Source organism: Globicephala melas, chromosome 5, assembly GCF_963455315.2.
Source record: "Globicephala melas chromosome 5, mGloMel1.2, whole genome shotgun sequence".
Lineage (NCBI taxonomy): Eukaryota > Metazoa > Chordata > Mammalia > Artiodactyla > Delphinidae > Globicephala > Globicephala melas.
Genome location: NC_083318.1, coordinates 44,286,605 through 44,358,693, shown reverse-complemented (window position 1 = coordinate 44,358,693; position 72,089 = coordinate 44,286,605). Strand labels below are relative to the sequence as shown.

General features: G+C 40.1%; 1 long non-coding RNA gene across 1 annotated transcript; it reads left to right on the top strand.

The window, feature by feature from the left end:
• The first annotated feature begins 16,946 nt into the window (after positions 1-16,946).
• LOC132597312 (uncharacterized) lies at positions 16,947-59,527 on the top strand. The gene is made up of 4 exons (XR_009563857.1): positions 16,947-17,064; positions 44,959-45,051; positions 53,129-53,295; positions 59,430-59,527. It is a non-coding gene; the product is annotated as an uncharacterized lncRNA (long non-coding RNA).
• Positions 59,528-72,089: the final 12,562 nt, after the last annotated feature.

The window sequence follows — 72,089 nt, the reverse complement described above, 5'->3', positions numbered from 1 at the left end:
CAGGGCTGGAAACGACTTTGGTGATGGATCATCTAATCCCACAGCCTCATTTCTCAGAAGACCCTGAGCCTCAGCTTGGCCAAGGTCACTGGCTGCTAAAAAGCAGGGGATTGAATTTAGCTTGTAATAAACATCTCCTTCCCCGGTTTTCTACTACATGCTTGTTGGTGGGGGTTGGAGGGAATGTGTATGTACTTTGTAGCTCAAATGAAGTCTTTTTTATTTTAGCTTTTAAAATGTGCTTATACTCATACCAACTAGAGGGTAGACTTCTTTAAGAACCGGTACACTTTAATTATCTGGACCAGAGGCCAGGGATGCTGCTAAACGTCCTACAGCGCACACGACTCTGCCCCACCACAAAGGATTATTCGATCCCAAACTCCTCTAAAAACAGGTCTATTATCATTTGTAACATAGTTCCTCTCTGTACCCTGCACCAAAGGCCTCTGCAGAAAACATTCAGTCTTCTGTATCTACAGTGAACTAAAATTATTTAAGATTTTACTCCCAGGTGACTGTAACTGTTGAGTTCTGCAATGCTGAACTAGGTCATTTCAAGATCAATGTTTTTGCTGAGAACTAGAAAAGTGAACAAATAACTGTAAGAAGGTACTGTAGGGGCTCCCAAGGCAGGGAGGATCTGTGGGTCCCAATCCTTCGAGAGGAGAGGCCCAGGAGAGGTGAGCTCTCTATCAGGAGAGGCTGTCCCCTCAACCCAATGTGGCGACAAAGAGGCTGAGAAGTGAGTGGGGCTTTGACAGTCTCAGGGGCTGGAGACTTGGGGATCCTGTAGGGCTACAGCCTAGGACAGTAGTTCTCAGTGTGGGTGCTTCTGCCCCTTCAGGGGGCCTTGGACAATGTCTGGAGACATTTTTGGTTGTCATAACTGGGTAGGCAACTAGTAGACTGGTACCCTCTAGTGGGTAGGGCCAGGCACGCTGCTTAACATCCTACAACGCACAGATAGCTCCCCCATGACAAAGAAAAGTCTGGTCTAAAATGTCAGTGCTGAGGCTGAGACACCCCAGTAAGAAATTTTTACCAGGAGTGAAGGAGAGCCAGAAATAAACCAGCTCTCACAAAGACTGAAGCCCAGCTTCAAATCGCCCAAATCTCTGAAAATCTCTGGTTGGATTTTCAGCCTAAGTTCCTGACAGAAGCAAATCTGAACCCTTCCTGGAGCAGGATAACATAACCCAGAACCTCAAATATATACCAAACACCACACATAATGTGGGAGGGGGGGAAATGTATTGAAGTCAAGGATTCTAAATTTCTTGCATTGTCCACTGGTAAAATGCTCATTTATGTTAGCCTTTAATCAAATAAGGATGCATATGGTAATCTTTAGAGTAACCACTGAAAGAATGATGCTACATGTAAAATATATATAATAAATTATATATGTAAATTACATGCATTTAGAATATATATTATATACTGTACATATATAAATATATATATTTAACAGAGGAGGAAATTAAACACTTAATATATCCAAAAGGAAGCAGGAATTCAAAAGCAATAGAAAAAATAACAGTATGGTACAATTAATCCCAACTATATATAGGTAATACATTAAATGAAATTTACTATTCCCGTTAGAAGGCAAAGATGATCAAACTGAGTAAAAGAAACAAAAGACTGATTCTTTTCAAACTTCCTGATTCTGAATAGGAAACTGTCACAGAAGAATACTATTTATAATGGCTAACATTACAATGAGTAATTTCTCTTTAAGCCCTTTATATCTGTTTTGTCATTTAACCCTTGAGGTTGCTCCTATTATTTTCATCTTCTTGTAGATGAGGAAACTGTGGCACACTTGCTTAAGGTCACATGGCTAATACATGACAGGGTGAGGCCCTCTGACCCCAGGACTCATGTTCTTATCAAACTGCTAAAGCAACTGAGATATTAGGACCATTCTGTGTTTTGTAGCATTTCTAGGAGAGTCTCAACTGATGGTATTTTTTCCTCCAAAGAATTAAATGATATTTTTCAGAACATGTTCCCTTATTATTTTGTTCAGATAATATATAATACCTTTCACTGTCCCTATACTTTAAAAAACAACAACAACAACAATAGGATTTATTTCACTCAGAAGTCTACAGACCACCTGGGTAGTCCTGCTGCTCTGGGATGAGCTTAGCTGATCTTGGCTGGACTCACTGGTGGATCCTCAGTCATCAGGAAGGTCAGCCGGCAGTGCCAGTCTAGTGTGGCCTCAGGTAGTATATCTCTTGTCTGATTCTTCGATTAAGCAGACTAGCCCTGCCTCATTCTCCTGGAGCAGGCTGGGATCTAAGAAAGCAAGTGGATGCACCCAAGGCCTCTTGGGGTCCAGGTTCAGAATGGGCACATCCTCACTTCTGCTGCATTTTGTTGGCCAGAGCAAGTCACAAGGCCAGCCCAGTTTCAAGGGTGGGGAAATAGACTCTACCTTTTTATAAGAGATGCTAAAATTTCACATTGACAGGAGACTGTTGATGAAGGGGTCAAAAATCATGTCTTTAGAGCAATCAACCTATCACACCAAAATCTTGGCAGAAGAGACTTGATTCTGTAAGTCAGAAGAACTTGATTAAAGGCAATGTGCTATCCTGGGAGGAAGACAGTGCTTGGTAAGTGGTACCAAAGCAGCTGGCAGATTTATCCTTTTTAGCTACATTTTCACTCAGGATTCTTTGGTTGTAGGCAGCAGAAATGAACTCTTCTTACCTTAAGCAAAAAGGAAATTTGCTGAAAGGGCATGGAAGAATTCAAGTAGTCTCAGGAGTCAAGGTATTTATGGAGGAGGTTGGGGGTATAGAGGTGGCAAGAACAGTGTAACAGTCTTATTTGGAAATTGCACTGGGATGTATGAGCTTCCTTCCTTCCTTCCTTCCTTCCTTCCTTCCTTCCTTCCTCCCTCCCTCCCTCCCTCTCTCCCTCCCTCCCTCCCTTCCTTCCTTCCTTCCTTCCTTCCTCCCTCCCTCCCTCTCTCCCTCCCTCCCTCCCTTCCTTCCTTCCTTCCTTCCTCCCTTCCTCCCTCCCTTCCTTCCTTCCTTCCTTCCTCTCTTTTCTGTCACTTTATTCTACGCTCAGATTTCAGCAAAGGTGCATCCAAGCGGCCTAACTTGCTCACATTCCCTCCCCAGTGGTTGGGGGAGCATAGGACATTCTAAGTGGAATTTTCACCAGGTATAGTCAATGAAAAGTAATACCTCAAATATAATATAGGCACAATTATCACAGGAAGGTGAAACAGATGCTGGGCAGCCAAGAATAACCCATATATATAATATATATATATATATAATATAATATATATATATATATAAAATCCAATATGTTCTTCGAAAAAAATTCCAAGTAGCTCTACTATGATTACTGATTTTTTAGGAAAGAAATTTAACAATGGAAGAGTGTATATATAGGGATGAAAAGACTGAGAAGATTTATAAGATATAAATAATTTTCTTTGAGTTGTGGGACAATGGTTGGTTCCATTTTTCTTCTGTTTTTTTTCCTATAGTGTGCATTTATGATTTTTTTAACTAAAAAATAAGCTTTATATTTTAAGATGAATGAAATGAGGGAGAAGTGTCCCTTCTGATGGTCTGAGGACGTATTCACTAGTTACTCTATATTAATATCAGACCCATATGTTCCTCTTGAAATGCAACAAGGGTCTTATATATTAAACTCTAAACAGAAACAAAAAGGACAACGAAAAGAATCCCACCCAATTTGGAAAGGACTTGCGCTTGTGGGTTGGGTGCAGAAGGAAGTAATTTCCCTCCATTTTCTGCCTGAGCTATCCTTTTGCACTTTGATATTTCTTTCACTAATAAGGTGTTTCATTATTTCTCCCACATAAAGAGCCCATGCTGTTATGAGATGCTGTTGAAGACTCTGGTTTACCCAGATGCATGTCAGTGAAAACAGCCTTTCTGTGAAGAGAATGAGACTTCTGAGGATGAATGGACCTGTGGGAAAAGGAGATCCTTTTGCAGAGTTTGGAAAAAGAAAAAATAAAGCCATTTGCCCTGCAGGGATGACAGAACACTTTCTTTCCTAATCAGTGGGTCACCACCTCTGTGCTATGTTGGGGGAGACATCATCTAATTCTAAGCCTAAGGCTGGGTCATCAGATACACTGTCTTCTCTGGACCCTTCTCTGAGCTTCCTGTACCAGTTTTCATCAACAAATTTCTCTGCTTCCTTGGACCAGCTGAAAAGAAGTTATGAGCTCTCTCCATCATTTGCCAAACTCCTAGGCCTTTCCTCCTTTGAAATCTTCTTATTTGGGGTCTTTTTTCCTTTCCATGTTTCTTCTCCTCTCTCCACAACCTTTTTATCTCTGGAGAGTTCTGTCTGTGCCTCTGGGCCTCTCTCTTTCTATTTAGTTTTCAGAACCCATTCTGGGATTCTATTTTAGTCCATCTATCTCTCCAACTGACCATGGTTGAAACCAGGGAGCGTAATCAGTCCCAGCTGCTGGAGGCGTAGGCTTTGGTTCTGCCCCGCATCATCGCCTCATTGTGGGCTGATATTTTCTGTTTCCCATAATGCTCCAGGAGAACTGCCTGTTCAGAGCTCAGATTGTGCTTTTTCTCCTCCTGCCAAGGAGCCCTGCTTTCAAAACCCAGATTAGAAAAGATGGGACATTAAAAAAAAATGAATTTGTACTATCTCAGCATTTCCATTTCCAATAGCAGAGTTCTCATGCTTTGATAATTCCAGAGTGAGAACACAAATTGTTAAGTGGATTGTGAGGGAGGATTCTAGTTGGAGATAAAGCTTCTCTCCTTTGAGGTCTCTTGCTGTTCCCTGCACCCCCCTCCTAGGTTTTCTCACTCTGTACTGATATGGTCTATTTACATGACCCTGTTTCACCCTCCAGTCAGAGGGCTTGGAGGACAGGGACTCTGTCTCTGAGGCTTCCAGCCCCATAGGTGATCAACATGTATATGGATTAAAGATCTTTTTCTCCTCCTGAAGATTTGTCTTCAAGCTGAGCCACCCACTGAATATGTCTTGAGATCCTGGGTGGTTTCAAAGGATTCCAGCTGAGAAGAGCCTTGCTGAGGGGGAGGCAAGCAGAGAAGGAAGATGTAGGAGAGAAGGAGGAGGGCAGCAGAGCGTGGCCCCAGAAGTCAGGACTGGAGTGAATGCTGCTGAAATAGAACCAGAGGGAAGGATCCCTTTAGTCCTCCCATCTCAGAGGACCTGACTGTTTCCTTCAAATCTCCCCATTTTCAGGGATAATAAAATTGATAATGAAGATGATAACAGTGGTGAATAATTGATACTGATACCATCTTGCAGGAACTGTTCTAAATGCTTTACTAACTCATTTTGTCCTCACAATAATCCTAAGATGTGTCCTATTCTTGCTGCCCTTGTTTAAGATGAGGAAATGGAGGCTGAGAAACTTGCCCAAGGTCACATTGCTAGTAAGTGGTGGACCAGAAAACGTGAGTCCAGGTAGGTGGCTCCAGGGCTTGGTCTCGAAACCACCACACTCTCTGATGATTGTGGCGATCATCAGAGAAAAGGTTGATCTCCAAGACGGGCTTGTCTCCTGAGGGTCTACTGACTGCAGCCTCTCTGGGATGACTACATGCTAGGACACTGAGGTCCTATATTTGCACTCCTCTGAGGTCATCTAGAACTGCTCAGGGATGAAAGAGAATGAGGGCCTGGGAAGATGGGGGAAGGAAGGAAGGAATGGGGAGCCCCTTAGTCAAATCTTCTTCTCTTCCTCCCCTACGTCCAGCAAATGGTACCTCCTTGCAACCAACCTAGGAACCAAGGAGCCTGTGAATTTCTTTGTGCCTCCTCTGCCCTCCCTGTATCACCATCACTTGCTCCTCTGGCCTCCTAATGCTACTCACACCCTCCCCTGACACCACCACCCACCTTTGGGCCCACCCATCACTCTCTAGGGCCCCTGCAGCAGCATCCTGATGGATGTCCCTGCCAACTAGACCAGTGTCTAACCCACTGCTTCCCACACTTGTTAAAGCAGAGACTGCTGGGGCCCTGCCCCAACTCTGGTTCACCGGGCCTGAGAATTTGCATTCCCAACAGGTTCTCAGGTATCTATGGTACTGCTGGTTGGAGGCTGACTGCTCTTGGAGAACCATCATGCTAACCTGTTCTCTATACAGCCTCCAGAGAAATCACCTCAAACCAGGGAATGCCCATGCTTTGAAGCTGCCATGGTTCCCCATTGCTTCCAGGAGAAGGTCCAAACTGCCTAGTGCAGGCAACAGACTCCTTACCTCTGCAGCCTCATCCTGCCTGGTCGGTTATTAGGCTGCTTCAGTGAAAAGCTGCTCCTGACACTGCGCCCACACCCCCAAGACTGTGCTGTTCCCCAATGCCCCCAACCCCATTTCCCACAGCACTGGGAACACAATACATGACAGCTACTGTTCTTGTAGGGTCAGAACTGATGTCTGCAGAGGCGCTATTGCTGGCAGTGTCTGAATATTCCTTTAGGTTCCAGCCCTGACTGTCCCCTCGCATGGCCTGGCTGCTGCTATTACTCCCACAGGCAGAGTTTGCTCCTTGGTTTCCCCCTCCCCCTTGCCCAGGCTGGGCTAGCCCCCTCTTTCTCCCTGGCCCTTTGCTTTTTGGATCTGACTTTACAAGTGCACATGGGGCCATCTGAGATGGATGACATGCCAGCTTTGTGGTGGGCAGCTTCTTTCCTGGGACTTCTGCTAATGATACTATTGATCCAGCAAGCAATCTTGGCTGGATAGGATCTGTGTCTGCAGCCTGTGTCCCAGCCCCTTCCAGGGGGAGCTCCCTGCTAATTTCCCAAGAGATTATTATTGTCACTCTCTCATGTGCTCTTTTGCTGCCAAACCAGTGGAAGAAGGAAATGCTGAACTGGGAGAAGACTCATGGTGCTTTTGAAGAAACTGCAGTTAATGTGTTGGTTCCTGATTTGCTCTTATCTTAGGATCCAGGTAAATATTCTACACTTTGGAATGGATCTAAAATTCCCAAAGACACCGGGATGGCTCCAGTGATTAAATTCCTCCACCCTCCCTCCAAGCCATTGGGCAAGTCCTAGCATTTCCCCAGAGGCTCCTGTTCCTTCTTCCATGGAATAAGAACTTTGGAGTAATGAACACTAAGGACTTGTCCTTAAAAGTCCTGACTCCTGTCACTGTGGGAATTTTGCCAGTTCCTAATTAACCCTGACCTTGTTCTCCCTGTAGCCTCAGGCTAAGCCTGTGCCTTGAGCTCAAAAGCTCCATGACGCATTAGAGCTGGGTAAGAGGGTGAGGCGTTCTCTCTTAGGAAAATCCGTTTGGATTCAGCAAATATTTGTTGAGCCCCCTACTCTATGCCCACTTCCTGTGCTAGATTCACCTACAGATACACAGGTTCTTCCTCAAATCCTGCCTTGCACCAATGGACATGTAAATAAGTAAATTTTTTTAAAAAATGAGATAACAAGATTCCATTTGTCTTCATGACCCTCCCTAACCTGTTGCTTTCTTTGTTATATTTTAATGGAATTTGCATTTTTGATTTAGTTTTCTTGGGTCTTTGGTTTTCTCTGACCATACAATTTAAGCATTTACTTTTAGATTGAAGACATTTCACTAGATGATCTCTTATTTAAATATCTTAATACGACTCAGGGAAGAGGCCCAAATAACAGAGAATCTAGAATCTACCCACAGAGGCTCAACTCTGGCTGTTGTGAAGCCAGCTGCATGTATGAATTTCTGCTGCAGGAGTAGAGCTCTCCAGGGATACGAACGAGACCCCACACTCTGGTGGCTCATTGTTAGGCAGAAGGACAATGCTCAATAAAGTCCTCTTCACTTTGGGGGTCTTTCTTCTCCACTCAGAGCATCTCCTGGAGAATATAACAGCAAAGCAATCAGCCGCAAATGTAAATGAAACAAACAAAAAACCCAAAACAAAAGGCCAGACAGAATACTCTCCCTAAACCTTCCATCACCTGCCCTGGTCCCCAGCCACTTCTCAGAATCTAAGGGGCTGATTTCCTTCCTTCTTCCCTATTCTATACAGCAGCCTGGCTGGTCCCTCCCACCATGGGTTTGGTGACGGCAGCCGCTCTGTGCTATCTGCCATGACTCTATGTTCCAGGCATCTGTTTGATGTCTCTACTTTTTAAATCATAGACACTTAGGGTTTGAGGAAAGTCCATAAACTTGGAATTATTGTTTGCAACTTTTGGATTCCAATGGGAGTCGACTACAGGAATTCAGGAGTGAGTTATTCAGTAGAATTTAACTTTAATAAAGGATAGGTCTTTGGGCTACTTATTCCTTGCCAATTAAATATTGCCCCAATTCAGCAGAGGAGGCTATTTCCCAAAACTTTCTCTATTACCACTCTCAATGCCTTCTTGCCAGGGTAGAGGGAAAAAAGAGCTTACAATGAATATGGTGTTTTGTACGTACCAGTGCCCAGAGCACTGTAGGCACTTAATACATGTGAGTTCTCCTAGATATCGTCTTAAAGTATGGTCTTTCTATAGAGTTTCTGAAGCAGAGGTTCTAACCTTAGTCCATGAGCGTGGAAGGAGGAGAACTGTGCCATTATTTCCACTATTTCTAACTGAAATTTACATTACTTGATCTTAAATTTGTGGTTTTGGTAACTGCATTTTAATATAATTGGTTTCTTTTGTAAGCTTATGCATTTTACTTTATGTATTTAAGAACTTTATTTTGAGAAGTGCTCCTTAGGAGTCACCAGACAGCGTTAATCTTGGCACAAAGATTAAGGATTTCTTTTCTGAAGACATTCTTCTGCTGTTTATATGGCTTATACGTTTCTTGTTCTATCCCTTCCTCTTTAATGTTGCGTAGGATACTTAAATACCTCCTTTTCTTTCTCTCTCCGTCTCCCTCCACCCTCTCTCTCTTGGTAAAAATAAAACACGCACATAAAAAGTTTCAGGGAATAGAGAAAAATGCCCATTATTTAAGATGTCAACATCTTGGTGAAATCTGAGAAATATTTACTTTTATGTGTACATTTTTTTTTCTTAACATATTTGTAATCAAATTCCAATTTTGCAATGCGTTTCACTTTTTTTAAACTAGTGAAATATCTTGTACCATCTTAGCTGAGACACCCTCTCCCCTTATTATAGTAGATGATTATATTGTTGCTTATTTGTTCTGAATTACAGCTGACTCTTCTTCGCCTTTTGGAATTAGTTAAGGACACTGTCCTTGGAACATATCAACATTTGGCCTCCTTCAGGTTTGTCTATTCTTGGTTTATATGTAGTTTTGGTTCTTGCATATTTAACATCACTTTCAATAATGTTTTTATCAGTCTAATAGGATAAACTCTGCCAAGAATTGTTATGGGAAATTTGAATCCATCACAGCTTAATTGGAGGGGTCATTAGTTTTTTGGATACATTGTTTGATCCCCTCTCTCAGATAACCAGGCTCCAGGACTCTGATGTTATGGGAATTTAGGTCAGTCATTGGTGTGAGAGGTGGATATAAGGCATCTCTCTCCTGCAACTGTCCTGCATGGAGCTTAGAGATAGAAGTGAAAGGCAGCATTTCAGAGAGATGACAAATCAAAACCAGACAAGCCGCTGGCATGAACAAGTGGCTTCGTTCAATCCCCAAAAAGCTAGACCAAGAGGGAAAAGGGGTGGAAAAATCATACACTTTTGAATCCAAAGATTTCACTTAAATCCATTCACTCATTTAGTGACACTGAGAGGGCCAAATTATATGAAGCTCAGTTTTCTCATCCATAAAAAATACAGTCATGTGAGCACCCATCTTTCAGAGTTGGTTATGTGGATCAAATGGGATCATGTACATGCAAACATTGTGTTGATGTTATTTTATTAAAACTATTAACTGATTGGTTGGTATACAGGTAAATGTGATGGATGTTTGGATAAGATGTTATAAACTAATCAAATAACCCCCTCTTCTATGAAGACTTCTAACCGCCCCTCCCCCCCCCCCCCCCCCCCCCGCCAAGGGATTGGTTGCTCTTTATCTTCTATGTCCTCAGAGTACTTTGTTCATGTCACTGTAGTAGCACTTGCCACACTGTGTTGTCATTTCTGGTCTGTGTATCTCTCTCCCTCTATGAGACTCTGAGATAGGTGTGTGTCTCATTCACTTCTCTAACTCTAGCACCCAGCACAGTACCTGGCACATAATAGGTCCTCAATAAATGGAAGAGTAATGAGGCAAAGTAAAGATGCAGCCGTTTACAACCTGGCAGAGGAGAGAAATTGTACCCAGATACTACTCCAGGAAGGTTGAAGATACTTGGAAAGGCTGATGGCATGGGAGGTCTAAGCAAGGAGAGACTGACTAGAGCTGTAGGGAGAGTTCAGGGAAGCCTTCCTGGAGGAAACAGAATTTGAGCTGAACCTTGAATGTTATTTGCATATCAACTGTGCTATAACATATATAGAATCAAGCTTTGCATATATTTTCACAGGAGCCTCAAAATGTCTCTCAATCCAATGTGCATGATATTCAATGTGCATGACTGTGCCTGGTTAAACGAGTCCCAGAGGAGCACTGTTAGGATTGTTATGTGGTATTAAGAGACAATGCACATTCTGGAAGCTCTTTACTTCACAAATCCAATCATTGAAAACCCAGCTCTATACACTTGACATGGGAAAAAACCCACCAAAACTCTATTAATTAGGATAAAGGCTAACCTGCTGTCACAAAGATACCCCCAAATACAATGACATAAGGGAGATAAGTTTACTGTACTCTCAATGAACCTTCCCAAGGTGAGCAATCAAGGCTGGGCTGCTCCTCTGTTTCATGTGGCCATTCGTGGACCCAGGTTCCTTTCTTTCATGATAGTGCTCTGCTTTCCTTAGGGCTTCATCCTCATCTGCATGGTCCCTCTGTGATGCAGTTCATGGGACAGGAAATAGAGGATCTGCAGGGCAAGTGGCTCAGAGACAGTGCAGAAGTTCCACGTGTTATTGCCATTGACATCCCATTGGTCTAAACTTAATCATACACTTAGTAGACATAGCTAGCTCTCTGGGAGCCTGGAAGTGTGGTCATACACTGGCAATACCCTGGCTTATATTCTATTCCTACAGAAGAAGGAAGAAATGGATGCTGGTGGATAGCCATCAGTGTCTACTGAGGGATGACTGTACACAAAACGATCAGCTATTTACAAGCATATCCAGGGAATTCTGGCAAACAACGAATCAGTCTTTTACTGCAGGCTAAAGAAATACATATGGTCCAAATTGTCCAGAATCCACAGGGTGGTAGAAGTTCTGATGGCTTCACTAGTCCAATTATATGTGGAAAGTTTTAGTCTTGGTCTCTCAGGACCCATCTGGAGCTTCCTCCTTTTTCTCCCCTCTTCTCCCACACACCCCTTGGCCATTTTCATCCTGTTGCTTCTTTCTTTAAGTTTCCTTCTCCCAGTGTCTTGCCTTTAATTTGTGTTGTTAGGCATCCCCTGCTCCATCTGGTCTCAGTGCTGGGAAGGGGGGCCAGGGTGAGGGACTTCACATCCTACCATGAGAGGTAGGGAGAGGGAAGAGGTCCTCACCAAGGCCTGGCTTCAGGCAGAGGGCCTCTGAAACATTTCACCTCTTGCACTGTGAGGGTCAGTTCCTGCTGTGCAGTACACTTAAAGACTTTGTGTGTCTTTCTTCTCTCTGAGGTATAAGGCACAGTCCTCTCTTGCAGACTTAGTCACTGGGGGTAGCAGAGAAAAGGTGATGGAGAAAGGGGAGAAATGTCCACTCCACCACAATGGAAAGAATTGATTAATGAACGAATGAGGGAGTGGATGAATAAATGGAATTTTTTTGCCTCTTGTTCCCCATTGTGCAGGGAGATAACGGGATGTAAGTCAGATGTGGTCCCTTCTCCCGTGGGGCTTCCAGCCTGGTGCTAAAGAGAGCCCCTGATCAATCGTTCCGAATGGACTGAATTTACAAGGGTAGAAGTACAAGGGGCTTTGACACCTGTAAGGGGTGGCCTAGGTTGGCATGTGAGGTGAGAATAGGCTCATCTTTTAAAGTAAAGGTTCAGCCTATGATTTCACTGACATGACAGAATTAACTGGATGAGGGGTGAGTGGGTGGGTGGCGTGGAGGATGCACAGGGGAGAAGACCATTCTAGGACCACAGAAAAGAATCTCGAGAATCTTGCGGCCAGAGTGTGGCCCCCTAATGGGACCAAGAGATGGTCACTGTGGCTGGAGAGCAGGAAATGATAGGGTGAGGGAAGAATGGTGCCTGGCCATGTAATTCTCTCTGAGGAGTTTGAAATGATTCTGAGGGCTAGAGGAAACGATTGAAGAATTTTAAGTAGTCAAGTGACATGAATAGATTTGCACTTTAAAAGAAATCCATCTGGAATCAGTGTGGAGAATAAATTGGTAGACGGAAGGGAAAAGGACAAAGCAGAGGCCATTGCTGTGAACTCAGAGCAAGAGTGGTGTGGGTGGAGAGAATGGGGGGAGGTCCTAGGGTCCCCAGTTTCCATCCAGAGGATGCCTCGGAGGCTAAGGAGATGAAAGAGGGGTTTTCCCAGCAGATCTACTTATGGGGAAGTGCGTTCTGAAGACCCCAACCTCTAGCTTGCACTCTCCCTCTCAACCAGCATCTTGTGAGGACAGGTCTTCTTGTGACAACTGCAATGGGTTGTTACAGATGAAGAAACTGACTCTGTGAGGGGTTAAATAATTAGCTCATCGTCAAATTGTTGGAGATGGCCGATCGGAGCTCAAACCAAGACAGGAGGGCACAAAAAGCCCACGTCCTTCTCCATCACAGCAATGTCTGGGGAGAAGCCCTGGGTCTATGCTGCCTCTGAGTCTGCCATGGACGCATCCTTCCTTGCACCGTGAAGACCGACTCCTAATGTGTTATGCTGAAGGAGTTTGTGGTTCCTTCTTTGAGTTACAAGCACAGTTCTTCTCTTACAGATTTAGTTTCTGGAGATAGCAGAGGAAGAGTGATGGAAAAGGGAAAATAGTGATGGAAAAGGGAAAATGTGCCCACACCACCAAAATGGAAACTGTGCCCATCCTGGGGTTTGGATAGTGGACAGGAACCAACAAAGAAAAATTAGGAATTGGGGGAATGTAACAAGAGAGATGAGGGGATAAATCTCACCCTGAGTTTAGAGTACCATGACCCTTCCTTTTCCCCACTGCCCCCCCATGATCCGACCACATGGAAGAATAGAAAGAGCGGGATTTTGTTTATTTATTTATTTTATTTTTAAGTATTTATTTATTTATTTATTTATTTATCTATCATCAGTGTATACATGTCAATCCCAATCGCCCAATTCATCACACCACCAGCCCCCACCCCCCCTCTGCTTTCCCCCCTTGGTGTCCATACATCTGTTCTCTACATCTGTGTCTCAGTTTCTGCCCTGCAAACCAGTTAATCTATACCATTTTTCTATATGCGTTAATATACGATATTTGTTTTTCTCTGACTTACTTCACTCTGTATGACAGTCTCTAGATCCATCCACATCTCAACAAATGACCCAATTTTTTTCCTTTTTATGGCTGAGTAATATTCCATTGTATATATGTACCACATCTTCTTTACCCATTTGTCTGTTGATGGGCATTTAGGTTGCTTAGAAAGAGTAGGATTTTGAATCCCAGTGGTCTAGGATGTGTATCTAGTCTCTACCTATTAGTGGCTCTGAGGTTTTCAGCCTTTTATATAAACTTTCAGAACCTCAATGTCTTCATCTGTAAAATGGGGATAATAGTACCCATATTAAGAGTTTTGAGGTAGATTGACACAGAACATGTATGGAAAGGGCTGGTCAAGACAACTGGTACATGATCAATACTGAGGGCAATGGGTTTCCTCATTTCCAAGGTGACCATTTAATTTATCATCCAATGGGACACTTGTGAGAGTGAAAGGAGATGTTGTAATAATTACAGTAGGACAACAGGTGAAAGCTGGAACTGTTCACACCCACTGTCACCAGAAGCCACTCCAGTCGCTGCTACCCCAATTCTGCCTGGGCCCAGATTTCTGCTCTGGGGCTGTCAGAACTCTTCATTCCTTCAGGTTGTTCATTCATTCATTCATTCAGCAAAATAATGCCAGGTCTGGTGATAAGTACAATGGAGGCAACAGCTAACAAGACCCAGTTCATTGTACTTCTCCTGGAGGAGTTCAAAGTTTGATGGAAGGGCCAGGCAGTGACATCACATTGTGATCACTGCAACCTTAGGGGTGATGGCAGTGTGTCTGGAGGTGGGACATAGATGCTTGGAATTCAGTGTTGGAAGACACCCTTGAGGTTGCATTCCCTTCATTTTATAAGAAAGGATACTGAGCCCCAGAGAGGCAAACCTACTTGATCAAAGTTACCCAGCAAATTAGGGTTCACATGGGAGACTAGAGCCCCAAATTTTATCCTGATGCAGGACACCCAGGATACTGATGACACAACAGCTTTGGCCAACCATACATCCTTCCTGGGCCCTGCCCAGCAACTCCCCATCTCGTCCTCCATTGGGAGCTCTGGACCATCCCTTCTCCTCCTCTACATTCCTCTCCTCTACACGTTCCTCTCTTCCATGCCTTTGGTTGGATACCATGGGGGATGCCGACATGAGTCAAAGAGCTCCTAGCACTTAAGGAAGATGGATAAATAAATAACAAATGAAAAAAAGCAGAAAGAAGAAATTGTTCACTAGCAGTAAAAGCGATGTGCATTGGTAGTTTAAGGTGATTAATTCTGGTGGAGGGATTGGAGATGACTACTTTTGGAAGGTGATATTGAAACTGAGCCAAGACACTTACTAGAAACTTTTTCCATAGGTGGAGAAATGGAAAGGCAGGTCAAGACCAGCATGGATGAAAGCACGGAGAATGAAAACACATTTCCTATTTATGTGGTTATTGGTGTGTGTTGGGGGGCAGGCAGGCAGATACATGAGGTTTGAGGAACAATGAGGTAAATAGGTTGTAGATGGTCTGAGATGCCTTTTGGAAGGGGTATTTCTTTAATACCAATAACTAACACCAAAACAACTGCAATGCTACTAATACTAATACGAATATCAATACAAATACTATTACTTCAGTGCCCTCTACTAGCCATGTTGGCCATTATAGTTGTTTAGATTTAGAACTCGTGATAAATATTTGAGTTGGATGTTATAGTTTCATTTTGCAGATGAGGAACTCTAGGCTCACAGGGGTTACCTGTTCATCTAAGTTCACTGGGATGGTAAATGACAGGCAGATGAGCTATTCAATTCCAGACCTCTTTGCAGTAGGCAGAGGCCTCAGGGAAATGTGGAGTGAGGTGTGGGAATGGCCTTTGTCACCAAAGTGACCTGGGTTAGAATCTTGCTGATACTACCTCCCAACAACGTGATCTTGAATGTGTCACCTCACCTCTCTAAGCTTCAGTTCTCTCATGTCTTAGACAGGCATACTCATCGTGTATATTCCAGGAGTGGTATTAAAAGGATTTAACAACTGGTTGGCATGGCACTGACCAGTCAAGATGGATGCCATCTCTAAACAATCAGGATGGCCATTCTGAGGATCACCTCTGCCCACTTCATTAGGCTGTTGTGGAAACCAAGTGAAATTGTGCTTGTAAAGCATTTAGAACTGTGCTTAGCATATTGGAAGCACTCAATAAATCTTGGCAAATCAGAGAGTTTAGGGTAGAACAAGAATAGAGTTTAAAAAGGAGAGATCAGATGGAAGAGATGACGTGGGGTAGATTCTAAAGGGCCTGACGTTTGAGTTACAGCTCCATATAAGGACAAGAAGTTAGGATTTAGGGTCCAACAGATCCAGGCTTAAATGTCGGCTTCCTGCTTGGCAACTAATCTGTGAAGTGACCTGAGACATATTACTCAACCTCTTTGAGCTGGAGTCCTCAAATGTGAACAAGATTAAAAACAAAAAAACACAATTCCTTCCTGTAGAGTGATTGTAAAGACCATGAATTATGGACTGAATGTTTGTGTCCCCTCAAAATTGATATGTTAAGATCCTAACCCCTAATGTAATAGTATTAGGAGATGGGGGTCTTTGGGTGGTAATTAGATCATGAGTATGGCCTCCCCAAGAATGGGATTATAAGAGACAGGAGATCTCTTTCTCTCTCTCTCTATTTCTCTCTCCTCCTCTCTTTTGCTCTCTCTGCTCTCCACCATGTGAAGATATATCAAGAAGATGACATTTGCAAACCAGGAAGAGGACACTCATCAGATATTAGATTGGCCAGCACCTTGATCTTGGAGTCCCCAACCTCCAGGACTGTGAGAAATAAATGTTTGTTGTTTAAGCTACCCAGTCTGTGGTAATTTCTTATAGCAGCCTGGGCTAAAGTACCATGTTAATGCCTAGGAAGGGTCAGCCTTCATGGGTTCACACATAGTCATAGAAAATGACTTCTCTCACCATGGAGTGGCTTACTGTTTATTTACAAGGGGGTTTGATTTGATTGGGATCTTCGTTTTCTCTTCCCCACTGTGTCTGGGAAGATATTTCTTTCCCAGATGGAAGCTTGAAATGACGCTTGAAAATATCTTGATCTATCATAGTAAAGTAGATCATTGTGATATTAAATATATTTTTCCTTAGTTTATTGTGCCCAAGACGGTGGGTGTTAAGTTGGTATTTTCTGTGTATTATTATAAATTGAAACATGTGACAAGCTTAGACCCAGGGAATGCATTTTGTGGCTGCTAATTTGTTTGTTACCTAAAATGGTGCAGAAAAGAACAAAGGTCAATTGGTGGCATTAAGCTTGTGCTTCTTCTTTTATCCAGGGCTGCTGGTTGCCTAGCAAGTTGTGGGTGGGATGCATGTATGCTGAGCTCCCAGGATGGTTAAAACTAGAAGAGACAGATTCTAGTGCGGGAGGTGAGGGGATGTAGGCAGCTGATCTGGGCTGAGTGGGAGCTCTGAAATGAGAGAGATTTCAGGTTGAATCCAGGCTCTGAAAAGTGTGTGTCCTTGGGCAGGTGGCTTTATGTATCTGAGCAACTGATCTTAAACACGGCATGAGGTGAGTGGTGGATGGGAGGAAAGAATGGGGCAGTATTGGAGGAAACATGCTGCCTTAAAGGACCAAAGTCATGTCTACATTTTACCATCATGTTTCAGCATCCCACAGAAAAAAAGAGTCCTTTGTGCCTTCCAAGATGTTTGAACTGGCTTAATCAGCTAGGATTTGAAACTGAGTTTTTCAGGCTCCAAAGCTGAAGTCCTAGGTTTTATTTTCTGAACTAATTTATGCCTTATCATTTTGGCATGTTTATTCATGAGTTTCTTTACTGGGGATGCCTTCATCTTTGCATATCTAAATCTTACCAATCTTTCAAAACCAGCTCAAATGCTACCTTGTCCAAAAAGCCTCATCTTTTTTCTCTCTTTAAGCACTTGTTTGTTTTTATTTTTTGCTAGATTACACAAATGAGCTCTCCTGCTAAACTATAAACTCCTATGTAAGCTCACCTCTGTGTTTCCATAGCACTTACGGTGGTATAATTCTCATGATAGGTGTTTTATGCTTGTTTGCTGGATTGCTGAATGTTTGCAAAGAGAAAGGCTATTTGTTGAAAGGATTCAGGAAGCAAAGAAATGCCACACAGTGGATAGGAAGACAGTGAAGATCTGAAAAGTAGGTTTAAGATGCTGCCCCTCAAAGCATTTGATTATTAAGGCTTCTTAGATTACTCATTCTTGTGATGTTTGAAGGGCGAGATCATGCTTCTACATGGTGATTGTATTTGCTTTAATATTTTTTTCACTGCCAAGGCCAAGTGGATCTCCATTATATTTATTTCCTAATAACAAAGCCCTGCTTTGTTATTGGTTTCTTACTGTGGTGATCAGAAACTCCTTATACTTTGAATAATTTGAAATGAAGCAGGCAGGAAAGGAGAGCAGGACCTGCCTAAGAAATATTTGACATGATTCTCTTAAGGATTTTTTTCTTTTGCGTTTGTTATAGTACGAGTAAAATGATTAGAATTCTTAGTGAAAGCAAAGGCCAGAATTAAGAATAAAAGAAAGCAGATTTGGACTGAAACTAAACCTAGATGAGATGAATATTGAAAGTGAAAGTAAAACCCAAAGAGAGGCTATGTTCTGCGGTGTGTATATTTATATTAAGAATAATAGATTCAAGATGCATTACTTGGGGGCAGTCATTAACTCGTGATTTTATTTAATAAAAGCAGTTTTGTTTTTGCAGATATTCTCCTGTTTTTTGTACGTACTCATTCCTAAAAACATGCATGTGCTAACCTCACATGTGTCAAAGATACAGACATTCAGGTTAGGGTAGGAGCTCCATTCCAGGGAGCTTAAAACACTATAAAATCCCTAATTACATCTTCACTTTTAGTCACAATCTTCAATAATATGTTATTAATGATGTTTTGCACGTTAATCTTTCATTTCTTTTCCTTCACAATTAATCGCATGTCTGGTTGACCCAAGCTAAGTTCATTAAGCATTGAATTGAAGCAAAGCTTTGTTGCTTTGGGTGTGCTTGAAGAGTTCCATCTTAGTTTTCAATGAAACATGTATGAGGCTTATGTTTCCTATTGCTTGTGTCAAGAATTTTATTCTTCCAATTTATCCTGATTTTTATTTAAAAAATAGGGACAAAATATAATAAAACAGTGGGTTTTTGAAACAAACAAGCAATGGAACTCTTTTTAAATAGAATCTTCCCCAGATCCTAGTCTGTAAAGCATATAGAAGTGAAACAACCTTGTTTAGAATTGGGAGAGTGACACAGGGATCTCAGAGGCACCTCTATGGGCTCCCTGGAACCCTGTTTGGTGATCTCTGCAACATTATGTTCATATTTATGCATTAAAACCTATTGTACGCCCAAGATGGTGACATTGTCAGAAAGGAACTTGGCAAGTACTACTATTAAATAGTTCAAAGTGTTCATTTGTCAGCTCATAGAGGAAAGTCTTTCTTGGGTATATCTAAGGCAGTTCATGGTGTCAATATGTGTTGTATGAAAATACAGGTCTTCTGAAAGTAGAAGTTTTGGAAGTGGATGACTGAAGCATTTCACTGGTCTGGAACCACTCGTTCAGGTGCAGTGCTGGGACAGCTCTGTCCTCTTCCTTTCTCTGACAGGTGTTCCACCAGCCCCTTGCCCTGATTTCCCATCCTTCCACTCACCTGTTCTTGGCTCTGAGATAGCATTCCTCTGCCCTGTTCCGTCTGGCACCTAAGCAACTTTGTAGGTATGGAATGAAGAGACAGATTTTTGGAAGGATTTCAAGTCCTTAAGGCCTGTGTAGCATGTGACAATTTAGACCTTCAACACCAACCTCGCACCAGTTGTTACGTTGGAATTGCTGTGAGGTCAGTCATTTCCCCGAGTCTTTGCTCATTTGGAAAATGAGTTCTCTGTTCACATCCATTCATATTTTATTCAACACACATTTACTGAATTCCTGACACAGGTAAAGCACTGTGCTAAATGTTGTGGGCCCTCCTCCTCCTCTTTGAAATGCCTGCACAAACAATACCTCCTCTGTGAACTTTTTCTACCTTCATCATGTAAAATTAGGGCTTCTGGCTCTGAGCTGGTACTTTATACATAACTATATGTGGGTATTAATTACAAGCTACAATCTAGCTGTTCACAGGACTGTCTCTCCTGGTTGAATATGACCTTCTCGAGGACAGGTGCTTGCCTTAATCATTTTTGTCTCACTTAGCACAGTGTGATTTGGACATATCAGGCCATCTACATATGGAAAGAAGGGAACCTGTTTGTGGTGGACACACCCTAATATGTGTCTATCCCCTCCCTTAGAGTGGAGGCAGAATCTGTGACTTGCTTCTAGACAACAGAAAATGGTAAAAGTGGTGATAGCTATTTCTGTCATTGCCTTGTATTATATAAGGCTCTAAGTAGATGGGAGTGAGAGGTACTTCTGCTAGCTTTGAAGAAGTAATTTGCAATTTGTAGGAGGACCTATGGATGGGTCCATGTGGCAAGGAACTGAGGGTGCCCTTTTGGAGCTAAGAGTGGCCGCTGGCTAATAGCAAGTAAGAAATCATGGGCCCAAGTCTCAAACCTGAAACGAAATGAAATCTGACAATAACCCAAGTGGAAGTAGATTCTTCCCCAGTCAAGCCTCCAGATAAGAATGTAGCTCAACGGATGTCTTTTTTTTTTTTTTTTTTTGCAGTATGCGGGCCTCTTACTGTTGTGGCCTCTCCCGTTGCGGAGCACAGGCTGCACAGGCTCAGTGGCCATGGCTCACGGGCCCAGCCGCTCCGCGGCATGTGGGATCTTCCCGGACCGAGGCACGAACCCGTGTCCACTGCATTGGCAGGCGGACTCTCAACCACTGCGCCACCAGGGAAGCCCCTCAACAGATGTCTTGATTGGAGATTTATGAGACCCTGAGTGGAGGACAAAGATAGACTATGCCTGGACTCCTGGTAGAAACTGTAATATAATGAAGGGACATTTTTTTAAGCTGGTAAATTTGTATCATCTGTTATGCAGGAATAGAAAACATATACCCTTGGGAGAGGATGTTCAGCAGGACATTTTCCTGTGGCTGCAGAATAGGCCACCAGAGTCCAGAATAGGGGGCAAAGAGGCAGTGTTTTCCTCCATCTAAAGAGAACTTCCAACATTCCCTAAATTTGAGCAAGAGAGACCCTCACCATAACCACTCCTTGGTTCTTCACCCAATCTATATAAGAGAAAACTTGGAGGAAAAAGGAAGAGAGTCTTTGTGGTTATTGTGCTGATGGAATTGTTCAGGTAGGAACTGACTGCCTCATCCCTCTCCACTTCAAGTCAAGTGCTAAGAGCTACCAGAGCATCCCTTGTAAGGTAGGGATCAGCTACAGGAAGCTGTGATGATCATCTTAGTCCTTAGTCACACCTGTACTTAGGTAGTGGATCTGCCTCTTGAATAGAAGAAAAAGGAATGAAAGTGAGTTGGTAAACTTAGGAAAGGCGGGCACTTGGGCAATCAGCACGGTCATCGCTTGGTAAGCCCAGAATTGTGAGTGTTCTGGAGGTTAAGAGGATGCTGAAGAACATACTGGATTTGATCAACTCAGGCTGTTCACTAGGTAGGGAGACTGCAACACCAGTGGGAGCTGAGTGGGAGAGTGAAGAGGCCAATCTAGATTTCCCAAGGAAGGGATCTGTACTTTGGGGAGCCTTCACAGGTCCCTGGAGGAAGCCACACAGGAGAGTCAGCATGTAGATGCTCACCATATAAAGGGCATCTGTGGTCCAAAGCAGTGAATATAAAGCGGGGATTCAAACACATCGAATTGAATAAGGAGACCTTTAAGCCTTTCCCATGCCTCCTATCTCTTCTCTATTCCCAACTGTTGAGGAACAAAGAAGCTGTCTTGAGGGAGAAGATGGGAGGAAGTGAAAAATTAGACCAAACAAACACCTTTCCACTCAAATCCTCTCAAACCACGTGTCCAGCCCATGAGAATGGCGGGGGTGGGGGTGGGGGGGGGTTAACTTAGTAGCAGAGATGAAACTGAAGTTTTAAAATAGAAGGACTTTAAATACTGAAGGTAACCATGAAGTTATGTATTCTGCCCAGTTGTCATCAAGGGTTGGGAGAGACAGAATTAAAAGAGTATGCCTGAAAGCAGGGCTTGGGAAAGAGAATGATTGTCTCATGTATGTGACCCCAATGAGTTAAGACTCCTTAATACACTTAGGTTTGCCTTCAGTGAGTTCACAGGTGACCAGGGGAGATATAATAAAGTCAGAAATAACAAATACTAGATAGGATGAGATGAATGTACCACATCAAGCGTTCTGGGAATTTAGAGGATAGATGGACTTTTCTCACTGGGAGACAAAGGAAGGCATCACATGTTGTCCATAAATATTCTTTGATGTCATCTCAACAATGATGATATGTGTTTGAAAGCAAAAAGTTCTCCATGGCTAACATCCCAGAATTATGAAAGATGTTGGACTATCTTTGTTTCATTTATTTTCTACATTGATGGATTTTTACAGGATTGGACTCTGCACAATTGGCTGAGTATCAAGCTGAAACTCCTGAGTTATGCTCTAGCTTTTCTTCCACTGTTAAGTAATAGCCATTTAAAGTAACAGCTTAAACCGTCTTTTCTCTCTCCTTGTCCTCTCCCTTATTGAGGATGGAAAAAGCAGAAATGTAGTATGTTCTGGCTATTACAGTAATTCATGATAATAATGAACTTGATCCTTCTCTATAGCTGTGTTTGAATGCTGGGTCCTGGAAAACAAGAAAATATGCATCAAAGTAAGATAGAAAATTGAGTTGACAAGGATATTAGAATTTATTTAGCATAACCTAACTAAGGCAGTGAAAGTGAAAATTGAGAGGAGGGGATGGATTTTTGATTTCTTCAGGACTTGACGGTTAGATGTGGGGGTCAGTAAAGGAGAAGGGAGAATGGGGTAGATACTGAAATTCTACCTTGGGCATCTGGGTATAATCATGGAATCAGGAAATACTGGAGAAGGAGCAAAATTTAGGAAGAAAGTGTTGCATCCTGTTTTAAACTCCCTGTCAAGGTTTGCTAAAATCATGAAAGACTTGTTCTATGAGCTCAGTGGCTGTCTCCCAAGGTTATGGTCACTGAAGTGGGGATGGTTTAGTCTTGGTGGGTTTTTCTGTTTATCAAGCTGAATATCAAACTACCACAAAGTGTGCCAAGGCAAAATGGGCATGGGTGTGGGCATATTCATTCAAAAATAGTCACTGTGTGCCTACTCTGTATCAGGCACTGTTCTGGTACTGAGGAATAGTCTGGTGCAGCAATGCACAAGGTCCTTGCCCTCGTGGAGCTTGCATGTGCATGGAGACATCAGAAAATAAACAAATAAATGAACAAGAGAAATATGAGGCTAAAGTCCATTCTAGGCAGAGATGAGAAGGTCCACTGTGCTAGAGAGTAACCAGGGGCTAGTGTGAGCTGGACACTGTGGTGATTGTTCTGCTCACGTCTTCATAGCCATTCCTTTCCCAGTCCTGGCCTCCCTCCGTGTACTTGCTGACACAATTTCAGTTTTCCTGGGGTGCTTGCCTTCTGGTCATCTTAGGGAACGTGACGCTTTTCCAGATCCCTCCTTAATATCAATCATGGTTATTTCTTCCTTCTTACCAGTGATTAGTTTCAGTAAAGCAGGTCCTGGCCAAAGGGATCTATGAGTTACCAGTTGGGGAACTTCTTTCTGGTAAAGGTTTTTCTACTAAAAAAAGCTGCTTGGAAGGAAATGTCTGTCTTCTTTACAAGACATCATTGTGTCCTCCTGTGATGTCTGGAGCAGTTGCAATCCCCCTGTGACCCTGAAGGGAGCATTGCTGACCTGCTGAAGATGACAGAGTAAAAACTTGGAAAGGACCTGGGTCTTTGCTGAAGTCCTAATGCTGTTGAATTATCCAACATCAGAATTATCCTTCCTCTATGCTATGTGTTGTGTGAGTTACCAAAGCTTTGTTTTAGCTGTTTCTAGTTGGGTCTTCTTTGTTACTTGTTGCTGAAGCCATCTTAACTGGTATGTGTGGGTTGGGGGAGGACATGTCAACATGGTGACTTTCAAGCTGACAGATGAATGTCATGAAGGAGCCAAGTTATGTAAAGAAATAGGGGAAGAGCGCATTCCAGGCAGTGGGATCAGCAAATAGAGATGCCCAGTGGGGGAGCAAGCGTGAAGCGTTTGAGGAAAAAACAGCGGGCCACTAAGGTGGTGTGGCGAGTGACGGGAACATAAATGGAGAGGAGGTCAGACATTACAACCTACATAAGGAGCTGGGATTCTTTTTTATTGTAGCACAATAGAGGAGTTTGGATTTTAATCTAAATACAGTGGAAATCATTGGAGAAGTAGGTCCATCTCTTTCATTTTTTTCATTCCCTAAACCCAACACATAGTTGAACTAAATTGTAGTTTACAGGTTTTCAGTTTGATCAAAATAATTCCAACATTAGAAAGATCATTTGAAAGAGAATATTTTTCTCTAATGCTCCAACGTAAAGAGGTAAACTCCTTGACAACAGGCAAAGGGGTTTCTCACAATTCTTTTTATCAGACACAACTTCAGAAACTAAGTTTACAGGTAAAGAAAGTCAGAAACACATGCAAAACTGCGGAGATGACGACTCTTAATTAGCTGCATCAAATGACTCTTGGCATTCCTAATTTTCACCTTTTTGTAACAATTCAGTTCATTCCAAGGTCTTACCAGAGTAGACAGGCATGAAATGAATTCTCCACAATAGGTTACCAATGGCAAAGAAATTGCAAGCTTTGAAATGGCTGGAAGAAATCACGTGATCTCCGGCTCTTGCTTTTCCCTAAACTGTGAATTCTGTCAACATTAATTCTGCGAAATATGTAGGCTGCATTCTTTGGGAGAAACGAAACATTTTATTTTCTCTAAGCCTTATGTGTATTCCATCTTTTCCCTAAGCCCTGCTCTCATGAGGAGGATATTCTCCGGTGGGCGTGTAGTATAGTGGATGAGAACTGGAAATCAGGGTACCTGGGCGCTAGTGGGTCTGGATGTGTGTAAAAGATAATAATATAGGGGGTTTTAGTAGACTGCATGTTCTCTATGGATCAGTAGTGCGGTGGGGCTTTCCCCTCTCTCATACTCTAGCATGCCCCGTATGCTAGCCACTTGCTACTATCTGTACTCTCTTGAAGGGTCCACACAATTTCCTCCCGTTGGATCTTTTGAAAACACCATGCCCTCTTCCCGGAATGTCCTTTCTCCACTCCTCTGTTCTTTAAAACCCAAAGCTTTCTCTGTTAAGCTTTCTGTGTTGGGTATAAACTCTGTGTGCCTTCTCAAATTCCCTTGACCATTCCCCTTTTTTTCATGCTGCTGCACACCACCTTCTGGATAATGCCATCCCCTGCTTTGCCGATATCCTTATGAACTCCGTGAGGCGACTGGGATCCGGAACGAAGCCCTGAATCTGCATTTCCTTCATGCCTCACATGCCGAGCCCCTCAGGCTTTTGAGACTGAGACTTAAAAGTTCTGCTTTGGGATCTGGGATCTGGGTCCTTGATTGGATGCTGAGGGGCTGGAAGATGTAAAGTGTGGAGGAATCAACTTGCTGTGGGTGGCCTTGTACCAATGGAAGTCGGCAGATGAGAGCAGGGAGCCAGGCTGATAAATTCCAACTCTTTTTGCCCTGTTTTGGGTTGCTCAGAAATGTAGTTTCTCTTTGCAAACTTTCCAGAGAAATCTTTCCAGAGGCTGAGTAAACATACCTCAAATCACTGGCTATATCTCTTTGTTGCATACTGTGAAGCGGTAGCTGCTGCATTGCATTGTATTGTTTAGTATCTTTCCTTACTACATTTCCCCCTTTCTCCCTACCCTTATGCCCCTGAGCTTGCACATTGTAAATAATAATTCTTGTCTTGTGACCTTCCTGACTCCTTCCCACTGGGCTTTGTTCATACCTCCTCTGTGGGACAGCAGAAGCTCTCTTAACCCATCTCCTCTTACTGACTCCTAGATAGTCCAATGCTTCCCATTCCTTCTGTAAACCACTATGAATGCTCATCACCAGTAGACTCCTTGCTGTAGTCTCATGTGCCCTTATGCGTCCACCTGAATTGTATGTTTATCCAGAGTGACTTATGTTTCCTCCAATTTTGTGTACACAGTGTTCCCTTATTACTATAACCATATAATGTAATTAAATGTTACCTAAGCCAATACATTATGGATGTGAAAATAATAGAGTTGTTTCTATGAAAATCTAGTTGAATAATTTAGATTTAAGGAAATGCTGCTTTAAAAGGAACTAGAGTCAAATTAGATATGGTAAGATAATTGTAAAACTTTGGGGAAAAATTGTAACACCTAGAAGGGTTCTGTAATCATATGGCTTTCCAAGGACATTTAAATTCTTGTTCTACTACTTTAAATAAACCGAAGTTATCAGAGTTGATATATTATTGGTGTGGTTTATGCAAGAAAGACTACACAGAATGCCAATGGTGGACCAACAGTTACAGAAAAGGTCTTGGCTCTACACCAGACGATTGGCAGCAATGAAAGCTTTACAGCAACTAATGGATGATTTAAGCATAGGAAAAAAGCAGGGTACCCAGGCAGTAGGCCCTGGAGGGCCCAAATTACCTACAGATCAATCTGCTGCTTAAAAATTTACAGAGGGGTTAAAATCACTTATCAATAGGAAAAATTTTATTAGAGAATAACTCTCCAATAAGGTTGATATAGTTCTAAATTTTAAGATGTTTTCCAGAAAACTGTGGTGCAAAAGGTAAAGCAAGTACTACATGTATACACAAAATTCAAACAAGGATTCTCAGCAGCCGCCAATAGCAGTGCAGACAGAATTCCAAATTCTGACTTTTTATTATTGGCAAAAGAAAAAGTCTCCAAGATTTAAGAGATATAAATTGTTTGTTTTTACAAGATAAGTAGTCTTCACAAAAATCAGCATAGACAGACTCTGAATTAGTCTATAAATTGATTTTTTCCTGTGAATGTACACATTCTGTGAAGAAACACTTGAAGAAAATAGACACCTAAAAAGCCTACACTTTCTTTATTAATGTTTTTTAAATTATGGGTTTTGACTCTCGGTGGGTCATGAAATAAATGTACTGAGTTGGGGAAAAGGATTTTAAAAAATATGAAGTAGAAAAAATAGAATAGAAAATATCAGTGTGAATTATATGTTATAAAGGTATTTCATGAAAATTTGTCTTATTATGTGTGTGTGGTATGTGTATATGTGATATAAAATTTCTGTGATGTAAAATTTCTCTTACCTTGTATTTCTGGCCAAAACTTTGAAAGCCTTTGATCTAACATATGCTTCTTCATGTTTTAGTTTTGAATAATGTAAAGAAAGTGATTTAAATAAATGTCAGGTTTTTATAACATAATGTAACTTCTTTGTTCCAAGTTATGGATCATGGGGTTATAAAATGTTTCAAAGATAATTTTGGAGTTTAATTTCAGAAATAGAGGACATGAATATATATATATATATATATATATATATATATATATATATATACACACACACACACACACGTGTATATATATGATACAAACAATCATTAAAAATCATTGACATTAAAGGAGATTTTCCTTTCAGTTTAGTGGGGAGTGAAATTCCCAGTTTGATATTTACTAAATCTCAGAGAAGAGAAAAATGTTGCCTGAGGTTGACAACATTGGAAAAATTCTGAACTACAAGAGGATAATTAAGAACATGGTTTAGTAACTGACCCCAGACAAATTGGAGGTGCCAATGATTTACAGAAAGATGATATATAACAATGAACTAATGATTCCTATTTGTTGCAATATATACTTAGCATCAGGGATGAAATCCTTCAGGGCATGACAGAAATAAACAACTCAAAAAATGAAGAAGACAGGGAAAAGGAAGTATAATATCAAGTCTAGAGCCCAAATCTTCTCATCATGCAGAAGCTAAAGTTGTCCCAGGTGGAATTTTATTCTATTGAATTGGTAGTCAACTGTGTTATGACACATGAAAAATGCACATGCTTCAAAAATATGTCTCAAGAACTATGTTTCTTTTTCTAAACAACTTCCAAATATTAAATAAATGAATATTTATATATTTTAAATTAAAGCAAAATATTTAAACTTTACATGTATCATTTTCATGATTCTCTGCTTTAACTGACTTTCTATTTATAAAATCAATACTGGTCTTGATGGTTTGCATAAGACTGTTGTTATTGCCTTCTATTGCCAGCGTTTTTCTTTCTGTCTTTCATGCCAGGATCTGGTGTTAGTCAAGTATACAGTTTCTGGATTCAGACCTCTTGGGATGGACTGTAGCTCTTCTGTCACCCACTAATGAGACCTGGATTTACAATTCAGTCTCTCTGGGCCTGAGTTCTCCCACTGGAAGGATGGAGCTGGGATATCACTTGATTTCATTAGATTAAAACTCAGATAACATATGTAAAGCCCTAAGCATAGGGTCAGATACACAATAAATATTCAACAGTGATAGTTTTCCCCACTCTGATGTCTTAAATTTACCATAAATATAATTTGCATTGTCTTTTCTCATTTCAAAACATTTTTCAGCATATATTTCAGATTGCCTGGCATTTCAACCATTTTCGGTGCTCCCCAAATCTTTAGGAGTTTTCTCAGAATAATAACAGTTAAAATGATAACATTAGCTTATATACTGATGGCATTTTATAATGTTTAAATTTGATGTGAGTGGCCTAATAGGGCTCATTTACCAGGTTTCATAGTTCAGGATTACAGTACTCAGAAACATTAATTTACCCACTCTCGGTCACCCAGCTCATGGATGGGAAGAGAAGACTGACCCATGCTCTCCTGACACTGAGCCCAGTTCTTTCCAACCCCTGTTGTCACATGCACAGTGCTCTGTGTGAGCCAACGTGGATCATACCGCATGGCCAAGCAGCCTTCCCTGAGAACTTGGAAACTGGTCCAACTTGGAGGAATCTCATTAGCACTTTTCAAAGCTTTACCCTGACTGCATTTTAAGTTGTATAATTTTTCTGGATCTGTATCTCGAATGGATGCTGGTTATTGGCAAGTACTATATCTCATTTGGGTGGAATTTTCCCCATAACATGATTCAAACTGTATTAAAAGACTAGAGAAAAAGGAAAAACAAAAACCCTTCAAATAAAAGGCATCCAGAGAGTCTCCTGCTATTTGACTTATAAAAATAATGGCAATGATTCACGAAGTTCATTATCTAATTCCTTCAAGACCCAAGGATTCATGCCATCTGGATCTCTTGGTTGGTCTCTGTTCGGTTTCTCCATGAAGCCTCTTGCCTCTTTTTTTGTCACAGCTGAAATAAATTATTGGGCTTCTCTTACTGTTCATATACATGACAATTCCAGACTTTAAAAAAATATACATAAAAAAGTATTTCAGTAGCTTGGAAATTTGCAATGGTTGTAATGTTTGGTATTTTTGTCTTGATTGTATTTTTAAATTACATCTACACTGTTGGCTGGGGTCAAATCATTCTGCATTTTTGCTGTGTTATTTGCTTTCCAGACTTCCTAGATTTAGAAAGCTTAGTTTTATTCCTTTCTCCATTTTATTAGGCTCACAGTCACCCTTAAAAGAATCAAAATCTCATCCAGAAACAACTGGCTGACTTCTTCCTAGAATTTATGGTTTTAGGGAGAGCAGCAAACTGATTTAATAAAATAGAAATTCCTTTTTGAAATTTGTTGTTTTGTCCATTTCTGTTCCCATTTTCCATATATGTATATATATTTAATTTGAAAATTTTTTTTAGTTTTTATTTTTCCTCAAACTATAGCATGAACCCAGGTAGACCTGGGTTTGAACCCCAGGTCCTTTTTCATCTTGTGCATTTTTAGGGTCCTAGAAAGACAGATACTTCTAAGAAGAAGTTATCCATGTCCTCCCCATTGCTTAGGGTAGCCTGCATTCCTTCCTCATGTTCTAGAATAATCCTTCACATATGACTATTCTGGGGAGTGGTGAGGGAAAGTCAGGGTCAAGATAAACCTGAGGAGGAAGGAGTGGGAGGATTTGGAAAAGATTATTTCTCTCAACAGCACATAATCATGTTATGCACAAAAGCTAACAAGCGGGATTTGCAGTTGCCTGAAGCCTAGAAGCAGAGAAAGACGCAGAGGTAGAGAATGGACTTGAGGACACGGGGAGGGAGAAGGGTAAGCTGGGACAAAGTGAAGGAATAGTATTGACATACACACTACCAAATGTAAAATAGATAGCTAGTGGGAAGCAGCCGCATAGCACAGGGAGATCAGCTTGGTGCTTTGTGACGACCTAGAGGGGTGGGATAGGGAGGGTGGGATAGGGAGGGTGGGAGGGAGACGCAAGAGGGAGGAGATATGGGGACATATGTATATGTATAGCTGATTCACTTTGTTATAAAGCAGAAACTAACACACCATTGTAAAGCAATTATACTCCAATAAAGATGTTTTTTAAAAAAAGCTCATGCTTTTATTTTCTAAAAAAAAAAAAAACAACACCCCATATCTTAGAGACTTAGGAAGTTTAGAGACCCTAAACCATGCCGGATTCACTTATCTTCAGCTGTAACTTATGAATTAACACCTGTCCTGCAAACACACAAAGCAGTCTTTCCTGGAAAATGAGCTCTTTAGGACTTTTCCTTCTACGGTAGACATGGAGTGCTCTTTTTTACACACAGTGCCTTTGAACATCCTTCATCTACTTGGACAATTCCACTCTGTAAAGTCCATTCCTCCTAAGATAGAAACCAGAAGTCTTTTGCCCAGTCACCCTTACAGCTTTGGTACATTCACGTGAGAAGAGTTTATCTAGAGACAGCTTAGCAGTTAGAAGCTAGTGACACGAAAATTGTGGGGTCCGCAAGAATCCATGCTGTAAGGATGGCACAGACATCCCAGGATCCAGGAGCTGAAGGGGCAGAGGTCCTGGTGGTGTCAGGGGCTGGGAGTCAGCATTGTAAACTCCAGCGCTTTCTCCATGGCTTTACAATTGCTGCGAGCTTACAGGCGATTTGGGTTCATGGGGGTGTCATCCTTACACTTGGTTCCCACATCCATATAAATGGAGCCGCTACCACCGACCTCATGGCATCACTGCTAGGATGAAATGGTAAGGGACATGCAAACACCTAGCACTTGGTCTCACCAATGACTATGAATGTCAGTTTCTTTCCTTCCTTTCCCTACAGTTTCTGTTTCATTTCTCTCTCCAGGGTCGTGAGTTAATTGTCTCACAAATCCAAGGGAGCTGAGCTGACTGATCATGATTCTAGGGTGTTAAGTCCCCAGGTTCAGAGCAACGCCAAAGAGGGGCGGTACAGCAAGCCTAAGAGATGAGGGGAAAGGGCAGGGGAAGGGACTTCTAGGCAGAGGAAACTACAAGAGCAGAGGACTGGGCTCCAAACCATTTGGCTGCGAGAAACAGGAATATTCAGTTTGCCTGGAGAATGCAGGGTGAGCTTGCATTTCTGCAGTCAGTTTTGATGTCACATAAACATAATTATTGACACGGAAAGTTGTTCACACTATGCTATTAAGTGATAAAAGCAGATTACAGAGTAGTAAATGCAATATGAAGCCATTTTTGTATGGTATATATGTGTATATGAATGTATGCATATATGTAATATATAGACACACATAAAAATCTAGAAGAGGATACATTAGTTTTTCTTTTTTTTAAACATCTTAATTGGAGTATAATTGCTTTACAATGGTGTGTTACTTTCTGCTGTATAACAAAGTGAATCAGCTATACATATACATACCCATATCTCCACCTTCTTGCATCTCCCTCCCACTCTCCCTATCCCACCCCTCTAAGTGGTCACAAAGCACGGAGCTGATCTCCCTGTGCTATGCAGCTGCTTCCCACTAACTATCTATTTTACATTTGGTAGTGTATATATGTCCAGGCCACTCTCTCACTTCGTCCCAGCTTACCCTTCCCACTCTCTTTGTCCTCAAGTCCATTCTCTACGTCTGTGTCTTTATTCCTGTCCTGCCCCTAGGTTCTTCAGAACAATGTTTTTTTTTAGATTCCATATTTATATGTTAGCATACGGTATTTGTTTTTCTCTTTCTGACTTACTTCACTCTGTATGACAGGCTCTAAGTCCATCCACCTCACTACAAATAACTCAATTTCATTTCTTTTTATGGCTGAGTAATATTCCATTGTATATATATGCCACATCTTCTTTATCCATTCATGTGTCAATGGACACTTAAGTTGCTTCCATGTCCTAGCTATTGTAAATAGAGCTGCAATGAACACTGTGCTACATGACTCTTTTTGAATTATGGCTTTCTCACAGTGTATGCCCAGTAGTGGGATTGCTTGGTCGTATGGTAGTTCTATTTTTATTTTTTTAAGGAACCTCTATACTGTTCTCCATAGTGGTTGTATAAGTTTACATTCCCACCAACAGTGCAAGAGGGTTCCCTTTTCTCCACCCCCTCTCCAGAATTTAGTGTTTGTAGATATTTTTTTTTATGAGGGCCATTCTGACTGCTGTGAGGTGATACGTCATTGTGGTTTTGATTTGCATTTCTCTAAAGATTAGTGATGTTGAGCATCCTTTCACATGTTTGTTGGCAATCTGTATATCTTCTTTGGAGAAATGTCTATTTAGGTCTTCTGTCGATTTTTGGATTGAATTGTTTGTTTTTTTGATATTGAGCTGCATGAGCTGCTTGTAAATTCTGGAGATTAATCCTTTGTCAGCTGTTTCATTAGCAAATATTTTCTCCCATTCAGAGCGTTGTCTTTTCATCTAGTTTATGGTTTCCTTTGCTGTGCAAAAGCGTTTAAGTTTCATTAGGTCCCATTTGTTTATTTTTGTTTTTATTTCCATTTCTCTAGGTGGTGTGTCAAAAAGGATCTTGCTGTGATTTATGTCATAGAGTGTTCTGCCTATATTTTCCTTTAAGAGTTTGATAGTGTCTGGCCTTACATTTAGGTCTTTAATCCATTTTGAGTTTATTTTTGTGTATAGTGGTAAGGAGTGTTCTAATTTCAGCGTTTTACATGTAGCTATCCAGTTTTCCTAGCACCACTTACTGAAGAGGCTGTCTTTTTCCATTGTATATTCTTGCCTCCTTTATCAAAACTAAGGTGACCATATGTGCGTGAGTTTATCTCTGGGATTTCTATACTGTTCCATTGATCTATATTTCTGTTTTGGTGCCAGCACAATACTCTCTTGATTACTGTAGCTTTGTAGTACAGTCTGAAGTCCAGGAGCCTGATTCCCCCAGCTCCATTTTTCTTTCTCAAGATTGCTTTGGCTATTAGGGGTCTTTTTTGTTTCCGTACAAACTGTAAAATTTTTTGTTCTAGTTCTGTGAAAAATGCCATTGGTAGTTTGATAGGGATTGCATTGAATCTGTAGATTGCTTTGGGTAGTAGAGTCATTTTCACAATGTTGATTCTTCCAATCCAAGAACATGGTATATCTCTCCATCTGTTTGTATCATCTTTAATTTCTTTCATCAGTGTCTTAATAGTTTTCTGCATACAGGTGTTTTTTCTCCTTATGTAGGTTTATTCATAGGTATTTTATTCTTTTTGTTGCAATGATAAATTGGAGTGTTTCCTTAATTTCTCTTTCAGATTTTTCATCATTTGTGTATAGGAATTCAAGAGATTTCTGTGCATTAATTTTGTATCCTGCTACTTTACCAAATTCATTGATTACCTCTTGTCATTTTCTGGTAGCATCTTTAGGATCTCTATATACAGTATCATGTCATCTGCACACAGTGACAGCATTACTTCTTCTTTTCTGATTTGGAGTCTTTTATTTCTTTTTCTTCTCTGATTGCTGTGGCTAAAACCTCCAAAACTATGTTGGTTAATAGTCATGAGAGAGGACAGCCTTGTCTTGTTCCTGTTGTCAGAGAAAATGGTTTCAGTTTTTCAGCATTGAGAATGATGTTGGTTGTGGGTTTGACATATATGGCCTTTATTATGTTGAGGTAAGTTCCCTCTATGCCTACTCTCTGGAGGGTTTTTATCATAAGTGGGTGTTAAATTTTGTCAAAAGCTTTTTCTGCATCTACTGAGATGATCATATGGTTTTTCTCCTTCAATTTGTTAATATGGCATATCACATTGATTGATTTGCATGAATTGAAGAATCCTTGCATTCCTGGGATAAACCCACTTGATCATGGTGTGTGATCCTTTTAATGTGCTGTTGGATTCTGTTTGCTAGTATTTTGTGGATGATTTTTGCGTCTATGCTCATTAGTGATATTGGCCTGTAGTTTTCTTTCTTTGTGACATCTTTGTCTGGTTTTGGTATCAGGGTGATGGTGGGCTCGTAGAATGAGTTTGGGAGTGTTCCTCTCTCTGCTATATTTTGGATGAGTTTGAGAAGGTTAGGTGTTAGCTCTTCTCTAAATGTTTGATAGAATTTGCCTGTGAAGCCATCTGGTCCTGGGCTTTTGTTTGTTGGAAAATTTTTAATGAGAGTCTCAATTTCAGTGCTTGTGATTGGTCTGTTTATATTTTCTATTTCTTCCTGGTTCAGTCTTGGAAGGTTGTGCTTTTCTAAGAATTTGTCCACTTCTTCCAGGTTGTCCATTTTATTGGAATACAGTAGCTTGTATTAATCTCTCATGATCTTTGTATTTCTGCAGTGTCAGTTATTACTTCTCCTTTTTCATTTCTAATTCTATCGATTTGAGTCTTCCCTCTTTTTTTCTTGATGAGTCTGGCTAATGGTTTATCAATTTTGTTTATCTTCTCAAAGAACCAGCTTTTAGTTTTATTGATCTTTGCTGTTGTTTCCTTCATTTCTTTTTCATTTATTTCTGATCTGATCTTTATGATTTCTTTCCTTCTGCTAACTTTGGGGTTTTTCTGTTCTTCATCCTCTAAATGCTTTAGGTGTAAGGTTAGGTTGTTTCTTTGTGATGTTTCTTGTTTCTTGAGGTAAGATTGTATTGCTATAATCTTTCCTCTTAGAACTGCTTTTGCTGCATCCCAAAGGTTTTGGGTCATTGTGTTTTCATTGACATTTGTTTCTAAGTATTTTTTGATTTCCTCTTTGATTTCTTCAGTGATCCCTTGGTTATTTAGTAGCATATTGTTTAGCCTCCATGTGTTTGTATTTTTTACAGTTGTTTTCCTGTAATTGATATCTAGTCTCATAGCATGAGGTTGGAAAAGATACTTGATACAATTTCAATTTTCTCAAATTTACCAAGGCTTGATTTGTGACTCAAGATATGATCTGTCCTGGAGAATGTTCCATGAGCACTTGAGAAGAAAGTGTATTCTGTTGTTTTTGGATAGAATGTCCTATAAATATCAATTAAGTCCATCTTGTTTAGTGTGTCATTTAAAGCTTGTGTTTCCTTATTTATTTTCATTTTGGTTGATCTGTCCATTGGTGAAAGTGGGGTGTTAAAGTCCCCTACTATGATTATGTTACTGTCGATTTCCCCTTTTATGGCTGTTAGCATTTGCCTTATGTACTGAGGTGCTCCTATGTTGGATGCATAAATATTTACAATTGTTATATCTTCTTCTTGGATTGATCCCTTCATCATTATGTAGTGTCCTTCTTTGTCTCTTGTAAAAGTCTTTGTTTTAAAGTCTATTTTGTCTGATATGAGAATTGCTACTCCAGCTTTCTTTTGATTTCCATTGACATGGAATATCTTTCTCTATCCCCTCATTTTCAGCCTGTATGTGTCCCTAGGTCTGAAATGGGTCTCTTGTAGATAGCATATATATGGGTCTTGTTTTTGTATCCATTAAGCCAGTCTATGTCTTTTGGTTGGAGCATTTAATCCATTTACATTTAAGGTAATTATCAATATGTATGTTCCTATCACTATTTTCTTAATTGTTTGGGGTTTGTTATTGTAGTTCTTTTCCTTGTCTTGTGTCTTCTGCCCAGAGAAGTTCCTGTAGCATTTGCTCTAAAGCTGGTTTGGTGGTGCTGAATTCTCTTAGCTTTTGCTTATCTGTAAAGGTTTTAATTTCTCTGATGAATCTGAATGAGATCCTTGCTGGGTAGAGTAATCTTGGTTGTAGTTTTTTCCCTTTCATCCCTCTAAATATGTTCTGCCACTCCCTTTTGGCTTGCAGAGTTTCTGCTGAAAGATCAGCTCTTAACCTTATGGGGATTCCCTTGTATGTTATTTGTTGTTTTTCCTTTGTTGATTTTAATATTTTTTCTTTGTATTTAATTTTTGATAGTTTGATTAATATGTGTCTTGGCATATTTCTCCTTGGATTTATCCTGTATGGGACTCTCTGTGCTTTCTGGCCTTGACTATTTCCTTTCCCATATTAGGGACGTTTTCAACTATAATCTCTTCAAATATTTTCTCAGTCCCTTTCTTTTCCTCTTCTTCTGGGACCTGTATTATTCAAATGTTGCTGTGTTTAATGTTGGCCCAGAGGTCTCTGAGTCTGTTCTCAATTCTTTTCATTCTCTTTTCTTTATTCTGCTCTATGGTAGTTATTTCCACTATTTTATCTTACAGGTCACTTATCCGTTCTTCTGCCTCAGTTATTCTGCTATTGATCCCATCTAGAGTATTTTTCATTTCATTTATTGTGTTGTTCATCATTGTTTGTTTGCTCTTTAGTTCTTCTAGGTCTTTGTTAAACGTTTCTTGTATTTTCTCCATTCTATTTCCAAGATTTTGGATCATCTTTACTATCATGACTCTGAATTCTTTTTCAGGTAGACTGCGTATTTCCCTTCATTTTTTTGGTCTGGTGTTTTTTTCCTTGCTCTTTCATCTGCAGCATATTTCTTTGTCTTCCCATTTTGCTTAACTTACTGTGTTTGGGGTCTCTTTTTCACAGGCTGCAGGTTCATTGTTCCCGTTGTTTTTGGTGTCTGCCCCCAGTGGTGAAAGTTGGTTCAGTGAGTTGTGTAGGCTTCCTGGTGGAGGGGATTGGTGCCTGTGTTCTGGTGGATGAAGCTATATCTTGTCTTTCTGGTGGGCACGACCGCATCTGGTGGTGTGTATTGGGGTGCCTGTGACTTTATTATGATTTTAGGCAGCCTCTCTGCTAGTGGGTGGGGTTGTGTTCCTGTGTTGCTAGTTGTTTGGCATAGGGTGTCCAGCACTGTAAGTTGCTGGTCATTGAGTGGAGCTGGGATGTAGCATTGAGATGGAGATCTCTGGGAGAGCTTTCACCGTTTGATATTACATGGAGCCGGGAGGCCTCTGGTGGACCAATGTCCTGAACTCGGCTCTCCCACCTCAGAGGCAGAGGCCTGACTCCCAGCTGGAGCACCAAGACCCTCTCATCTACATGGCTCAGAAGAAAAAGGAGAAAGAAAGAAAGAAAAAGAAAATAAAATAAAGTTATTAAAATAAAAGTTAAAAAATGATTTAAAATAATAAAAATTAAAAAGTAGTAAAAAAAAAAAGAAAGGAAGAAAGAAAGAAAGAAAGAAAGAAGTGAGCAACCAGACCAAGAAACAAACCCACCAGTGATAACAAGTGCTAAAAAGTATACAGAAAAAAAAAAAAATGGACAGAAAGAACCCTAGGACAAATGGTAAAAGCAAAGCTATACAGACAAAATCACACAAAGAAGCATACAAATACTCACAAAAAGAGAAAAAGGAAAGAAATATATATATATCTATATATATAAAAAAAGGAACAGAGCAACCAAATCAATAAACAAATCTACCAATGATAATAAACTCTAAATACTAAACTAAGATAAATGGAAAACCAGAAACAAATTAGATGCAGAAAGCAAACCCCAAGTCTACAGTTGCTCCCAAAGTCCACCGCATCAATTTTGGGATGATTTGTTGTCCATTTAGGTATTCCAGAGATGCAGTGTATACCAAGTTGATTGTGGAGATTTAATCCGATGCTCCTGAGGCTGCTGGGAGAGATTTCCCTTTCTCTTCTTTGTTCGCACAGCTCCTGGGTTCGGCTTTGGATTTGGCCTTGCCTCTGTGTGTAGGTCGCCTGAGCGTGTCTATTCCCCACCCATACAGGATGGGGTTAAAGGAGCAGCTGATTAGGTGGCTCTGGCTCACTCAGGCTGGGGGGAGGGAGGGGTATGGAATGCGGGGCAAGCCTGCATCGGCAGAGGCAAGTGTGATGTTGTAACAGCCTGAGGTGCGCCATGTGTTCTCTTGGGGAACTTGTCCCTGGATCGCGGAACCCTGGCTGTGGCGGGCTGCACAGGCTCCCAGGATGGGAGGTGTGGATGGTGACCTGTGCTTGCACACAGGCTTCTTGGTGGTTGCAGCAGCAGCCTTAGCGTCTCATGCCTATCTCTGGTGTCTGCTCTGATAGCTGCGCTCGTGCCTGTCTCTGCAGCTCTTTTAGGCAGTGCTCTGAATCCCTTCTCCTGGCACTCCCCAAAACAATGGTCTCTTGCCTCTTAGGCAGTTCCAGACTTTTTCCTGGACTCCTCCCGGCTAGCTGTGGCGCACTAGCCGCCTTCAGGCTGTGTTCACGCAGCCAACCCCAGTCCTCTCCCTGGGATCTGACCTCCGAAGCCCGAGCCTCAGCTCCCAGCCCCACCTGCCCCAGTGGGTGAACAGACAAGCCTCTCAGGCTGGTGAGTGCTGGTCGGCCCTGATCCTCCGTGCGCGAATCTCACCGCTTTGCTCTCTGCACCCCTGTTGCTGCGCTCTCCTCCGTGGCTCCGAAGCTTCCCCTCCGCCCACCTCCTATCTCCACCAGTGAAGGGGCTTCCTAGTGTGTGGAAACATTTCCTCCTTCACAGCTCCCTCCCAGAGGTGCAGGTCCTGTCCCTATTTTTTTGTCTCTGTTTTTCCTTTTTACTTTTGCCCTACCCAGGTACGTGGAGAGTTTCTTGCCTTGTGGGAGTCTGAGGTCTTCTGCCGGCATACAGTAGATGTTCTGCAGGAGTTGTTCCACATGTAGATGTATTTCTCATGTATTTGTGGGGAGGAAGGTGATCTCCACGTCTTACTCCTCCGCCATCTTGTAGGTCTCCTGATACATCAGTTTTAACAATACCTAATTCTAGGTTGTGAGATAATGGGTAATGTATTTTAAAAAATCTTTTTAATTACCTGTATTTGATTTTTTTCAAGTGAACATGTATTATTTTTGTAATAAAAATAAAGATTAAAAAAGAGAAAAAACATTGTGTCACTAACACATAGTCTTCTAACACATGACAATTTATTTCACTAATTAATCTAGGTGGTTTCCAGTTTTTCCCTATTATAAAAATGCTGCATTTAATCAGGTAGAGTTTTGTTTATTTGGTTTTTTCTTAGAAAGGCATCTTTGATTATTTGAGTGACTCAGTGTGGTCGTTTTTAATTTTGTGTTTGTCTTTCCTTTTCAATATATTTTAAAGGAAGGAATGTTCACATTCCCTCTTTTCTACCTCTTTATAAAATGTCCTTGTATTTCCAGAATAGATTGAGCTCTAAGGCAAATTGGAATTCTGATTTTCTGGACATTCATGAAATGAGATAATCATGCCAAATTGCAAATGGATTGCAGGTGGTGTTGCAAGCTCTCTCCATCCTTAAGAGGACAGTTCATACAAAAACTAAAGGTGAACTACCCAAACTGAAAATGCTCTTTAAAATATCAGACATTTTACATTTTCTCACTTGACCATCAAAACAAAACCAAACTAAATCAGAAAGAACATTTCTTTACTGCACATTCAGTGTGCCAACACATTCCTTTATATTAAAAATGAAAAGACCTTAAAATACCCTAACAGATAGCAAAGCCTTAGAGAGCAAGTTTACATGCAGGGCTGGAGATATTCATTAAAATTGTAATTAGACTCACGACTAAATTCATTCACAGTAGAAACTTTGCTTGTAAGTGTTGCTACAGGAAGAAACCTCCAGTCTGAAAATTAGTTCAGCAGTCCGAGCGATTTTAATTATGCAGAGTTGATTATCTCTAGAGAAGGAAACCTTTATTGCAGCAACAGAATGAAAATCTTTTTTCCCCTTTTTTGGTTTCCTGAGCTAATATGAGGTGCATATTTTGATAACCAAATGTTTCTCTAGGCAAGGAAAATGTGAGAAAATGTGCACAGCAGGAGAGCAGAAGTTATTAAATGGCCACCCAGAAGATAAGATACACAATGCCCAGCTCAGCATGTTTCTTTCATTTCAGTGGATCCCTTTATTTGGATAAAGGCAAAGGGAGTGAAATGGCATTTATTTAACATCTACTATGTGCAATCGCTTGTGATAAGCAGTTTCTTTTTTCCAGGTCTCCCTTTGTATCACTATTTCCATTTTATAGATGAAGAAACTGGTAATCAGGGAAGTTAAATGACTCTCATAAAAAGGGGGCTAAATGCTCGGTGTGACCCCAAAGCCTGCCTCTTTTCACTCTTATCATTAGGAAGAAGAAATCCAACAGGGACTTTCAAAGTTGCTCTTACTCATTCAAGTGTATGCTCTCACACTATGTGCTTCCTTTTGTGCTGTCACACACTCTTTTGGCGAAGGCTTGCACCCTACCCAACCCTGCCTCAAACCAGCCAGTCTAAGTGCAGCTGAGGGCAAAGCCTCTACAGATCTGGCTCCATTTCCGCCTATGGTCAAAAGCTCAGAAGCTGCGGAGCTGTTGGGTGCTGTGCTAGTGGAAAGGGGCTGGATGTGTAGTCGGGAAACCTGATTTCTGCTCCCAGATCACAGACCTATGAGCTGTGGGATTTGGGGAAAATCGTTTTGCCTCTCTGGAGTTACATTTCTCCTCTGTCAGAGGAGCAGGAGGTGGGCTTGATGATGGGAGAGGTTCTCACAGCAGAAATGTTCCAGGATGCCCTGAGGCTCTCATTGTGTTTTCAAAGCAACCAAGGAAGGGCAGTCTCCCTGGAACCCTTGGGCTTCCTCTTCTCCAGAGCCCAAAGCCATGCTGAGCATACATTTTAAAAAAATAATTAGAACAAATGTCAAACAGTAGAGAGAAGAATATAATGAACTCTCATATACTCATCATGTAGATTTAACAATTGTTTACATTTTCCACATTGATTGTATGTCTATCTTTGTCCTGAAATTTAAAGCAAATTACAGACACGATGTCATATCAGCCATGAAAACTTCAGCATACATATCTAAAAAGTAAAGGCCATTTTCCTATATAAAATCACATAATTTTCACAGCTAATCCAAATAATAGTTTCTTCAAATAGTCAAATAAGGGCTTCCCTGGTGGCGCAGTGGTTGAGAGTCCGCCTGCGGATGCAGGGAACACAGGTTCGTGCCCCGGTCCGGGAGGATCCCACGTGCTGCGGAGCGGCTGGGCCCGTGAGCCATGGCCGCTGAGCCTGCGCCGGAGCCTGTGCTCCGCGGCAGGAGAGGCCACAACAGTGAGAGGCCCGAGTACCGCAAAAAAAAAAAAAAAAAACCAAACAAATAGTCAAATAACCAGTTCATGCTCAAATTTCTCCAGCCGCCCCCCTAATATTACAGTTGGGTTGTCTAAAGCAGGATCCAATCACTGTCCATACATCACATGTGGTTATGTCTCTTAAATCTTTTTAAATCTCATACAGTCTCTCTCTATTTTTTTTAAATGGCATTGACTTGTTGAAGATTTCAGAGAAACTGGGGCTTACTGTTCTGTCCAAAGTCTCTCTTTCTGAATTTTCTGATTGCTCCTTCATGGTGTTAGTTTTTTTGTTCCTAAGTCCTACATAAACTGAAAATTAGATCTACACATTTGAATAGATCCAAGGTAAATGTTTCCTCAAGAACACTTCATGGATGACACTGTGTCCTTCGTATTTAATCACTTTGGGAGGCAATTAGGTAGTGGCACTTGATCCCGCCCCTGTGAAGTGACCGTCCCCTTGTGACCAGCATGTAGGCTGTGGGTGATATATCGCCATCAGGTCAACATCCAGTTCACCATCAACCTTTCACCTAAGGGTCTTAGTATCAGTGATAATCTCTGCCTAAATCAATTATTTCATTAGTAGCTGAGAAATGAATTTGTAATTTGATATTTCCTTCTCTATTTACTAGCTGACATTCTTGTATAGAGAAGAACTTACCAAGGGCTCATCTTGACAAAGGCAGGGTCTATGTCCCCAAGATTGGACTCCTTGACTTCTTGCATTTAATCTCGTACCAGGTTTTTCCTTAATTGACTTGAATTTGGATTTGAGAAGGGTGTTTTTCTCAGCATTGCCGGATTCAGGATTCCCTTTTCAATTAGCCATGGCTTCTGAGGAAAACAAAGGCAAACCTCACTCATAAAATTGGAAAGATTTCCTTTTTGTCTTAAATGCCAATGAATCTCACTAGGAAACAAGCAATGCAATGCCTCTAGGATATCTTGAAAGTATACGTTTTTCCACAAGGCTTACACAGAAGATAAAGCATTATCTTCCCCCAGAACAACTTCCTTTTCACAGATTAAACATTTAACTTCTGACGTATCAATTGCAGGCATGCTAGCAAGATTCCTAGTAGACATAGGCTAGGTCAGCTTGTTGCTGCTGCCTTTGCTGTTACCTGGGAGATGTCTTCTTGTTTTCTCCTTGTGGGTTATAGGCATCTTGCTACACTCTTCTCAAAAGGTCCAAAAGATGTGAACATTTACAGATGACTACAGTTTGAGTCTCTGGTCAATGATGATGTGAATTCCAACAGTTTAGAGCTTCCACGTAACCATTAGGGGAGAAAGTGAAGAGCCCTGTAAAATAATGCACAGGCAGGATATCTTCATGAGATGGCTCCTCTTAATTGATGATGTGTAAGCAAGAAATCACTAAGAACATTTATCCTCTAAAATAGAGATAGATACCATATAATCTAGCAATCCCACTCCTGGGTATATATCTGGAGAAAATCATAATTCAAAAAGATACATGTACCCTAATGTCCATTGCAGCACTATTTAGAATAGCCAAGACATGGATGCAACCTAAATGTGCACTGACAGATGAATGGATAAGAAGCTGTGGTATATATATATAAATGGAATATTATTCAGCCTTTAAAAAGAATGGAATATTATTCAGCCATAAAAAGAATGAAATAATGCCATTTGCAGCAACATGGATGGACCTAGAGATTATCATACCAAGTGAAGTAAGCCAGATAAAGAAAGACAAATATCATATGATATTGCTTATATGTGGAATCTAAGAAAATGATACAAATGAACTTATATACAAAACAGAAATAGACCCACAGACATAGAAAACAAAATTATGGTTACCAAAGGGGAAAGGGGAGGAGAGGGATAAATTAGGAGTTTGGGATTAATATATACACAATACTATTTATAAAATAGATAACCAACAAGAACCCACTGTATAGCACAGAGAACTATACTAAATATTTTGTAATAACCTAAAAAGGAAAAGAATATATATGTATCTGAATCACTTTGCTATACACCTGAAACTAACACAACATTGTAAATCAACTATATTTCAATAATAATAATAATAAAGAACATGTCCTGAAGTATCTGGACTTCAGGCCTCCAAATCTTAAATGGAGAACCTAGATTAAGCCCTGAGATGTACCCTGACCATCAGAAATAAAATAAGAGGGCTTGTACTTTGATAAAACTAAAGGTTCTTTGCAGGGGTACCACATGGGCTGTGCTTAATGAGTTCTCTGAGATGGTGTAACTGGGAGTTAGGTAGACTCCAATTTCAACCACAACCTTTACCAGCCGGGTCAATTTATTAACCTTTTTGAAGCTCAGGTGTCTTATTCGTATATAGCTGGAGTCCCGTGTGAGCAGAAGTTGGCATTCATCGATGTCTTTGTGATCTGATGAATCCATGGACCTATCCTGCTAGGAGTCACTTGGCATGAGGGATTTTGGTCCAAGGAGAATGGGAGCAGAGGTTTTTGCAGGTGCCCGAGTGTGGGGAGGGAAAGGTGAGGCTTATATGGGGCCTGTGTTGGATGATGGCTTTTAAGCGTCAGGTCTCAGTCTCAAGGCTGTATCTAAACTGCAGGTAATGGTGACCAGAATTTGAGGGGATGTTTTCATATGGCCCTGAAGATGAACCTTTGGGGCTCAGGAGTCAAAATGAGATGCATAGTGGGTGGACTTTCCCCATACTCCTGTGTGGAGCTTAGCATGGCTGTGGTATAGTGAGTACAGCAGCAAACAAGGCCTACTTTGGCCACTTAAGAGCTGATAATTTTTGGAGTTTCATAGGGTGAGATGCTTGGCAGAAACACCAGTTTTCTCCCAAGGGTAGCCAGTAGAGGGGACCTGAGGTGAGGTGCTGACTTCAAATGTTTTCATGGGCAACAGGCCTCCTGGAGTGCCCAGAGCTTGAGAAGGATGCTGTGAGATGAGAAGAAACACTCCAGCATCCTAAAGATCCAGTAGAAAGGGCACAGAAGGGCATGCATGGTTTACATTATAAGTATTAATATTGGTTTGAGCCTATTTGCATTTACAGACTTGTGTGATACTTGCTAGGGATAGATTTACAGGAGTTTGGCCAAATGCAAAGAATTGCCTTGGGATTAAATAAAGCAAGGAAAGAATCTAACCCAATACTTTGCACAAAGCAGCAGTTTAACAGTCATTAGCTCCCTCGTGTTTTATTTTTATCTCCATCTCCATGGAGATATATGAGGTCTTCTTCTGAGGTCTAATGCTTTGGTTAAGCGTTACCATTATTATGTTCATATTTATTTAGTTTGCTGAGTTTTCTATACAAGAACACATTTTCTTATTGCCCTTTTGAGCCCTTTCCATTCTTAGAAACAATGGCAATAACAACTAAATATGGGTGGCCTTCCATTAAAATTCGACGACGGTAAATGGAACTAGGTAAAAAAATTTGTCCAGATTAAAGCAATAAATGTACTCCCATATTCTTGTTAATGGACAGATACCCAACCTTCATGACTTTCTCTTCCAGTCGTGCAAGAGGCAAAGGTAATTTAGAAACACTCTCGCTGTCTTTGTCACGCTGTTGACAAAAGGCTCAGAGAAAAAACCTAATACGCCTTCATTGACAATAAACATGAAAAAGCCCTAAGACGTGCAAAGCAAGGTCTATAATTTAGTGCAAATTTTTAACCTGAATATATCATGCCTGTTAATTTTCTTAGTGCCAAAGAAAGGCTAGGCTGTTCCTGGAATAGGATGACTCTTTCTACCTGTTTCCCAAAGGGCTTTGATGATGTTAGGAAGTAGTGCTCTCTGATAAGGTCAGGCAGAAATTGTCCAGTGAATACTAATGATGGGAAAGGATAATTTCTTTTGGATCTGAATCCAGGTCTGGTCATTTGGCTTGAAGAATCCAACTGAGTCCACTGAAAGCACGCTGCAAGTACATTTTCTAAATTATAGTAAGAACTCTCTCATTAAGGCTCTCTCTTGTGCTTTCTTTCCCTCTCAGGTGAACTCCTGCTTCCCTTTAAGTGCAAATTCAATCCTCTCCCACCATCTCCATGGAGCTGACCATCCATCTTCCATGATGCTTCTGCATGCTGTAAGTACCTCTGTTAGGGCACCTGTCATGCATATTATAGATTTTTGTTTTCATGTCTGTATCCCTCACTGGAGACTTACCTCCCTGATAGGAGGGCTTCATTTTACTATTATTTTATTCCCAAAACTGAACTCTGTTTTTACCTGCAGAGTACTGTGTGTTAAATATTTGCTGAAGTGACCTCATAGAATCTCAGGTTTGGAAGGAAACTTTTTCATCATTCTAGGAAACATAAAATAGTGGAGTAGATAACATCTGAGCACCACCTCCCCTCATTTAGTAGAGAGGGTTACAAGGCTGGGTCAGGATCGCAAAGTGAGCTAACGGCAAGCAGAGGCCAGAATAACTGTTGAATGTTATCAGTTGCTTTGAGAAAAGAATGGGTTGTATCTTCCAGTTAGTTGGCCAGGTTTCTTCATTGCAAAACTTTCTTGTGAAGTTCCAAAACTGAGTTATGATATGCAGCATGTCCCAAACATATTTCCCCATGGAACCCTTTCCTCATATCATCTCATTGAACTGGTGTTCCCCAAAACACACTTTGGAAAACATAGTTGTGGTAGACAGAATAATGACCCCCTCTCAAATGTTCAAGTTACAGTCCCCAGAACCTGTAAATATGTTACAGGACAAAGGGGGAATTAACATGTTGGATGGAATTAAATTCGATAATCAGATGACATTAAAATACGAAGATTATCCTGGATTATGTTGAGTGGGCCCAATGTAATTAGGTCCTTGAAAGTGGAAGAAGGAGGCAGAAGAGGAGTTAGAGTGATGCAATGTGGGAAGAACTCAACCCACTACTGTGGGCTTTGAAGAAGGAAGGGGCCACAAACCAAGGAATGCAGGTGGCCTTCAGAAGCTGGAAAGGGCATGGAAATGGATTATTTCCTAGAGTCTTGAGAAAGGAAATGTAGCCATGCCCATGTCCTGATTAGAGCCCAGTGATAACTGTGTCAGACTTCTGACCTCCAGAACTGTAATATAATAAATTTATGTTGTTTTAAGCTACTAAGTTTGTGGTAATTTGTTATATTAGCAAAAGACAATTCATAAAAAGTTCTAGTGTCACAAGGTGCATGTTTACTGTGCTCCCCCATAAGCCTGGGAATTATCAGTAATCATGATTATATTATTTGTATTCATGTCTCTATGGTGAGGTGGAATGATTCTCCTAAATGGTTGCAAACTGACGCCTGAAAACCATATTTTCTTCTATTTTTATAACTTTTGCTGAATTCCATTCTTTAGAAGCAAGTCACTAGATCCAGCCCACACTCTAAGTGGGGAGATTCCACAAGGACATGGGTACCAGAAGACAGGGATCATTGGGAGACATTATGGAAGCTGCTTACCATAGACAGAAAGGAATTCGTGAAGTTTTTTCTAATTTTTATATTTCTACTTTTACCATTGTTTTTGAAAGCCTCTTGAAATTCTACCAAAGGTAAGGTGACCATATAGTTTATCATCCAAGCCAGAACTCTTTTGAGATAATGAAATGGGGGGTGCTATAAATAAGTACAAAAGGGGCAACAAGTATAAAACAGACTGCCCCTGGAAACCCAGATGTATGGTCACCCCAGTCAAAGGTCATATTTCTGGATGTCTTTCTCAGCCACTAGCACAATGCCAATATATAACAAATATTTAATATATACCTACACATGGAACAGCAAAATGATTCTAAGATACACAGAGGTACTTGGGCCTCTAAATGTTTGGTTCTCAAGCATCTTTCATCCATCATAGTCTAACTAGGGAGGCTAAGAAACCCAACTACCACATTTAATCCTACTTTTCAGTAAGAAGGTAAATCTATGACAACACAGAGATTTCACTTTAGGAATAAATTCCAACAGAAGAGTGTGTTGAATTACATAGTCATTGGCTTTGGCATTTGATCTCATAAACACAAGGCCATGTGGTGTATGATGAAGAGCTAGCTGGGTTTCTGGCATGGGAGAAATCCTGGGCTCTAATCCTAATTCTGAAATTTAGTAGGCATGTTAGTTTGGGCAAATAACCTGACCCTTCTAAACCTTAGATTGCTGTTTAGAAATGGCATTTAATTGAATGTGACAGTATTCACAAAACAGTACATTTATTCAACACATCAACAAATATTTGAGCATTTACTATGTGCCAACACATAGCTCCTGGAAACTAGAGTCCTGGAATATTCTTTTTTTTTAAATTTCAGTTTTATTGAGATACAGTTGACATACAGCACTGTATAAGTTTAAGGTATACAGCATAATGACTTGACTTGCATATATTGTGAAATGATTACCATAATGTTCGGTTAACATCCACCACTTCATATAGAAACCAAAAAAAAAAAGAAAATATATAAAACATTTTTTCCTTGTGATGAGAACTTTTAGGATTTCATCTCTAATAACCTTCAAATATGCCATTTAGCAGTGTTAACTATAGTTAACACTATAGTCATCATGTTGTACATTACATCCCTAGTACTTATTATAACTGGAAGTTTGTACCTTTTGACCATGTTTATCTAGTTCCCCACCGCCAACATGTCCTAGAATATTTTTGGTAGAATGTGTATTGCTACACAATCTGGGGTTTACAAAAGAGTCCTCAACATACGATATTATAATTCTTAAACTTATAGTAATTTACATTTTAACAGTTAATGATAACAGCAGCTGAAAATCTTAACCAATTTGAAACAATACTGATACCTCATGGGTGAAGACAATTGGTCCTTACAAGTTACAGGAATTTCAATTATTTACTTAAGTTCTTCCTCTGATATATATGTTCTTTCTCTGAAAGGACTTATAAATTTTCTATCCAGATGGCATGGTAGAATAATAAATTCAAGTTTTCAGTAAATTAAAAATGTTGCCATCTCTAGTTTATAAAAAAAAGATTTTTGTAACCCTTAAATAACTCTATTTACAAATAATTAGTTCCTCATCATATGTGAAAATATAATTTTATGCAATTTTGCATCTTATAGAAGAATTAAATTTGAATTTCAGATAAACAATGAATAATTTTTTAGCATAAGTATGTCCCATACAAGATTTGGGATGTACTTATGCTAAAAATTATTCAGTCAGTATTTATCTGAAATTTAATTTTACCTGGGTGACCTATTGTTTAATTTTTAGTTTTAATTTTAGTAAAAGATGCATAGCATAAAGTTTACCATCTTTACCATTTTTAAGTGTATAATTCAATAGTGTTAAGTATATTCACATTGTTATGCAACCAATCTGCAAACTTTTTCATACCACAAAACTGAAAGTCTATACTCATTAAACAGAAAACTTCCATTCCCTCCTCCTCCTAGCCTCTGGAAACCACCAGTCTTTCTGTTTCTATGAATTTGACTACACTAGATTATCTCATATAAGTGGAATCATAAAGTTATATTTGTTTTTCTGTGACTGTTTCATTTCACTCTATGTTGTAGCATGTGTCATAATTTCCTTCCTTTTTACGGCTGAAAAACATTTCATTGTATGTATACAGCACATTTGTTTATCCAGTTATCCACTGATGGACACTTGAGTTGCTTCCACTTCTTAGCTATTGTAAATAGCTGCTATGAACATGGGTGTGCAAATATCATTTCAAGATCCATACATTTTTACACCCAGAAGTGGGATTGCTGGATCATATAGTGATTCTATTTTTATTTTTTTGAGGAACCTCTATATCGTTTTCCATAGTGGCTTTATGATTTTACATGTCTACCAACAATCCACAAGGGTTCCTATTTCTCTACATCCTCACCAACACCTTTTTTTCTGGTAGTCATCCTAATAAGTGTGAGGTGATATAGTAGTTTTGATTTTGCATTTCCCTAATGATAAGTGATGTTGAGCATCTTTTCATGTGCTTTTTGGCCATTTGTATATCCTCTTTAGAGAAATGTCTAAAGTCCTTTGCCCTTTCATGAATTGGGTCATTTGCATTTTTTGGTTGTTGTTTTAGGAGTTCTTTATATATCCTGGGTATTAACTCCAGATAAGATGTGATTTATAAATGTTTTCTCTGATTCTGTAGATTGCTTTTTCCCCCTGTTGATTGTGTCCTTTGATTCACAGAAGTTTTGAGTTTTGATGTAGTCCGGTTGATCTATTTTTACTTTTATTGCATGTGCTTTTGGTGTCATTTCCAAGAAATCTTTGGAAATTCTAATGTCATGAAGCCTTTCCCCTACGTTTTCTTCTAAGAGTTTTGTTATTTAGCTCATACATTTAGGTCCTTGATCCACTTTGAGTTAATTTTTTTGTACATGGCATAAGGTAAGAGTCCAACTTAACTCTTTTGCATGTGGATATCCAGTTTTCTCAACATCACTTGTTGAAAAGACTGTCCTTTTCCCATTGAGTGGTCTTGGCATCCTTGCTAAAGATTATTTGATTATATACATGAAGATTTATTTCTTGACTCTCTATTCTATCCCATTGGTCTATATATCTGTCTTTATGCCAGTACCACACTGTTTTGATTACTGTAGCTTTGTAATAAGATTTGAAGTTAGGAAGTGTGATACCTCTAACTTTGTTCTTCTCTTACAAGATTGTTTGGCTAGTCTCTTGAGACTCAATGTAAAGTTTAGCATAAATTTTTTTATTTTTGATGAAATTTATCTATTTCTGCAAAAAATACCACTGGGAAGTGATAGGCATTGCATTAAGTATGTAGATAGCTTTGTGTAGTAGAGACATTTAACAATATTAAATCTTCCAGTTCAGGAATGTGGATGTCTTACTATTTATTTGTGTCTTTTAAAATTCTTTCAGCAATGTTCCACAGTTTTTAGTGAACAAGTCTTTCACCTTGGTTAATTTTATTCACAGGAATTTTATTCTTTTCGGTGCTATTGTAAATGAAATTGTTTTCTTAATTTAATTTCCAAATTGTTCATTGTCAGTGGATAGAAACATAACTGATTTTTTGTTGTTGTTGATTATGTATCCAGATTTTCATGGAATCTTTAGGGTTTTCTACACATAAGATTATGCCATCTACAGAGATTGTTTTACTTCTTCCTTTTTGTTTTGTTTTTGTTTTGGGGTTTTTTTGAGGTATGTGGGCCTCTCACTGTTGTGGTGTCTCCCGTTGCGGAGCACAGCCTCCGGACGTGCAGGCTCAGCGACCATGGCTCACGGGCCCAGCAGCTCTGCGGCATGTGTGATCCTCCTGGACCGGGGCACGAACCCGTGTCCCCTGCATCGGCAGGCGGACTCTCAACCACTGTGCCACCGGGGAAGCCCTACTTCTTCCCTTTTAATTTGGATGCTTTTTATTACCTTTTCTTGCCTAACAGCTCTGGCTATGACTTCCAATAATATGTTGAATAGAAGGAGCAAAAGGGGCTTCCATGTTTTGTTCCTCATCTTAGAGAAAAAGATTTTATTTTGAGTATGATTTAGCTGTGAATTTTTCATATACGATGTTTATAATGTTAGGGTAGTTTCCTTCTATTACTAGTTTGTTGAGTGTTTTTTTTTTTTAATCATGGAAAGGTGTTGAATTTTGTAAAATACTTTTTCTGTATCAATTGATATGATCACTTGTCACCCCCCACTCTTTATTCTGTTAATGTAGTATATTACACTGATTAATTTTTTTTTCTTTTTTTTTTTGCGGTACGCGGGCCGCTCACTGCTGTGGCCTCTCTCGTTGTGGAGCACAGGCTCCGGACGCGCAGGCTCAGCGGCCATGGCTCATGGGCCCAGCCGCTCTGCGGCATGTGGGATCTTCCTGGACCGGGGCATGAAACCATGTCCCCTGCATCGGCAGGCGGACTCTCAACCACTGTGCCACCAGGGAAGCCCACACACTGATTAATTTTTATACATTGAACCATCTTTGCATTCCAATAATAAATCCCATTTAATCATGGTGTAAAATCCTTGTAATGTGCTATTGAATATGATTTACCAGTATTTTGTTGAGTAATTTGGCATTAACATTCATCGGGGATATTGGTCTATAGTTTGTTTGTTTTTTTTCTCTTGTAGTATTTTTGACTTTAGTATCAGGGTAATGCTGGCCTCAAAGGGTGAGTTTGGAAGCATTTGCTCCCCTTCAATTTTTTGGAAGAGTTTGAGGAGGATGTTAAATCTTCTTTAAATTTTTGGTAGAATTCACCGGTGAAACCATATGGTCCCAGGCTTTCTTTGGAGTATTTGATTACTAGTTTAATCTCCTTACTAGTTATACATCTGTTCATATTTTGTATTTCTTCATGATTCAGTCTAGTAGGTTGTGTGTTTTTAGGACTTTGTTTCATTTAGTTATCGGAATTATTGGTGTATAATTGTTCATGGCATTCTCTTATAATCCTTTTTATTTTAGTAAAATTGGTTGAGATGTCCCCTCTTTCATTTCTGATTTGAGGCTTTTCTCTTTTTGTATTAGTTAATCTAGCTAAAGCTTTGTCACTTTTGTTAATCTTCTGAAAGAATCAACTACTGTTTTTTGTTGATTTTCTTTATTGTTTTTCTATTTTCTATTCCATTGATTTCTGCTCTAATCTTTATTATTTCTTTCCTTCTGCTAGCTTTGGGTTTAGTTATTTCTTTCTTTTCTAGTTCTGAGATCTTTATTTTAACGTACATATTTACAGCTATAAATTTTTGCTCTTAGCACTGCTTTGGGTGACATGAATTTTTATTTGCTAAATGTGGCAACCCTACCTATAAACGTTTGTGACTTTTGACTTATATCTTCTCTTGTGCCTTCTCACTTTCTTACTCTGGTGAAACCAGCTGCCATGCTGTGAGTTGCTCTCTAAAGGTCAAAAAAACAGAGGTCTTAGCCCAACTCTTAATGAGGAACTGACTCTTGTGAAAAACTGCCTGAAGGAACTTTAAAGTGGATCAACTTCTGGTTGAGTTTTAAGATGAATGCAGGCCTGGTCCACATCTTGGTTGAAGTTCTATGAGAGATCAGAGCCAAAGGATGCTGCTGAGCCATGGTTGGATTCCTGACTCACAGAAACTGAGATAATACATGTTTGTTGCTTTAAGCCACTAAATTTTGGGGTAATTTGTTATGAGTCAATAGGTAACTAACTGACACTGTGTCTTAACATTTTCTTTGTGTGTACTAGTACACTTTACATGGCTTTTACTTCTGTACATATTTTTCACAATCATGAGAAATGTCCCTTGAGCATATATTTGATATGTGGGTTACTTAGGGACATGAATTAGAGAATCTGGCATAAAATTAGGTTATTTAAATGACAGTATAGATGCAATAAAGAATGCCTTGTGATTAGGCATTTTATTGGTAATAAAACAAATACATTTATAAGAATTTTCTTGGAACTGCTGGAGAACTTACTTCTGAGAGATTCAGCAGCAGAAAATAAAAATGAATCATACAATATTTATGGTGTTTAAAATGTGCTTTTTTCAACTTAGTGAACATAATAAAGAACAATGTAACATAATTTTTAAATCCTTGTATATATTGATTACACTAATTATGATGTAGTAATCAATCAAAGACTCCACAGTCATTCAAGATGAGGTCCACACATAGAGAACAGACTTGTGGTTGCCAAGGGGGAGAAGGTTGGGGGAAGGAGGGAGTGGGAAGTTGGGGTTAGCAGATGTGAGCTATTGTATATAGAATGGATAAACAACAAGGTCCTACTGTATAGCACAGGGAACTATATTCAATATCCTATGATAAACAATAATGGAAAAGAATATAAAAAAGTAATGTATATATGTATAACTGAATCACTTGGCTATACAGCAGAAATTAACACAACATTGTAAATCAACTATGCTTCAATTTAAATAAATAAATAAATAAATAAATAAATAAATAAATAGAAAGATGAGGTCCACAAATATATCTACAGACGCAGAGATTTGTTCACAGTAAAGTGCTAGGTGAAAAAGGCAGGTTGATTGCAAAGTTTTGCTATCATAAACACTACTGTGATGAACATCTTTGTAGCAAAATTTTTGCACACATCCATGATTTTATTAGTCTTGGTTTTCCAGAGAAACAGAACCAACATGAGAGATACTTATTGTAAGGAATTTGCTCACATGATTTACAGAGGCTGAGAAGTCCATGGTCTGCCGGTGGCAAGCTGAAGACCCAGGAGAGTGAATGACATCATCCAGTATGAGTCCAAAGGTCTCAGAACCAGGAGAGCCAAGAGTGCCCCAGTCCAACTCTGAGTGCGAAGGCAGAAGACTGATGTCCCAGCTCAAAGATAGTCAGGTACAGAGAAAGAATTCTTTCCTACTCAGCCTTTTATTCTATTCAGGCTTTCAGTGGATCAGATAAAGTTTACCCACATTGGGGAGGGCAATCTGCTTTACTTAGTCTACGAATTCAAATGTTAATCTCATCCAGAAACATACTCACAGACACACCCAGAAATAATGTTTAACCAAATATCTGCGCACCCTGGGGTTCAGTCAGGTCAACACAAAAAAAGGCGTCAGGTGGTTATTTACTTAGAATGAATTCTTGGAAGTAAAATTGCAGGGTCCAGTGTATGCCACTTTTCAAGGGTTATGTCTTGGTTTAATCCATTTCTGACCATTCCGGGTGACCACAATAATGAATTTTATCCTTGTCTCCAGTGTCGGCTTGAACCTTTGCAAATCACTAACGCAGGCCTCATAGGAGGGTTTCATCAAACCTCTTGCCTCCAGCCTCTCTACCCTCTTTTCTAATGGAGTGGTTGGCTGGCTAAGTCTGCATCATTCTGCTTCTCTGCTAAATCTACTGCTAGGCAGTACTTTTTTTTTTTTTTTAACATTATATTGCTGACAGGTTCTGCATCAAATATATGTTTACCAGAGAGTATTCTTTGGTTAAAATACACCAGTTTTTCCCTGAGCGTGTGTTAAACAGAACACAACTGTTTATATTCAGAGGGAAACTAACCTGACTTTATCTGTAACTTAATTACCATGGAGTCCCATGTGTGGTCTGCAGAGCTGCATGAATTAATAATGCTGTAATTGCAGAGTTCACATACCAGGGATCGTTACAGCCCTTCTCTAGAGAGCCAGGCTAGCAAACAGGCTTTGCATTAACATATATTCTCTGAGTGGACTTTTTTTTTCTCCCTGAGGCATTTCCCACCTCCACCCCCCCAACCCCCTTTTTTATGTCCCTTTTACTCTCCTTGGAAGCAGCCTGTGGCATTCTTATAACTACTGTTTCTCCTCTGGGTGCCTGTTGAAATATCCCCCTAATATTTCTCCATTATAATGCGAGCCGTCATGAGCACAATGTCTTGTTGGTCTGCCTTTGCAGGACGAAGTGCAGAGCTATTCCATTACTCTGGCGTCCATCAGGACAATAAGCCACGAATCTTTTTCAGTGCAGCTCCAGACGGGGCCGCCTTTGTGCTGGAAGGCAGGGAGAGGCAGAAATGTTTCCCCAGTGTGGAGAGAAATCACACGCGGATCCTCAGGTTTCTTCCGCATGTGCCCTTTGAAATGAGTCATTGCCTCACTTTTAACGAGAGGCCGTGATTGGAAGGAAGGGAAGTTTTCTTTGGTGAAATGATTTAGTCGGAGAGATTGCCCAAGTCCATTAGGGAAAAGATTCCAATATGTGCTTAATTTTCTTTGGAGGATTTGCTAATGATTGGTGGGAGCCCCTGTTCTTATTTATTACTTACTTTTCTTAATAATGAAAAAGAGACCATATGTTGGGTGTGCTGCTTGCTGATAACTCACTTGCAGTAATGACTGGCACGTATGTATATTTTGTATGCTGTGCTATTACGGGGGAAATCCTAAACTCTATTAAGAAATTTGCAGCCTTTGAAGCTGGTACCACTTGGCCTTCAAGGTTTATGCTAATATCAGCTAAACATGTGAGGTGTTAAGTGTTTTATTATATTTTAGAAGAATTTTGAACACTTCTTACCTCACTAGAAACATCAAAATAAATTCCAGATGGATTAAAGAGTTAAACATTTAAAAACCTTAACTATTAGAAAATCTGGAAGAAAATAGATGTGAATATTTATCAAACCTCCTGAGGGGGAGAATTTTCTAAGCTTAGAATTGATGGAATAAATCACTAAGTATATGATTGATAGATCTGACTTCATAAAAATTTAAAACTTATATACATCAAAAAAAAATCACCAAGATTAAAAAGGAATCAACAAAACTGAGATAATGTTGCAGGAAGTTTAACAAAGGGTAACTTTTTAATAAATATAAATTTGGGAATACAAATACCAGGACCCCAGCAGATACGTGGAAAAGGACATAAATAGGTAAAAGACAAATGTGAAATATGTTGATAAATAACTGTGGAAATTTAAAAAAAAATTTCCTAGGTAACCAAATAAATGTAGATGAAACAAGAGTGAGGGGTTATTTTCCCCTTCCAAACTTTCCCTATCAAATTGTCTGATATTTAAAATGAAATAATAATATCTGGTGTTGATGAGGGTGTAGTGAAATGATCACTCTCATTCATTGATTAGGAGAAAGTTAACAGATAACATCCACTTTAAAAAATTTCCTTTAAAATAAAAATGAATTGAAAACAATTTTATATCACGGAACTTTAGAATGGTTTAAAAAATGTTCTTAAGTAAAATTTTTTTCTTCTAATTTTTTTCTAGTTTTTCTAAATTCTCTATAATAATCATGTATTACTTTTAACCTGAGGTAAATCCAAGTCTCAGCAACTTCAGCTGTATGGTGCCGCGGAGTCCTCAGTCACCTTTATTTCTTTTCTCTTTTTTTTTTTTTTGCTAATGTCAGTTCTCATGCAGATACAGTTTTCTCTTTCTTGGAATCCAAGCCCTGAAGCTTCTACACATAGTCTTATAACCCCCTTTCCTGCCATTAGTATGTGAGTCTTTTCTGACAAGTTTAAGTCCTTTTTTTTGGCCTATGGCTCTACTTTCTCCTTCAAATTTGAATGTTTTCCCCATAAATCTACTTTTAACCCCAGCTTCTTTTTTTATTAACTTTTGCACCTTTACGCCAAATGCTTACTTTCTCTGAACCTCAGTTTCCTCATCTACTCACTGTGCACAATAACCATATCTACCGGTCAGGGTAATCGTGAGAATTTACAAAAATGAGAAAACATAAGTAAACGTCCTTTGCTAGCCTTGTGCTGTACGCCAATTTCACTGCTGTTCTGAATACTATCGTTTACCCCGTCTGTATTTGAATCTCAGTGGCCCCAAATGTAGCTGAGTATTTTCTATACGGGGTCCTGATGAACTGTTTCATTTGCACACCCAGCACCACTGGTAGAAGGACAACTTGGCTTTTGTCTTCATTTGGGAAAGCCTGGAGAGGAGAAGGATGTTTCACCTCTGCAGTTTTGGGGAGAGCGTGGTAGAATGTTCCATGCCCTGGAGTCGCTCCTGTTGGTGCAGATGGAAGGAGTTGTTGCAGATAGAAGAAGATGGTGCAGGACTGGAGCACAGTTAGCGGGGAGTGATGATTCTTGGGCCTTAGGGCAGAAGGTTGGAGAGTTTTGCCTTTGCTTCTTCGTCTCTTTATTTGTCCTGGGTCAGAATGACCTTGCTGCAGAGGGTCAGTTCATCTTCTCATGGAGTGATAGATTGGTGGATTGCCCTTGACTGAGTGCCCGCCATGATTCACTGGGCACCCCTAGTGCCAGGTCAGAGGTCAGAGACCAGGAAGGCAGGACTGCCCTTCAGGAACCTATAGACCAAGGGAGGAACATTGACCTGTATTAACCTATGGTTACCATCAATGTGGCTCCTGCTGCACGTGTGGTCAAGTGCACAGAAGAGCTGGCTGCCAAGTCTGACCAGGGTGCAGGAGAGGCAGAGACAAGGACAGGCTAGGGATGGCTTTACAGAGGAAAAAGCCCTCAGAATGAGCTTTGAAAGGTGCAGAGTATTATTCTAGATAAAGAGGTGAGTTAGACAGATATTCCATTCAGTGGGGAAAGTTCATGCAGAGCCATAGTAGGGTGCAAAACTGTAGCATAAGGTGATGGTGAGGACTCAGTGTGTCTGGAATACAGCGTGGTGGGACAGATGGGTGTAAGGTGGCAGAGGGTGAGGTTGGCAAGGGCTCACCACTGGGGACAATGTTTATCTTGAAAAGAAACTATAAATCCACAATCTGTTATCCAAAATCCTTGGGGTCAGATGTGCTTTTGGAGTTAGAATTTTTCCGAATTTAGAATGTAATATGGTAATTATATGTATATATCATACATATCCCCAGTGGGGCCTGGGGCAGCACCCTGTAATAATCCTATTAGTTATTCTGACACTGAATAGTCACATCCAAGAAAGAAAGAAAATAAAGAGCCTTACCTTAGTTTAGATCAAGTTTCGCTACCAAATATGTATGAATAAACTTTGAATTTCAGAGATTATTGAATTTTGAAATCAAGGGTAAGGAGCTTAGTAGGTTTTTCTTTTTTAAAAAAACTGAGGGCAATAGGTGGTCATTAAAAGACTCTGCACAGGGAAGTGTTATAATATTAATTGAGTGATAGAAAAATGTATGTGCGGCCTTTGTAGAGGGTGAATTGGAGGAGAAGCCCAACAGAATCTGTGATTTTCCCCTGCTTTCTTCTCCTGACCCTGTTTCTTTCTTCGAACCTCGTTTCGACACTTCCTTTGATCACTTCCTGGTGCTCTCCCTCCAGATCCGTGTCTCACACTCTGTATGTCGACTCCTCACATGTTAGTCCTCCTTCCTGGGGAGAGTAAGTTTCCATTCATCTTAAACCCCATCTGCCCCAGGGTCTTCCCCTGCTTGTATTGGAAGCCCCTGTCCTTTCTTCCTCAGAGTCCACTTGTCTTTCATTTGCCAATCATCTTCCCTTAGCATTCAGAACTCTGGCATTCCCTAAGGGATCTAAGAGGGCATTTGTAGGTAAGGAAATAGGGGCCCAGAGCGGGATGGAACAGAGCAAAATGGCATTCAAGGTGGTTCTAGAGCCCAACTGCTATGGACTGAATGTTTGTGTCCCTTCAAAATCCATACGTTGAAGCCTAGTCTCCAATGTGATGGGATTTGGAGGTGGGGCCTTTGGACAGTAATTAGGTCATGGGGGTGGAACTCTCATGAATGGGGTTAGTGTCCTTATAAGAAGAGATGTGAGAGAGATGATTACTGTCTCTCCCTGGTGAGGAAGACAGCCATCTACAAATCAGGAAGAGGGATCTCATGAGAACCAACCATGCTGGCACCCTGATCTCAGACTTCCAGCTTCCACCACCATGAGAAATAATGTCTGCTGTTTAAGCCACCCATTCTATGGTATTTGTTATAGCAGCCTGAACTCACTAACACACCAGTTGTCCTTGACCCTATTCCACAGTCCTTTCCTCTTCACTGTGCTGTTGGTGAGTTGTAGCATTCTAAGACTTCAGTGTGTACCTGAGCTGACTGTTATTTTTGAGGGACAATTTGAAGGCAGTGTTTGGTGGTTTCTTTTTTATTTTATTCTTCATGATGCTTGACAAGATACCAAAGAAATTGTGGTTTAGATTCTAAGTTAACCTTTTATACTTGATCTTTCTAGCATTTATGAGCTGGAGTCACTATTTCATTCTTAACCAATGATGTTTTGATATACAACAGTATAGTTATTGTTTCTGAATGATTATTTTACAACTTTTAGTTGCATTTTACTAGCTAAAGAGAAGACAGTTTGGCATGATAAGAACTGACCACAGAAGAAATGCTATAGAGATCTTCATTATGATGCTGAATCTTCCTTTCCTTTAACGATGAAAAGGAGAGGGTAGGAAGGAAGCTTGTGGAATACTTCTAAAATAACACATCAATTAAAGACTATTATGTAAATAAAATATTGCCTTTTGGCACATAATTTAATGAACATTCAGTTACTAGATAGAAATGTTAAAAAGAGAAGAGGAAAGAGAAAAATGTTAATCTATAAGCAGATTTCAAATGCCCTAAGCAATGTATTTTTTTCAGCTATTTTATTTTCCTTTGCCTATTGAATTTTCCCTAGCCATTGGAAAAGGAATTACTCCCACAATACTTTGCGATAGGCACATATGAACTATCCTTAAACATATTTCAGGTTATCTATAAATAGCTCACCAGAACAGCACTGTGCTCTTCTTGGGAGTCAGAAAAGCAAGGCAAAAGCCTGAGATCAGCAAAGCCTGTCAGAATATTTCAGGAGAAGAAGTTTCACACGTTTAGGCCTGGTAATCTCATTTTGGGTCTGATTGTTGGGGGTTTTCTGGTCTGGTTGTTGGAGCTTGTTGGGTGCCTGACGGATGACCGCAGATAGTTCCTCTATCAAGAACTCAAGAACTCAAGAGAAGAGCTTGATCTTAGTTCTGCCACTTGCTAGCCTTGTGACCTTGGGCATGTAACTTTTTCTTCTAGCCACAGTTTCATCATATGGCAAACTGATACACCTGCCTCAAAAGACTGTTGCAGAGTCTCAAGAAGATAATATGGAAATATATAGTGTTGCACTCAGCACAGAGAAGATGCTCAACAGATGTTGGTCTAATAAGGCCTCGTGACATAGTGAGAAAAGTATGGTTTTTGGACTCATGGGCCCTGGGTGCAAAGCCTGCTCCCCCATTTACCCAAGGGGTAAATTAGAGTTAAGTTCCTTAAATTTTCCAAGACTCAGTTTCCTCATCTACAAAATCATGATAACAAATTGATGAGATAATGATGCTAAGGGTTCAACATTATTATTAAACAAGATTTATTAAGTTCCTATTGTCAACTAGCACTGTTCTGAGCACTGGGGATAGAATAGTACATGAGACTTATTTCTTGCCCTTATGCGCTCAGATCCTAATTCTGGAGATGGATAATTGAACAGACAGTTATATTAGAGTGTGATAAGTACCATATGGGTCATGACAAGGCTCAAGTGTGAACAACCATTAGGGAACCCAATCCAGAATTGGGGAGTTACAGAGAGATTTTTAAAAGAAGTGATTGCTCAGATGGAACCTGAAAAAAATTCATGAGTTGGCTGGTTGAAGTGTGACTGGAAAGAGTTTGTTATGCAAAAGCATTATCTACAATGCTTTATATTTCTCGCTTAATCCTCATGATGATCCTAAGAAGATGGTTTTATTATTACCCCAATTTTATAGATGAGGAAACTAACGATTAGAGAGCCATGTCCAGATTGACTCTAGAAGGTCCCTTGTGAAGTTTTTGTACAGCTCATGACAACTCTCTTTCTTTTATGAACGCCTTCCCTTCCCTTCCCCACGATGGGGTCGCTAGCAGTGGGTTTCTGCCTTATATAACCATTCCTATCTATGGTTGATTAGATCAAGGATGAACATCTGACCAAGGCTTGACTACATACATTATCTTACCATTCTATGATGCAAATGCTATTTATGCTGAAATTGTTTAAGTAAGGAAACATAGAGGTTAACTTTAAATATAACCTCAGAAAAATAATACACTCAAAATACCATGCACAGTGCCTGGAACATAATAGATAAGAATGAATGTTAGGTTTATTTCCCCTTATATCCTTTGTTCAGTAGAGTCACAAACAACATGCTGAATTCAACCTAACACCAGCATGGTCAACATATGAGGATCATGTTTTTCCTCACTTATGTTCCCAATTCAGATGTTAACTCTACACTCCAAATTATCGTCAAAAGGTGATTTCTCCTTTATTCAATACCTATTCACTAAAAACTATTTCATTAACTGACAGCTTCTAGAATTTTCCATCGATGGCAATAGAAGCTCCAGGTGATCATATCTTTTCCATTTCCTTGTGAAGCTAAGAAAGGGTGAGAAAGAAATTTACTTTACCAAGAAAATAACAGTGCTCTCAGCAATGCAAATTGAAGAAAACTAAATTACACTTGAACTAAATTAATCTGTATGAATTAGACTGACATTTAAATTGTTTTCTTTGTATGAATTTTATTATAGTCACCCCAAACATCCTGCTGTATGGGGTGTTAAGTGGTCCATGAATAAAGCCAAAATGCCAAAATTAATAATAGCACAGCTGTGCACAGAGCAAAATTTGAGCTTTAACTCCATTATGGTTTTCCTTTTTACAGACTGAATATTGTCACACATATCTTAAGTTTGGGCAAAGGATTTGAGAAGGATGAACCTTCAGACATAGAGCAAGTCATGGATTAGGTACCAAGGTAAGATTAGAACGGATGGGGGCAAGTTATCAGCTTCCTGATGGCATAGAAACCACCTTTCCTTCACAGCTCACTCAGCCCCAATGCTCTGAGCATGCTCTGTCACATCTTGTTATTGGTAAAGCTGCATGTTAACTTCAAACTCCCAGATACAGCCATGCAGCTGGCTCTGCAGTCTCTACTCTAGATTCCTTAATAGTCCTAAGACATCTGGGTTAGTCCATGTTAGAATGACCACAGCCCAGCCCAAATGAAGCAAGATAATCATTCACTCTCTTAAGTGGACTTGATACAGCAAAACTTCCACAAATCCGTGAATGGGCTTCCAACCATTGGAGAGCTGTGTGCAAAGCCCATAGGACCATCCCTCCCAGGTCCACATCTTGTACTCCCCCCAGAATAATAATGCAATAGCCTCTTCCCCTACTGGGAGACATGAATAAGGTTCATATCATTTTATGAAAGCTGTCTGCAGCACTCACAATGTGCAAATTAGTAGAACAGCCAATATCCCTTCTTATCCTATCTTGAATTATCCCAGAACCTTGAGGTTTACTCTGGAGAGAAAATGTGGCAACCTATAAACCCATTCTCAGCCCCTGTTTTCTTCTATCATTACTTTTGTAGCTGTCACATGGCTTTCAGTTTGAAAACAGAAGATCATCGTGTGTCCTCCAGGCATCACACCTTTCTTCCTGAATGCCCTGTGCTGCTCTGGGCAACAGGCCATTCCATCTGTTGATAGAACATATGGAAGGGGAAAGGGAAACTCTTTCCTGAGTGTCACCTCTGGGTTCCTGCGTTCCAAGTAATTTAACAGGATACTGGACAAAGCCCTTTCTAGTGTTTGTGGAAGGACCTTTCTGCCTCCTCAGAGTTACATCAGCCAAGGACTCTCTGAGTCAACACTGACATAGACTCTGACATTATAACCCTTGGTCCTCTCACATGAGAGCACCACCTTGTCCCCAGGATGCTGTGTAATAATCAGGTTCTAGAGCCCATGACCTCAGGGACCCTGAAACTATTCCCTTTCTACCTTCACATTTCTGCCCTGGAAGCAATGTCTTAGAAGTCCTTTGTCCTCTCTGTTTCAAGTCCCCATCCATTTCCTGCCACAGAATGAATAATACTGCTTTTGAGTTAAACACTGTTCAATCACATACCAATAGCAGTGAAAAGAATGATCCCAAACATAGTGGTCCATGCATAAGGAAGGTATGAGGTAGGTTTTCTTAGTGTAATTTTATAGTAGAGGACACGGAGACCTAGAAACGTTGACTTGCTCAAGGACACACAGCTGAACGAGAGATAGACCCTGGGTCTGTCTGATTCCCAAACAATGACCCTGTAGGTTTGAGCATTATTTTGGGCATCATCATCCACTGAAACAAGGACAGGAAGGAATGAATCTGAGTGCACAGACTGTGATACCAGAGACCACATCAAGGCTAACCCAGAAGGCCCCAGGAAAAATCCATCCAGAGCAGCTGATGGAGATGCATCCTCTCAGAATGTCTCTTTAGGTCTCTTTAGGGCCTGACATTTACTTCCTCTTTCCCTTCCCCTCCTGTCACTCATACAACCAAGATTTCAAGTCCTGGTGATATGCTAGGTGGTATCGTCATTCTTCTAGGTGTCACCATTGATTGGACCACGAGGGTCAGAATGAGAACTTCCTGAGAGTCCAGGGCTTAGTAGGCACTGGTCCAGTATAGTCTCTTAGTTGATGTTCATTGTATGGATGTTCACTACACATGCTCATCGCAGCACCTGCCATTCACCACCACCTTCAAAAGGCGTCAGTCCCACCCACAAGTGACCCCTAAATATTTCCTTGAATAAGGAATTGTTTCTTATGGGATTTGTAGTAAATATTTGATCTGAGGGCTGCCAATTCGTAGGCTGGCCATTAGGTCACAATAAAGATGAGCCTGAAAAGTAAGGGTGATAGTAATTAACAAGACCAGCTAGACTTTCTCCCTTTGAAACATCACTCGGAATACACAGAAGATAAACCAGTTTGTCAGATATGAGGAACAAGAAGACATAAATAGAAGGAGAGAACCAATGGCAAAGTCCCAGGATTGGTGATGCTTTGAACTTTAGACAACAAACTGGCTTCCTTTGTGACCCAGTCTCTTGTGCTGACTGTGCATCCTGACAATAAATGCTTAGTATCTGAGATAGCTTAACAGAGTCTCTGTTTCTAGCAAAATGAAAAGAAGTAAGGACCTGGCCCTGCTTTGGGAGTGCTGACTTCTTACTGATAGACAACCCACCCCTCCTGCCCATGCCTGGCCTGGCTCTGTGCTTGGTTCTGGATCCAGTTGGAATCTTTTCTTTCTGGATCCCCCAGTGCTGTTCTTGGCCTCTTTCTATGTGATAGGTAGCTCTGTGGCCTTCCTCAACACTGGGGCCTGCCAGGTCCTAACATAGGGACCCCAAGCTCCAAGGGTGGGTGCTGCATCATTGGATAGTGGGGAATAGTAAGAGGCACCTCCTACTCCCATCACCATCTGTCTTACGGTTTTGTCTTCACACTGCTTCTTCTGACAGCCTGAGCTTGCTGCTTCCTCCTGGGGTGGCAGCTCTGGACAAGAAGCGACCTGTGTCTCTTGGGTCTGGCTCCCTCTTGTTTGTTTAGTGCTTCTCTGGGTCTCAGCTGGCTTCAGGTTTTTTTGTGGCATCCTTTGGTTTTTCCAAGATCTCCCCAGGGGGAACCAGACACATACGCAAAAGGAAAATGGAGTGAGCAGTGAGATTGACTTCCAAAACAGCATGTTGAAGGAGGTTTGCAAATCTAGTGCATTTTAGAAGACTACATTCCCAGAGAATGGTTTAACTCTCTGGTTAATTTAAAAACAAAACAGGGGATAAAGACTATTTTCTAGAGCAATCTGTTCTTCATGGATGAAGAAACTGAGGATCAGAAAGGCCAAGCCCTTTGCCTAACGTCACATAGGAGGGTAGTTTCAAATCCACTAAAGAACTCTGAAATCCTGACCCCTGTGACATTTCTTCTCAACCAAAGACCCTCCATGAATGTTTTATTGAAGGTATAAGCTATGAAATTAGTAGGTCTGTAAGTGAGGTCTCTAGGGAAGGAGTGAGGGGATGAATTGTGAGTTTGTACAAATTGTGGGTCACATGTCTTATAGCTATACTATATAGGGTGATCATTTAATCATTCCATGAGATGTTTATTATTGTATCCAGTTAATAAACAGTAACACTAAGGCTCAAGGGGATTAAATAGTAATGAAAGTGATGACAGTCATCACTTACTAAGCTCTTGTTACATCCCAGTTCCTAGTTATTTGCATGTCTCAACTCAATCCTTCTCCCACTAACTCTATCAGGTAGATACTATTACTAAGTTAATTCCCTAAGGGCACACAGGCGTGGTTTGAATCAGGTCCTACAACCCCTGCCTTGGAGCTGAAGCAGATGTTCTTAGGAAAAATCAAATTTCTATGTAAAAATGTGTGGAAATTTTACTGAACCAGTATCAAGCATGGAAACAAGTTTATTCCATTTGTGTCCCAGATAAACAAACAAGACTCCCTGAGAGGTGGATGAACAAGGTTTATTTCATGTTTGTCTCCCTAGACCACTTAGCATGGTAGGGCTTAGCAAGTGTTATTGAATGGATAAGTGAATGAATAAGTATATTTTCATTACTCTGCCATTAATTGTGTTTGTGACCTTGAGAAATGACTCGATCTCCCTGAGCCTTTACTTTCCACCTGTAAAATACAGAGGAAAAAAGGAAGGTGACATGAAGTCTTAAACACTCAGATTAACTTCTGTACTGACTTGGGGGGGAGGGCAGGGGTTAAACCACTGTCCTGGGGCTTCCAGAGGGCTGGAAGAACAATGCAAGGCCTGAACTACTTCAGCATAATTTTCCCTTTCACACCAGGTCCAGTTGGGAATCACCTCTTAGGAGGAAAGCTAGTCTTAACAAGATGGAAGCCATGATCTTTACTCCCTGGTATTAAAGCTGTGAATATGTTATAATCACATAGTAAAGGGGACTTTGAAGTTGGAAGTAAAGTTGCTAATCACCTGACCTTAAAATTGAGATATTGTTCTGGATTATTTGGATGGGCCAAATATAATTCCATGGACCTTTGCAATCAGAGGAGGAAGACGAAAGAGTCAGTGAGAGAGATATGGCAAAAGAAGAGGAGGCAGAAGAGATAGAAAAGATGCAACATCATAAGGACTTGTCCCACTGTTGCTGGTTCAAAGATGAAAGAAGTGGCCATGAGTCAAGGAATGTAGGCAGCCTCTAGAAGTTGAGAGCGGTCCCCAGATAACAGCCAGCAAGGAAATGAGAACCTTGGTTCTACTACTGCATGGAACTAAATTCTGCCAATAACCTGAGTGTCACCAAACTTGGACAACTCAAGGACAGATCATTTGAAATTAGGCAGTTAGAGGAACAAAAAGAAAAAAGGATGAAAAAACCTGTGTGAATTATGGGACACCACTAAGTAAACAAACATTTGCATCATGGGAGACCCAGAAGGAGAAGAAAAAGAAAAGGGGAAGAAAATTTATTTAAAGAAATAATAGCTGACAACATCCCAAATCTTGGGAGACATACAGACATCCATGTACAGGAAATTCAAAGGATTCAAGCAACATCAACCCAAAGAAGATTATGCCAAGACACATTATAATCAAAACGTTAAAAGAAAGCATCAAGAAAAAGATGCTTAAAGAAAAACCCCCTTAGGGTTATCAGTAGATGTCTCTGGAGAAATCTTAGAGACCAGGAGGGAGTGGGATGATATATTCAAAGTGCTGGGGGGAAAAAAAAAAAAAAAGCAAAAGAACCCTGCAAACCAAGAATACTATGCCCAGAAAAACTGTTCTTCAGAAATGAAGGAGAATAAAGATATTTCCAGACAAACAAAAGTTAAGAATATTCATCACTATTAGATCTACCTTACAAGAAATACTATAGGGAGTTCTTCAAGTTGAAATGAATGGAAGCTAAAGAACAACATGAAAACATATAAAAGTATGAAACTCACTGGGCAAAGGTAAATATATAGTCAAATTCAGAACTTTTAACTAGACTAACCAAGAAAAATAGAGGACTCAAAATTATAAATTAAAAAGGAAATTTTACGACTGATATCACAGAAATACAAATAATCATTAGAGGTTACTATGAACAATTGTATGTCAATAAATTGGACAACCTATAAGAAATGGATAAATTCCTAGAAATATACCACTTAAAGACTGAATCATGAAGAAATAGAAAACCTGATCAGACCAATAATGACTAAGGAGATTAGAGCAGTAATCAAAACCCTCCCAACAAAGAAAAGCCCAGGTCCAGATGTTTTCACTGATGAACTCCACCAAGCACTGAAAGAAGAACTAATGCCAATCCTTCTCAAACTTTTCCAAAAAAATTGAAGAGGAGGTTACATTTCCAAACTCTTTTTACAAGGCCAGTCTACCCTGATACCAAAGTCATATAAGGATACTACAAGAAGAGAAAGCTACAGGCCAATACTCCTGATAAATATAGTTGCAAAAATTTCAACACAATACTAGCAAACTGAATTCAACAGCACATTAAAAGGCCAATACACCATGATCAGTGCAATTTATCCTTTGCATCCTATGCAAATATGGTTACACACGTGCAAATCAATAGGTGTCATACACCACATGGATAGTCTTCTGAGACTTACTTTTTTTTAAACTTGGTCTTCTATTTCCAGGAAAACACATTATTGTATGCAGCTGCATTTCATCCCTGTTCCATGCTATCCAATATTCAGTTGAGTACCATAGTCGTTTATCCATTACCTTGCTGATGAAATTATCCCAGTCTTTTTCATTTTGAACAGTGCTGCCATGAGTTGAGCCTGTAGATCCATGGAATTCATGATTATCTTTTAAAGAAATTAAGCTTTATTGAGGGAATAGCAAACCAATATAAGTAAAGGTATTGATAAGATACTATATGTTTTCTGATGTGCAAGAAAGGAAGTACATTAAATGATTAAGTTGTAAATAATATTTTATAATGTAAACATCAAATATTGATTTAACCCAAATTGTGATATAACACACAAAATTGTGATAGGATGGGGATGAAACATGCATGTTGGTATGTGTGTTGTTGTTGTTGTTTACAAGGGTAAAATACCCTTCTTCCAAAATAGGAAAATGTGGAAGAAACTGATTGTTGCCCATCAACATATGTTCTTTTCTTACATAGTAAGAGGATTTTAGCAAACAGTGTGGTTACCTAGAATAAAGACCCGGGTTTCCAGCCTTCCTTGTGGAGGCCATGACACCAAGTTCTGGACAATGGATATAAATGAAATTGATATGTACATTTTCTGGGTTGTTCCTTTAAGGGGTAGAAACATATGCTTCCCATTCCCTTCTACCCTGTCCCACTGGATGAAATACGGTCATGGTGACAAGCTATCTTGGATCAGGTGAATAAAAGTCTTTCTAACTTGATGCTCTGCATTTATAAGAAAAAAATAAGCTTCTATTTTAATGCACTGCCATTTTAGTCTCTGTCACAGCATTCAAACCTATATCTTAACTCAGAAACCAAAAGATAATGTCTGAAGTTGAACAATCAAGAATGAGTGCTATAAAGATGTTATTTAGAAATATTAAATCAAATACCAGAAGAAACTGCTAAGAGACTTAAAAGATGTTGTCACTGGGAATCTTGAATTTATAGAGGATGGTGGAGTAAGAGACCACTGTTTGGCCTTTTAAATTGTGTACATCGTTAATCCTGTTAAAATTACACTAAAGTAAGTCTCATGCACACGCACACACAAGTTTATAATTTGTGATTGCTGTCACCTTGAGTAAAATATATTTTCATGCAGGAGGTTGTGATTTAAGGTATTAGAGAAAACTCTTAGATACTGAGTCTTATTTGAAACCACACAACCGCTGACAAAAGTTTGAGCAATGACATCACTCTCATGTTTGTAACCCCATAGCATAAATATGTTATAAGACTGGAGGATGGTTTCAAAACAGCCAAACTATTACATGACAGTCAAGGAATTTAAAAGGAAAAAAAAAGAGTTTCGATGAGACCATGGACCACCATTTCAGGGGTAAATGAAGCAATTACTGCCAAGGACATTGTAAAGCTATAAACCTACCTTCCTGAATCATGATTGTGATTTAAGAAAAATATATGTGATCCACTTGTGACGTGGAATGAAAAATGCTGCACTAACCTCAGCAATGGTGTAAGAGACGAGAATGCTAACAAAACAGTTCACTAATGTTACTGTTTGGAATTCCCAGGGCTAGTGACAGAGTCTCCTCGTGTCTTGTTTTTATTGAATAATATGGGTCCACAGTTTTTTATGAGCTTATAGATGAACAGGACATTTAAGAGTTCAAAAATTATCAAGGCAATTGTGGACAAATGAGTTGGTTTTGTGTCAGAGAAGCTGGGAATCTCGCTATATTAGATTTGGAAGGGCCCCTATGGGTCATTTTCCTGCACCTGTATCACTTTGGGGAGAAAAGTGAGACCCTGTGAAGGTTGCTAATGGCCCAGAGTCACCATGTGACTTAAAGATATCTCAGATGAAGGGAGTGAAACACATGAAGGGAGAAGCCACAGAAAGAGGAGAACAAAGTAAAGAAAGAGGAGAAGACCACGCTTGTCTCCCTCCTTTGCTGTAGATCCTTGGTCCATGGGTCAGGACCCATCTTAGGAAGGGTTGGTGAGAGGGGATGGGGTGAGGGGAGGGGAATAAGACTGAAACTGGGTGAGAGATTGAAGCTGCGATTTTAAAAAGACTGGACTTTAAAGTGAGGCCCAGAGAACTCAAGGTGGTCATTCTTGTAACTGAAAGTGGTCCATAGACACGTAATATGCTTGAAGTGCCGTCTGAGAAAGAGCAAAGGTGGGACGTTTGACCAGGAATGGTTGATTTCAGTGATGATGCAGAAATAAAACCATCATCTAATTCTACCCTCAATGAGTGAAGCCAGTTCAACAAGTTATATCTGTCTACACCCCATCTCACCCCCGCCTCTTGGAGACTGGGTGGTTGATCCTGGCTTTCAGGGAGGTGAGAAGGACGAGAGGAGGGAGGAGTAGTAGAGAGAGCTGAGTTCAGTTTGCTGATGTTGAGTTGGAGGGACTCATGGAATATTCACACATAGCTGATGAGTAGGAAGTACATTCTGATTTTTTTTAAGTCTGAAGCTTAGGAGAAAGATCTGGAATAGAGACAGAATTTGAGATATTAGATTTCAGATGGTAATTGAAATAAGAAGGTGATAACGTTTTCCAAGGAGAAGCAAGAAGAGAAGAGAAGAGGCCAAAGGTACAGCCCTCAGGGACACAAACATTTGGAGGATGAGTTGAGAAAGAGGAGTCCACAAATGAAAATGGGAAGGCATGGCCAGAGATAGAAGGAAAACTGGAAAGACAAATGTCATGGAAGCTGAGGAGAGTATTTTCAGAAGGAGAGATTGTCAATAGTGTCAAAAGGAGCAAAGAAATCAAAACTAGATTTCTTTGGCTAGAATTGTCTACTGGATTTAGTAAAATGAATGTCATTTGTGACCTTCGTAAGAGAATTTTAGATAAGTAGTGAGGGTGGAAACATAATATTGAAGATACATCTTCTTTTTTAAGATGAGAGACTTGAGCATGGTTAAAGCTACTGGGAAGGGACTATAGACAGGAAGAGATTATATAGAAAGTAAGGGGGGGTGGTAGCTGATGGTGTGAAATCCTTGGAAAGGTAGAATGAGATGGAATTAGGAGTTGAAGGGAGGGATTGATATTAAACAGTGGGGAGAATATCTCTTTTTAAAACAGGAAATGGGGAAAGAGTGGGTGTGATCATGATACATAATAATAATTTAGGGACTACTAGAAAAGTTGATGCACTTGGGCTTTATTAACAGAGGTATAGCATTAATATCAAAGGTAGTGACAGCCCTTCTGAATTGTGATCTGGTCAGATGTTCGAGGTCAATGCCATGGGCAGTCCTGGGTGGCACATCTTAAGTGAGAGATTGACTACCTGGAGAGCATGCTTAGAAGAGTTAAAGCCTGATGATGGTGTCTGAAGATGACTGAAGAATAGGGAAATCTTAGGCTGGAGAAATACAGATTTGACAGAGAAGTTACCACAGTTTCTAAATATCTGGAAGAGCAAAGCAGAATAGGGTTATTCTGTTTTGGTATTAGAGGGCAGACACAGGCAACTAGAGGAAGTTATGAGAAACAAATATGTTTTGGTAATATAATATGACTTGAATTTGAATGTGTACTGACTTTTGTTAAGAAAAATTAGGAAAAGTGGTTCATGGGGAAAGATCTGCCTAGCCAAGGTTTTCCAGAGAGTTTAGGACTACATAAATGTTTCATTCAAAAAGTATTGAATTTTTATCATGTGCCAGATACTATGTTGGGCTCTGGCCACACAATCTGAATCAGGCAATTAGCCTGGAATCAAGAGTGGGAAACAGACATATAAAAAGATACTTACAATACAACCAGCTGCACTTGGCATAGAACTCACCATTCTAGAAGATAGTCATAGCTATTAATACAATATTAATGTGTTCTATTTATTTATTCATATATTTCATTGCAAGCAAAATTAAGAATCTCATTATTCTCAGATAGAACGTTTTATGAGACCAGTGATAGAACTCTTTAAAGAAAAACATGGCTGTCCATACCTAATGCCAGGTTTTAAAAGGTAGAAGCAGAATTACGTCAAAAGTTTCTGTTTTGCTGTAACAGAGCAGGACCCTATGGGGCCTTCCTAGGACAGAGCTGCCCCCACCATATCCTCTACCTGCCTCTCATCTGTAGAAAAACCAGTCAAAGAATACAATAAGTCCCCTATATACAAACTCTCAAGTTGCGAACTTTCAAAGATGTGAACGTGCTTTCACATGTCCAGTCACATAAGTTAGTTCACATGACTGGTGTACATTGTCACATGCGTGCATCCTCTACAAGTGTTTGTGATTTTGTGTACTTTACTGTATAGTACTGTATAGAGTACAGTAATACAGTATCTTTATTTCAAGCTACATCTGCAAGAAGACGTCTTCATTGAACTCCTTGCTGTGCAACCCGAGGAGCTGACTAATGAAGACGTGATGGAATTGGAGACCCAGAGAAAGGACGAAGAGAGACAAGAGGAAGAAGTAACTGAAGAACCAAAGAGATTCACAATGCAGGAAATGGCAAGGAGATTTTCTTTATTCGAGGAGGCATTGTTCGTTTTTTAGGCACAGGACCTGAACGTAGAACGGTACACGAAGGTTGCAGCAGCCGTTCAGAATACAATCTAGTGCTACCGTGTCATCTATGATGAGAAAAAAAGAGCTACTACATAGACATCTCTGAATCATTTTTCCAAGTGGGTAGATAGACTTGAAACCAGCAAGGAACCAGAACCTGTGCCGTGAACATCAGACATGAGTGAAACAGCAGCTTGCCCTCCATCTCCTATTGCTGAAGATCCTTCAGCTCTACCATCTCCCACGTCCTCTCCCTCCTCCAGTCAGTAACTCTTCTTGCCTGTTCACTCGATGCCAGTCCCTGTATGCCAGCTGTTGTACTGTACTACTGTACTTTTCAAGGTACTGTACTGTGAGATTAAAAATGTTTACTTTTTGTGCTTGTTTGTTTTTTATGTATTACTTGTGTGAAAAGTATTATAAACCTATTACAGTACAGTACTATATAGCTGATTGTGTTGGTTGGGTGCCTAGGCTAACTTTGTTGGACTTAAGAACAAATTAGACTTATGAACGTGCTCTCAGAACAGAACTCGTTTGTATGCAGGGAACTTACTGTAAATTTAATCAGAGAAATGAA